Source organism: Suricata suricatta, chromosome 17 (assembly GCF_006229205.1).
Source record: "Suricata suricatta isolate VVHF042 chromosome 17, meerkat_22Aug2017_6uvM2_HiC, whole genome shotgun sequence".
In the NCBI taxonomy this organism is placed as follows: domain Eukaryota; kingdom Metazoa; phylum Chordata; class Mammalia; order Carnivora; family Herpestidae; genus Suricata; species Suricata suricatta.
The window spans coordinates 33645952-33714232 of NC_043716.1; the positions used below are offsets into that span (position 1 = coordinate 33645952).

The 68281-nt window shown below is 55.8% G+C and overlaps 3 protein-coding genes across 5 annotated transcripts in view; 1 reads left to right on the forward strand and 2 right to left on the reverse strand.

The window, feature by feature from the left end:
* The window catches only part of SAMD14 (sterile alpha motif domain containing 14), a 15586-nt gene extending 7673 nt beyond the window's left edge, over positions 1-7913 (forward strand). The window contains exons 3-10 of the mRNA XM_029929050.1: positions 1360-1526; positions 2009-2297; positions 3307-3394; positions 3493-3567; positions 3672-3831; positions 5044-5163; positions 5252-5407; positions 6166-7913. Of these exons, the coding sequence (XP_029784910.1) occupies positions 1360-1526; positions 2009-2297; positions 3307-3394; positions 3493-3567; positions 3672-3831; positions 5044-5163; positions 5252-5407; positions 6166-6321 (1211 nt within the window). The 3' untranslated portion in view covers positions 6322-7913. The remainder of the gene's footprint in view (positions 1-1359; positions 1527-2008; positions 2298-3306; positions 3395-3492; positions 3568-3671; positions 3832-5043; positions 5164-5251; positions 5408-6165) is intronic.
* A 236-nt stretch (positions 7914-8149) lies between these two features.
* Positions 8150-23419, reverse strand: PDK2 (pyruvate dehydrogenase kinase 2). Of its 2 annotated transcripts, none has more exons than XM_029929051.1 (11): positions 23197-23419; positions 21198-21339; positions 14490-14561; positions 13922-14106; positions 13356-13445; positions 13064-13141; positions 10593-10669; positions 10406-10504; positions 10134-10241; positions 9771-9884; positions 8150-9214 (listed from the first exon to the last, which is right to left on the reverse strand). In XM_029929051.1, exons 1-11 carry the CDS (start codon positions 23312-23314, stop codon positions 9074-9076), a joined length of 1224 nt encoding a protein of 407 aa, XP_029784911.1. In that variant the 5' UTR covers positions 23315-23419; the 3' UTR covers positions 8150-9073. The 2 variants fall into 2 exon arrangements, with proteins under 2 accessions (XP_029784911.1, XP_029784912.1); XM_029929052.1 differs by lacking the exon at positions 23197-23419 and adding an exon at positions 22985-23086.
* A 4177-nt stretch (positions 23420-27596) lies between these two features.
* Positions 27597-58997, reverse strand: ITGA3 (integrin subunit alpha 3). 2 transcript variants are annotated; one of them, XM_029928562.1, is made up of 26 exons: positions 58417-58997; positions 50553-50680; positions 50169-50248; positions 47133-47382; positions 45265-45351; positions 44503-44710; positions 43868-44064; positions 41711-41799; positions 41441-41577; positions 41201-41287; positions 40173-40240; positions 39962-40098; positions 39150-39299; positions 38952-39049; positions 38475-38622; positions 38159-38227; positions 37459-37538; positions 37272-37349; positions 36635-36737; positions 36304-36486; positions 35979-36101; positions 35098-35211; positions 33411-33509; positions 30235-30360; positions 29704-29848; positions 28865-28953 (listed from the first exon to the last, which is right to left on the reverse strand). In XM_029928562.1, exons 1-25 carry the CDS (start codon positions 58620-58622, stop codon positions 29738-29740), a joined length of 3156 nt encoding a protein of 1051 aa, XP_029784422.1. In that variant the 5' UTR covers positions 58623-58997; the 3' UTR covers positions 28865-28953; positions 29704-29737. The 2 variants fall into 2 exon arrangements, with proteins under 2 accessions (XP_029784421.1, XP_029784422.1); XM_029928561.1 differs by lacking the exon at positions 29704-29848 and having other exon boundaries at positions 27597-28953.
* Between the last annotated feature and the right edge of the window lie 9284 nt (positions 58998-68281).

Here is a 68281-nt window from a genome sequence, read left to right on the forward strand (position 1 = left end):
AGTACGTCTAGTGGTATTTCAAAAGTAGAACTAACAGCTGAGGGCCAAGGGTAGCTTGGGGCTGTCTCAGTTGGGCAGCCGGATGGGTGATGGGCCCTTTAGCTGAGCTGAGGAGTGAAGGGGAAGCCAGTTTGAGGCAAGGTGGTGGGTTCATTTAGGTGGATTATTGGAGGAGCCGGGGTGCCTTCGACACCACAAGGTCCCTGGCCGGTGCTGAGGTGCCTTGGGTCTTTGGAATTCAGGGAGGGGTCAGGGCTGAACCCGTAGGTGGTAGTTAAGTCAGGTCAGCAACTGGGGTGGCTTAGGGGAGCAGCAAAGCAGGGCAGGCATGAGTGATGGGATGGGGGACCCTGAGATAGTGGTGGGGGGCGTGGGGAAAAAAGGGCTTAACCCATTCTGAGATCTGGGGAGGACGTCCTCTGCCCCGAAACCCCAGCACCAAGCCTGGGGTTACTGCCGCAAGGACTTCCTTCCCAGCTAGAGGAAATGGGAAGGAAAACTAGGAGCAGCTGGGTTTTTGCATGAGCCGTTCAGTTTGCCTAGTTCTTCCTCCACGTCTTCATCCGGGACTCATCCGGGACCCAACCCAGCACCGCCTTCCCAGGATGGCAGAGACAGGTTTCCCCGGGGGGATGGGTTAGCCGGTGCCCTCGTTCAAGAACTTGACCTCTCTGAGCCTTCGTTGGCTCAGCTGTAAAATGTGCCTAATAGTTGTCCCTAGCTCACTGGGTTGTTTTGAGTCGACGAGGTAATGTAGGAACATGCTGGCACATAGTAGGTGCTTTTTAAAAATTTTTTGAACATTTATTTGTTTTTGAGACAGAGAGAGAGAGAGAACCGCGAGATCATGACCTGAACTGAAGCCGGATGCTTAACCTACTGAGCCACCCAGGCACCTCAGTAGGTGCATCTTAGATGGTGGCTGTTGTCACCATGATCCATCAGGTCTCGTCCCCAGCCCTCCTCTCCACAAAGCTACCCCGCAAGTGCCCAGGAGGTGCACGTGCTTATTTCCCTGCTTTTCAGCAGGTGCATAGGGCAGCTTGCCAACCTCCTCTCTTGAAAACTCCCATCCGGACCTTAGACCAGCGTTGGCGCTTCCTCCCTGACCCATCTGGACAGGATCATCCTGTCCTCCTCGGTGCCCGTGAATGTTTGCACCACCCTGCTGCATTTGGGTGCTGACAGGCATCTGGTTTGCTCGGAGACTGTGAGGGACCCTGTTCTCCGTCTCATTTATACTCCTGGGGCCCGGCGCTGTGGTGAATGTCTGGGGAGTGAATGCAGACAGCCGCCCAAGGGCCTCTGGGCTTGCTGTCCTCACATGTCTGCTCTCTGCCCCCTTCACCTGGTTCACAGACCTGGACTTGGCGGTACCAGAGACCGTCAGACTGGACAGCAGTTTACACAAGGCCCGAGCCCAGCTACTGGCCAAGGGCCGGAGACACCGGCCCTCTCGCTCCAGGCTTCGGGACAGCGCCAGCTCTGCAGAGGACGGTGAAGGCTCTGATGGGCCCGGAGGCAAGGTTGGGGCCACCCACCCAATCACACATACTCTACCCCCTCTCTTGCCTGCCCACCCCCACACCCCCCATCCCTCCAAACCCTTTTCCAGGGAAACCACACTCCCAGACTTTTGACATCCTAATGCCAACAAGAATTACCTGCATTCCCTTCTGTCTCATGTCAAATTTCACGGAAGATGTTACCATTCGTATCTTACATGTGAGGGAATTGGGGCTCTGAGAGGTTCAGTAACAAATTCACACCGTTAGGACGTGAGAAAAGTGGGGTTCAACCCCAGCCTACATGACTCAAGGCTCCCCATCTCCCACTTCTCACGGGCCAAAGGCCCGATTCCACCCTCCCTTCCAGGTCCCCGAAGGAGCCAAGAGACCGGGCTCCTCGCTTCAGAGGCTCCCTTGCAGTTTAGAAGGTGAAACCAATTCCCAGCCCCTGAGGGAAGAGGGGAGGAGGGTTGGCAGTGAGCGGCTGTCCCCTCCTCCAGGTGACAGACGGCTGCGGGAGCCCCCTGCACCGGCTGCGCTCGCCTTTGCATTCGGGCCCCGGATCCCCCGCGGGGGGCTCCTTCTGCCTGGAGCCTCCGGGGTTGCGGCGCAGCCTGGACGAAGACGAGCCGCCGCCCTCGCCGCTCACACGCTACCGACCACTGCACAACGCCAACTCGCACGAGGGCCTGGCCGCCGCCTCCTGCTCGCCGCCACGCTCGGCGCCCTCCTCCGACAGCTCGCCCAGCTTCGTGCGCCGCCACCCGCGCGCAGAGCCGCACAGCGAAGGTGAGCGGTGGCCGGCGCGGCGCCCCCTGCTGGCATGCGCCGGGACTGCAGGGCTGGACCGAGTAGGGCAGAGCGGCTGGGGGGTGGGGCGGTGGGCGGGGAAACACTTAAAGGCTCAATCATTGGCTTACTGAGCGCCTACTATGTGCCGGACACTTGTGCACTGGGGCACCCACGTGAGGAAACAGATGCAGTCTTTTCCCACGCAAGGCTTGCAGTCTTGGGGAGAGATGATCTAATAATTCCTGATAGTTTAAAGGGGAAGCGATCAAGTCACCCCTTGATTAAATGTATAGTTACAAGTTGTAATAAGTGCTATGGGAGCAATGTGCACGGTGGCGGGAGGGCGCATAGCGGGGTAAAAGGGTATAGTTGGGAGTCTCCTGTAAGGCTTCTCAGAGGAAGTGACATGGATTCAAGATTGGAAGGCTGGTTAGAAGTTTGTCCAGATAGGGGTACCTGTGTGGCTCAGTCGGTTAAGCGTCCAGATCAGGGCATGATCTCATGGGTCATGGGTTCGAGCCCCACCTCCAGCTCTGTGCTGATAATTCAGAGCCTGGAGACTGCTTTGGAGTTTGTGTCTGCTTCTCCCTCTGCCCTTCCCCTGCTCATACTCTGTCTATCAAAAATAAATAATAAAACACTTTTTTAAAATGGGGGGGGAACCCAAAGAAGTTGGTCGGGATAAAATGCACAGCAAATAGTAGCGGTCCCTACTCTTTCAGGGTTTGTATATGGCTTTTGTAAATGTTCCTTGAAAGAGGCAGGTGTTCTTATAGGTCCCATGAACTAGGTGTTATTGTAGATTATGTGTTGTTATCCCCATATTTGAGCTAAGGGAAGCTCAGAGAGGTAAAGGGATTTGTCCCAGGTCACACAGCTAGTGAAGGGCACCAGAGCCAAGTTACCTGACTGTAGGGCAAAAGAGTTTCTACCACCTCACACTGGCAGCTGAAGGAGGCAGGTAAGCGACCACACATGCCATTTCCTTCCCTCGCTTCTGCAAAAGATGACAGCCGGGAGGCCAGCCCACCTGAGCCCGCCAGCCCCACCATCGGCCTGGATAAGAAGACGCGCCGAAAGTTCCTGGACCTGGGGTGAGTGGAGAAGGGGCCAGAATCAAAGGCTTAGGGCTTTGGGGTACAGGGTAGCTCAGCAGGCAGCACTGCCCCACTCCCCCCTGCCCTCCCCACAGGGTCACCTTACGTCGAGCTTCCACTAGCAAGAGCCGGAAGGACAAGGGCAGCAACCGCTTGTCCATGGGCAGCAGGTAAGTGGCACCCAGAGCCCCTCGGCCATGGTTTCCGCCCGTAGTTCCCCATGGGCCCGGCCCTCACCTTGTGCCCACACTCACGCAGGGCGCTCTCTCCACAGGGAGTCAGTGGAAGGGTCCGGCAGGTCAGGGGGCTCCCCGTTCCTGCCCTTTTCCTGGTTCACGGACAGCGGCAAGGGCTCGGCGTCCTCTGGGAGCACCACCTCCCCCGCCTGCTCCCCTAAACACGAGGGCTTCAGCCCTAAGAAGTCAGCTTCTCAGGTGAGTCATGCATGGCCTTCTTGCCCCCGTGTGGGCCCCAGACTTGGGTGACAGGAGGGCACGCTTCACCCTGGCTCAGGCTGGGATCCAGGCATTCCTAGAGTCCATCTGTCTGTCCACGGAGCCATTCAGTGATCCGTTAGTTCATCTGTTCTCATTCTCTGAGTTCATTCCTTCCCTCATTCACTCGTTCATATTCTGAATGGTTCCAGTGAATTCACTGAATTCAACACACGCCCCTGAACACTAGGCCCCCCCCACCGGCATTCATGCCCACTCTTCTGCCTGGCTCCATGTCCTGTCTTTAAAGCTGGGCTTCCTGTGTGGCGCGGTGGGGCCTGGAGGAAATAGAGATGAGTGGGATGCAGGCTAGCCAGTGCTCAGGGAGCTCACAACCCTTTGGGAGGAGTGAGACCGGCGCGGGGCGGGGGGGGGGGGGTCGGGCAACGGGACAGGAGTAACAGTCTCCACTTATGCTCACGCCGCTCTCTGCAGTTAACAAGGCTCCAAGCGTGTGCTTTTGCTTTGCTCTCCCAAAGCGCAGGCACCTACCCCAGTTGTAGAGATGAATGAATGAAGGCCAAGAGAGAAGGGCTTGCCATGTGGGTCGCTTGCCAGGCTCCAAGCCTGTTCTGTGCTTGTGCCTGATGTGCTGCTAGGGCAGAGGAGATCAGAAAGCTGGGAGTTCGGGGGAAGAAGGGTTCCTTCGGGCTCGGGACTTCCTTATTCCCTCTTCCCCTACCCGGACTCCCTCCATCTCTCCCTCCCCTTGTGCTGAGCCCTGGGAGAGCATAGTGAATGGACAGCCCAGGGCCTCAGAGAGTTTACAGTCTCTACTCAGGCACTTACCAGCCAGGGCACTGGAGGCTGTGGTGGGGAGGCACAAAGGGGGACCCCTGACCTAGCCTGGGGGAATCCTGGTTGGCTGCCTGTAGGAAGTGACACCTGGACCGAGTCCTCCTCCATTCCTGCTAACTATTCCACCTCAGCTCTAGCCCCACGTCCTCCCAGAAGCCTTACGTCCTTACATGCCTCCCACCATGTCATTCATGCCTGTCCAGCTCCTGGTTTGTGCATAGGAAGCACTGAGAAAGTCCTGGTGCTCCATCCCCAGCTCCAGCTCTGTCCAGATGGGGCAGACAGGGTTGGGGGGGCCTCCCTTGGGCTTGCAGGTGAGCTTTCCTCAGCAGCATGCACCTCCATCCTGTCTAGGAATCCACCCTGAGCGATGACTCCACGCCCCCCAGCAGCAGCCCCAAGATCCCAAGCGGTCCCCGGCAGGAGACCAAGTGTTCCTACCCCTACCACACGCTGTCCCAGTCTTCGGATGAGGTGAGCCAGCCCTGACCTCTGAGTGTCAGGTGTGCAGGCCACAGGCCAGGCCTTCCCCCTGCCTCACCGTCCTTGGTCTCCACCCCAGTTCCTGGACGAGCCCCTCCCCACTGTCCAGCAGTGGACCAGTCAGCAGGTGGGCCAGTGGCTGCACAGCCTCAACCTGGAACAGTACGCCGCCGAGTTTGAGGCACGGCAGGTGGACGGGCCCCAGCTCCTGCAGCTGGATAGCAGCAAACTGAAGGTGGGTCACAGGAGGAGAGCCATGATCCCCTCACCCTGATCTTTCACTTCCTGTAAGGCTACTGCCCTGACCTCTGACCTCTGGGCAAGGTCTGTGGTCTAATCTAGCACAGGTCCCCAGTCTGACTCGAAACTCAAGGCCAGGCCTTTGGTTTGACCTTCAAGCACCAAGTTGACCTTGACCTCCAGGCCCATCATCTCACCTGACTCTTGATTCTGAGTCTCCTTGGGTCATAAGAAACCAGGCCTCTCTGGGATCACCTTGCCTGATTCTCAGTCTTGGCGGGTGCTGGTAGTCAGGGAAGTTGGGTGGTAGGGGTGGGGGGGGTGCCTCGGATCTCTGTGCTGGGAGGTTTCTGTACCGCTTGGGGAAGGGGTGGTGAGGAGAGTCCGCAGGGAGTGCTCCTGACTATCTGTGTTACCTTGAGCAAGTCACTACCCTCTCTGTGGGCCCGCAGCGGGGGGGGGGGGGGGGGGGGGGGGGGGGGGGGGGGGGGGGGGGGGGGGGGGGGGGGGGGGGGGTCGGGGGGGGGAGCAGGGAGGGGCTAAGGGCCTGGAAAGATCCTCTGCTGGCATCTTTTCTGAACGCCCCCCTTCCAAATCTTGCCCTGTGGGTTCTGGTCCGTGGGCACGTCTGGGAGGTGGAGGACTCAGAGGACTCGCAGAGCTGCCACCTAGAGCACAGAGACTGGGGCTTGGTTTGGCCAGGTCCCAGGGAGGTTCCGGGTCTCCTTCCCTCACCCTTGAATTCCTCCCCAGAGCCTGGGGCTCAGCAACTCGCATGACCGGGCGCTAGTGAAGCGCAAGGTGAAGGAGCTGGCGGCGGCCGCCGAGAAGGAGCGCAAGGCCCAGGAGAAGGCGGCGCGGCAGCGGGAGAAACTCCGGCGCAGGGAGCAGGAGGCCAAGAAGAGCTAGGGGAGGGTGGGGGGTAGGCACTGGCACCCAGGTGCTGGTGGCCGCCGGGCTCGGTGGGCACAAGCCTCAGCAAGGAGGCAGGGCCTGCGCGCCAAGCTTGGGCTGGCCGGGCCCCGCCCCGCACTCTCAGGGGGGTACTGCCCTCTCTCACCCTGTCACTCGGTCTGGACCCAGATTCCCCCAGAAAGGGAGACCCCAGGAGAGGGCCCAGTAATAAATCCAACTTTAAGGACTCATTTGGCACAGAGTTCCTAGGGGAGCTGGCAGGTTATGGGCAGAGAGCAGACAGGCCGGGGCCGAACAAGTCTGGGAGGCCTGAGGTCACCTGGGTCAGTCTGACCCTCCGCCCTGAGGCCACGGCGGTGCTGGCCGGCCATGAACTAGGACACCTGCCCACCTGCCTGCCTCCTAGTGGCCCTGAGATGGGGCCAGGGTCCCCAGGGCTTAGAGAGGTAGGAGGTGTCTCGGCAGGAGTGGGTGGCTAGAGTTGTCCCCCTCCGGCTCTCCGAGGTGGCAGTGTGCTGGGACAGCTCCATGCTCCCCAGGGAGGTCGGGAGGCACTGCAGCAAGTTGCACTCAGGGTAGACTCCCAGTCTGCAGGCCTCAACGGGGAGAGCAGAGGAAGCGGCGTGGTCATCCCACACGGTCCTTGCGAGGACCTCAGGGGCGGGCAGGGAGGGTGAAAACCTTCTCCTTCCCCTCCCCATCTTGTGGGTCCCAGGGGCGAGAGGACATCCAAACAGATCTGTCCCTCCAAGGCCCATTTGAGGCCTGGCCTTTGACCTGCTCTCTAACACAGGACACCCTTCTGTTGCTCCCTCGGAGGATGTCTGAGGCATCTCTGGGGACAGAGCAAACTTGGGAGCCAGGGGGGTCACAGGATACCCCCACCAGTGCCTAGATGGTACTGAACAGGTGAATCCTCCTGCTAGCCAGGGAGAGAGGCACAATCTGGGCGCTCCCCCATGAGCCATGGGAAGGGTTCATCGGCCCTCCTCCATCTCCTTTGGTTCCTGCCTGGGCCTCTGTGGGTTCCAGAACTGGCCAGCAGTTCTAGCTCCTTGAGTCACAAGGAGGGGTATGGCCGGGCCCCTGAGGAGGGGTGGGATCCATCCCACCAGCCCAGGGATGACATCTATCTGTCCTTAGAAGGCGGGGGCTTTCGGGTTGCAGCACTGGCCAGCAGCTAGCCCAGCTGGAGGACTGGCCAGTTACTGGTGGGGCCAGGGGGCCTCTGATTAGAAGTCCCCCTCCGCCTGCCTGGAGTGGTGGACAGGACCCAGTGCATGCTGACACCTCTCATTCCTGCTCGGGGGCCCTCTGGCTTCGAGGCTGTCCCTGCTGTGGCCAGGGTGCTGTCCCTGGGACTCAGCCCTCTGTTCCTCTCTGCGGTCTGTGCTGGGAGAGGGGCTAAGGAGGAAATGGAGATCCGGGGGCACCTGCACCGTGTGCACCTGTTGGAGGGGCTGGCGGGGAGGCTGGAAGGCACCCAGGGCCTTTGAAGCTATCAGGAGCTATATGGGTGCCCACCTGCATGTGAAGGGGGGGTGGGACTCAATTTATTTCAATAAACACTTATGATGTGCCAGTGATCTTCGTCTGCCCCCGTTGGGAAGTTGGGCCGGGTTCGGGAGGCTGTGCTGGGGCCCGAGCGTGGTGGGGTGGCAGGTGCTATGGGCTCTGCCTGGGTAGACACTGAGTCATGCCCTGGGCTCAGTGTCCTGAGCGCGTCATATGGTGATCACTGGGGCTGCAGTCTGCATGTGCTTGTGCATACGGATCTCCTCCCCCCCCACCCCCGCAGCCCAGGAAGGCAGCCAGGACACAGTCTTGTTCCACCTCCTCTTTACTGTGGATGTCACAGCCATCATCACAGCCACTAGGAGGGACACACGACTTTAACCCCTGTGTGCTAAGGGGAAGGGTGGGGGCCTTTCGGGGCTATAAAACTAGCTATATACATAGAGCATTCTAGGGAGAAGGCCACCCCAAGCGCGTGCATGTCCAGGCACCATGGGGGGGGGGTGTCTGGAGCTCAGGTGGACCTGTGGAGGTGTGGGGCCAGCAGGCGGGTGTGGACATATGAGGACATGTCAGGGAAGGGCTTGGCAGGTGCCCGAGGGGCTCTGAGAAGCCTGGCTGGGTCCTCCGAGGTTCTCTCACCCTAAGGGTGAGCCCTGGGTGAGAACTCCCGCCTCCTAACCCTGACCTTCAAAGCTCAGCATGGAGGGAGGTGCTGCAGGACCAGGTCCCCAGTCAGGGGCCCAAGGGTGCAATGCCTTTCTCCACCCAGGGACACCCGGCTCCTTCCTAACGCTGATGGCGAACTAGGGCCAGGGTCCCTGCATGGGCTAGGGGGTGAGGATAAGGCAAGCAGGGTGTCCTTGGAAGGCGAGGGCAGTGAGGGGGACGCCAGACCCCTGGCAGAAAAGTGGCAGCTCTGAAAAAGGAGGACTGCCATGGAGACGCCGCTCTGAGACACCCCATCAGGATGGAGACTGATGCCCGCCCTCAGGCATCACCCACCAAGACTGAACACCAGAGAGGCCACCCAGGGGTCTCCATGGAGACAGAGGTTGGCACTTAGGGGCCCCCACGGACTGGTCACCGCAATGACTTCCATAGAGACAGACAGAAGCTGGTCATCGGGGAGAGCCTCCCCCCACCTGGAGGGTAGGGTGGGGAGGGTCACCGTGGTGGCCGGTCCCAGAGACAGCAGTCTGTCCTCAGGTGCAGGGCAGCGTGGCGGCCCCTAGCTGACGCGGTACGTGGACGTGTTCTTGGGCTCTGTGCTGGGCACACACCAGTCACCAGCCTCCTGGATGGTCTGGTAGTGACGCCAGGCTGACTTGTTGTAGACAGGCAGGCGTTCCACCGAGTCCGTGGACAGGGCCTGGAGAGCACTAGGGTCAGTCCATCCCGCGTCCCAGTGGCCCCCCTCCCCACCTCTGAGGAGACCACCCTTTCCTGACTCGCCAAGTCTGAGTCAACCCCGCTAGGTGCCAGACACTGGCTGAAACAACTGACCGCGGCCCAGAAAGACCCATGAAAGGACCTGTCCCATCTGTGCCTCACCGCTGCCCATTCAGGAAGGCTGCTCACTCAAAGGGACAGGGAGGCAGAAGGAGGGTCGGCCATGACCTTGAACAAGGTCACTGACTCCGGGCCTCGGTCTCTTCCCCAAGCTGAATGACAAGTTCTCTACGGGACGCCTCTCCCTCCTGGGAATAAGAAGTCAAAGGTCCCCAGAAGAGTGGTCTTAGTCATTGACCATGGACTTCCTTAAATTGCTGCCAAGTTGGGAATGTCTGGGGGCTGGGGAACTGTAGCTTTGCTCTGATTCTCAGTCTGGTATCGGGAAAGGATTGGAGGGATGGAGAAGGAGCCTAACAGCAGGCTGACGCACCGGCAAACCCCACAAACCAGGCCCTGCGGTCAAGGACCCTCACCTTGAGGTAGATGACAGCATCGGTCCCAAAGCCCTCCATGGAGAAGAGCTGCAGGTCTCCCTGGAAGTACTTGGCATAGAGGCGGGAAATGGGGAGCCCGTACCCGAAGCCAGCCTACGAGGGGGCAGGAAGGGAGCGTGATGAAGAGGCTGGTGCTGGGCCTCCTGGAGTTGCAGGGATCTGTGTGCTGAGTGGGGGTAGGGCCAGGGGATTCCCAGAATCCCCCAGGGGTGGGGGAAAGGGGTCTGGTGGGGCCAGAAAGGCCGGTGTCGGCTAGGGTTGGGGGTAAGCAGGGGAGGCAGAGGAGCTCGGCCTGGGAGGGGGAGTGGACAGGTCTCTCATACTGGAGAGAAGCCATCTCACCAGCGGGGTCCCTCCGGTGCCTGGCTGGGGAGTGGGGGCTGTGGAGTACATGTAGCTGAAGAGTCGCTCGATCTTCCTCAGGGGGACTCCCCCACCTCGGTCACTCATCTGGGGGAGACAGATGGGTCGTCAGTGCTCACGCCCCCCACGCCTGGACACCCCTGACCTTTTCTTGGTTGTCCCCATCCCTGGGGACTTCTCTGAGCCCATCTCCCGGCAGGAGGGAAGGTCCCACCCCATTGCCCTCTGGCCCCAAACCAAGGGTCACATACTTTGATGGACAGATCTTCCTCGCCCAAGGCCACTGTGACCTTGATAGGTGGGAGGACAAGGCTGGACTCATGGCTTTCCACAGTTGCGCGCATGGCATTCTGTGGAGGGAAAGGTAGGAGAGATGAGTGGCGGCAGCCTAGCCCAACTGCCCCTAGCCCCATAGAGGACCGCCCCCCACCCCCTTACCTTGAAGAGTTCAAAAAGCATGTGGTAGAGGTGGGAGGGGACATAGACCATGTGAATTGGCTGTTTGGAGTTGGATGCTGCCAGGAAAGTCGAGACCAAGGGTCAGGAAATTGTCAAGAGGTCACCATTCTGCATTCATTCCCTCAGCGCCTGGGACCCGGCCCTCAACCACCCATCTATCGCCCAACCATCAGCTGGGCCACCCATCCGGCATTTGTTCATCCAGCTATCCATTCCTTCGGTGTCCATTCAACCACCTATCTATTCGTACAGTTTCCATCCACTATAAAATGTCCATCTATCCATCCATCCCATCACTGATGTCAACTGAATTCCTCCAACTACCCCTCCAGTGTTCGTTCAACCATCCAACTGTCCCTCAACTATGCATCTATTCAAACATCTATCCTCCGTTATCCATTCAGAGTACAGATCCACCCTTCTCTTTATCCACTCTTTATCTAGCCATCCATCCATTCAAAAAGTATCTATCCATCTTATCTCCAGCCTCCTAAAACTCACCCGGACACCAGAATCCCTGGGAGGCTTTTTTTTTTTTTTTAATGATTATTTATTTTTGAGAGAGAGACGGAGCACATATAGGGGACAGGCAGAGACAGCGGGAGACACAGAATCAGAAGCAGGCTCCAGGCTCTTGAACTGCGAGCACAGAGCCCGATGTGGGGCTCCAAAGCACAAACCACGAGATTATGACCTGGGCCAAAGTTGGATGCTTAACTGACTGAGCCACCCGGGGCCCGCCAACCCCTGCCCCAGAGAATTTTTTTTAATCCAGTGGGGAGAACGGAGAGGAGGCACACATGATTCTTAGAGCAGCACTCTGCCTCTCAAGAGTTGCTCTAGCCTCAAGAGCTTCTTGGTGTTACTGACTGGTGTCTTTTCCTGGTACCTGGGATGAAACTTTGTAGTAAGAGCTCAATAAATGCACAGTGGATTAACGAGTGAAGGAATGTCAGGTCCTGTGCTGGCAGTGGGGCATAAAGTTGAATGAAACTCAGCCCTGCCATCTCGGAAATTCAAGTCTAGACAAACACACAGCTGACTTTCACATTGAGTGTTGTACCTAAAGCTGTGTGCCAGGCCCTGAATTTCACTCCATGGATACTGAAGTAAAGTGGCCTGTCTCTACCCTTCTATCTCTGCCCCCAAGTAATTCAAACAGAGGTAGGTGGGTACGTAACCAGGTTTTCTAGCAGGTCCAGGAAGGCCTTTCCAAGGGCCTGAACTTGAACTTGAACTTGAACTTAAGGATGTGCGCAGGGTGACTTCCAGGCATGAAATACCTCAGGTTTCTGGCACACAGGCAGTGGGTGGCTAAGGCGCAGGTGGGGGAGGGGAAGGATACAGACTCTTCCAGATCTCTGATCCCCCTTTTCTCCTATGCCCCTGACTCATCAGCAGGTCCTGACCTCTCTACTTCTTTTTATCAAATCTACCTTCTTTTTTTCATCTCCGCTGCCTTGTCCTCCCATGGATTCCTGTAGTGACCTCCTCCTAACTGGTCTTCCTGAGGCCTCACCTACCCCCTCCAACCTCTAAATACCTTTACAATGTAAGTCAGACACTGGGCATCACTGCATTTCAAACCCTCCAATGGGCTTCCCGCTGCACACAAAATCCCAGCTCCTGTCTGTGGCCCGTGGGTCCTGTGTGCCATGGCCTCTGTCTCCAGCCCCTCCCCAGCCATCTCCCAGCCCACTCTCTGGTCCTGCTGGTCCCTGACCACCCCATCCAAAGTAGGACCCTCGCAGCCATCTTCTTGTACCCACTCTTCCCTTCCCCTTTTTGGTAATAGATACCCCCTCCCCCAAAGTTTTACCGGGTACATGGCTGCCCAGCTCGACTGAATTCCCAGGCTCCCTGGCGGCCAGGCATGGCCAGGTGACTTAGGGGAGTGACTGTCCATGCCCTGAGCCCTGCCATCTACATCCTCTTCCCCTTCTCCAGCTGGAACTGAGACCTGAGGGTGGGGTGGCCAGCTCTCACTGTTGCACCCCAGGGGGACCAGGGAGAGGGAAACCTCTCTTCTAATGAAGCCACCTGTGTCTGGATTCCGAAATATACTGCTCCTTGCTGTCACGATCATGTGACCTCATTTTGCTTCCTCCTGGTCACTTGTCACCATCTGAAATTAGCTTGTTTGTTACTTGTTCACTGGCTAACGGCTCCATTCCCCAACCTCCTTGGCACCAAGGCCATAGCCTCGATGAGAACCGAGTGCCTCGCCTGGTGTGTTTATTGCTTCATAAATGCTTGACACATAAATTAATAATAATCCTGTGAATTGTAAGTCAATATTAGTTCTGCTTCTGTTCCTTCTAGTTCTTTTCTTTTTTTTTCCCCCCAGTCCTTTTCCTGACTCCCCCATCTCACCTCTCCGGAGCCCTTAGACACACACACACACACACACACACACACACACGCACACGCACACGGCCCCGTTCACTCACTATTGATCTCTTGGATCTCCAAGTCAGGTGAAGCCATGTAATACTTGTCACACAGGAGCTTGGCCATATCGTAGGCATCTGAGACAAGAGAGGGGCCGGTTAGGGAATGGGGTGGTCCCGGCAAGCAGTCCTCTAGGTCCCTGGCATGGGGTGGTGGGGGGGGCAGCGCTAACATCACACCCAAGGGGACAAGGCCCCCACCCGCTGGGGAATGGCTCTGCCTGGAGCCAGGCAGCTCGAAGGGGCTCCCTGGGGCTCCTCCTTGTGGGCTAGCACAGCGGGGGCGGCTTACCCTTCACCACCTCGGAGACATTGCAGTTGGGGTCGATGCTGCCAATGTGTTTGGGGTGGGCTGGGTTGGTGCTGCCCTCAAAAATCAGGGCTGTAGGCAGGAAGGCAAGGGTGCTGTAGGTGGCGCTCCCCTCCTGCCCCCAGGGCTAACTCCACCCCTGCACTTAACACCTCTCCTCCCACCTCCTCCCTGCCTGGACTGTTTGCCTGTCCCGAAGTATTCTTGGAGAGCCCCAGTCCCCCCACACAGCCTACATTACACTCCTTCCTTCTGCGACACCATTTCCAAATAATTTCCCCAGCCTGCATCAGGAACGATCTGAGCATGAGGAACGCATTTCATTTTCAATTGGTTGTAATTTCTCAACAATCGCATTGACTACTTTGGGACTAGGAAGCTCTAAACAGACTGCTTCTGAATGCAACAGAGTTTTGACGAATACCACAGGGGGCACTTTTTAAATAAAGAGGGGACACGATTTCACACTCCAAACTTGGAGAAGGACACACTTCCTGGCTGCCGTGCTCTGACGCTCTTTCCGGCCCTGAGCCCCCAGCCCCGCTCACTGTGCTGGTTGATGAGCATGCGGATGGAGATGCGGCTGAGGTAGAAGCGGTCCAGAAAGTACTGGATGTTCTGGTTGGAGACTGGGTCGTCGCCATAGGTGTCCTTGTACTCCAGCACGCCCTGCGCCATGGTGGGCACCACATCGTTGTGGCGGTTCCGGATGGTGATCAGGGCATCCGTGAACCTGCAGGGCACGGCAGCTGTTGGCCCTGCCCAGCCCCTCAACGCTGGGTGCCCTGCCCCCATGGGCTCTTCTCATGTCTGACCTCCTCATCCCATGTCTTCATTCATTCGACCCTTCCCAACCTGATGGACACACGGTGCCTTCTGTGCTGCTTCCCGAGCCTGCCCTGTGAACCTCCCACTGCCTGGATGACAGCGGGGAACTCTTTAAGGGGCACGGGCTTGGATCCCCCCAATCAGATTAAGGGACACCAAGGCCAGGGGCCAACTCCCCCCCTCAGATTAGATATCCTTGAGAACAGAGGTCATTTCTTCCATCCTCCTGGCGTTTCATGACCCTGGCCTGCGCCTGCCCTCCAGTCCCCAGCAGAGGCCCTCACTCACTGGCTCAGGGTACGATGGTCCTCGGGGTCCTTGTCCAGGAACTCCATGATGTCCAGGAGACTCTGGACATACCTGCGTGCAGTGGGGAAGGGGGGACATGGCCTCAGCTCCAGGCCAGGCCCGGCCCCCTTCCCACTCAACAGCTGGCCCCATGCCTGCTCCGCCCCTACTGTGGGCGGCACCCGGATTGCACCACACGTTTTCCCCCCATGCGTTTCCCCTGCATGCAAGTCTCCCTGACAACACAGTAAGTTATGCAAGAACATCTCTCATTTGCTGGCCCCCCGTATAGCACCTTTGCTTTGGGATCTAAGAATAGCAGTCTTAGGAGGGGCCCTGGAGATCATCCCATCCCCAGGGCCTCCTGGATTACTGAGCAAGACTCCACAGTGACAGAAGGCTGGGGTGAGTCACCTAACCTCCCTGAGCCCCTCCATGGAAACCGACTGTGACATCCGACCTGTCGGGTTGCTGTTTCATCCTGCGGGGCTCGGCTGGCCAGCTGGGGCATGTCAGAACGGAGGCTCCGTGAGGATTTGAGCCTCACACTCTGGGCTGGGCACAGGAGCCTAGGGAAGTGGATTTTAAAGGGCGGGTGGGAAGGACACAGGAGTGGTGCAGGCATGCCTGGCCCTGGCCATGGGTGGGGCTGGAGCCCATCTTGAGCTGGGACAGCTCACTCCACTCCAAAGGCCTGGCAGGTGTACACGGCCCCCTGCCACCTGCAGGCCCGGTTGGGGGGCCGATTTCCTCAGGACCTACAAAAGAGCTAGGTAACCAGGAGGGTGTTGGGAAGCCCTGAGCTGGGGGCAGCCGGGGGGGACCAGCCTGTGCAAGGGAGTCGGGACCACCCAAGGCAGCAGCTGGTGTCAACCTAGAGCCCCTGTGAGCAAGGACTCCCCACTGTGCCCAGCGCACAGGCTGGTCTCCTGGGGAGGGCCAAACAGCTGAGCCTCTCTCCTCAGGAGAGACACTTCTAGCCAGGAGCACGAAGGGGCTGCCAAGAGCTCTGGGGCGGAGGGCTGCGGGCCGACTGGTCTCTCTGAAAGGGCCCTCCACAGTAGGAGCATTCCTATGTACACAGTGCTTTGACCTTGACAGGTGAGAAGAGCAGGAATCGGCCCCATTTCACAGGTTCCTCAACTGAGGCCCGAAGCTGTCTTTCGGCAGGGAGGTGGCATAATTCCAGCCTCCAGCACTCTTGCTACCATGCTGTCCTCCACGGCATGCTCAACATGCTCACCTCCACATCCCTGAGGGTCCCTCTGTGCAGAATGCCCTGCCCCGTCACCTACCAACCGCTGCTCTTCCCTCTCTTGCTTAAGACAGTGGAGGAGAGATTGGGAGAACTGCTTGGGGGCTGGCTCTACTGAGTCCCCATCCTGGCTGTCCCACTGTGTGGCCTGTGTAAGTCATGGAACCTCTCTGGGCCCGAGTTTCCACAACAGGAGAATGGTGGGTTTTGTACCTACCGCCACCACTACCTTTCAGTGAGGGTCAAATGTGATCATTAGCACCATGCCTAGCATGCAGTGAGCATCTCTAGATGGGCGCCCTTGTTATGAATGGAGGTTTAAATATTGTCAGCAGCTGGGCGCATCCTCTGAGCCTTCACACGACACCCGATAGCCTCCTCCTGGTCCTTCTGGGCACTGGACAGCCACCGTGGTATGGATGGCAGGAACGGGGCTGTCCCAGCCCTGCTGCTCCCTGTCTGCCCTCTCCAGCCAGCATAAGAGATCATCTTCCCCACGTCACCCTGCTTCACCCCTGCAGCCCTAGCAGACAATCAGAGAGGCCCCAACTTGGGCTTCCTGGGGAGGTTATAACATCTGGCTCTTACAGAGTGCCTGCCAGTGCCTGCCTGTGTTCAGTGTACACAGGCCTTTTATAGATAAGGAAACAAGCTTAGAGAAAGCAGGTGGTATGGCCCAGGCCACACAGTAAGTGAGCCGTGCTGGGATTCAAACCCACATCTGTCTGACTCGAAGTCCACACCAGTGGCCAACTGCTCTCCGTCTACACTGGTCCTAACAGTGCTGCTGCCAGTGTGAATGCGGCTGGCATTTACGGGGAGGCCAGGAGGCCCCGCCCACTAGTCCAGGAGGCCGAGGGGCAGGGAGGAAGGGGGAGGGGCCAGGAGGCCCCGCCCACTGGGCTAGGAGGCAGGAGGCGGAGGGGCAAGGACAGAATCCAGGCACAGGGGTAGGGTGAGCCCCACGACTCATGGCGCCTCATCCCAGAGGCTGCCTAATGGACCCTAAAGGACAGAAGTGGGGCCTGGCCACATGGCCAATGAAGTGGGGCAAAGAGCATGGTGATAGCCTGACAATAGGCAGCGGCCACCAGCTCCGGTCTGGGGAGATGGGGAGGCTCACCAGCCTCAGGCCTGTCTCCAGGACTGTGAAACTGGGTTAGCACCCCTGCCTGCCCTCTTCACAGGGTTAGAATCCCTGCCTTCCTGCCTGCCTCCCTCCCCTCTTCGGGGGGGGGGGGTAGGGAGGTCACCCTCAGGAAAGACAGGGTCCTAAAAGGAGACACCCCAGGGAAGGAGTGACCCTCACTGGCTCCCACACTGCCCACTGCTCTGGGGCCAGAGAAAGAACTGGGCTTGGACCCTGGGGGCCCGAAAGCAGTGGTGCAGTGACAGATGTGCTACTTCAGTTCCAGGTTTAGGGACAGAGCAGGCCCAGCAGGCGGCGGGGGGCGGGGGGCGCAACACAGCTGCCCCAGGGGAGGCCTGGGTCTGCCAACCTCAGGACCTCAGCAAATTAGGCTCAGGGCGCCTGGCTTCTAGGACCTTCTAGCCTGCCCAGAGCCCTGGAGTGGGGAGGCAGGGGGGTGGAATGCGTGGAGGGGCGGAGTGGGCAAGCGCGCACCACATACTAGTGTCCACAGCTGCTGCGAGTAGGAAGTGTGAATGAGGCCATGGCCGTTTGAGCAGCGGGAGGGGACAGACCTGTCCTGCATCTGGAAGCTGGTCTATGGAGGGGTCCTGGGTACTACGGAGGCCACTGAGTTGCTCGGGTTCACGGCAGTGCACTCTGAGGTCCTCACTCTCAACTCTGATCACGGAAGGAGCAGGAGCAGCAAGGGCGTTCGGCGAAGATCTGGCCCCAGTCCCAGCCCTGGGGCACCAGGGACCACCACCATGGGAGTGGTTCCTGTAGAGTTGGGGTACGGGTCCCCCACAGGCTGGGTTTGGGGGCCGCACACCTCACTGACAGGCAAGGGAGGTTCAGGAGAAGATGGTGGCCCTATGGCCTCCAGCCCCTTTCCCTGCAATCCCTTGGTGACAGGAGATTCTGCTCTGCAACCCTCACTTAACCCCCCCACCCTCAGGAAGCACACTCCTAACAGTGCCAAGCCCTCACCCTCCTCACCCTCACCCTCCTCCTCAGGCTGGCTTTCTCTCCAGGGATGCTGCTCTGCGCTCAGCATCCCTACGCCAACATCCCTAGGTGGCACACATTCGATAAGGCCAGCTCTACTGTCTGGAGGACTAGCCTGGTGAGCATGGAAACCTCTGGCACATTTCCAGAGGCAGGAAACCAGTGGGAGGTCGCTGCCCTAGAACACAGCACTCCTCCCCTTCCCTCAAGAATGCTGCCAGATGGCACAGCCTCCACGGGAGTCCCCGCTCTCTCACCAGCAGCCTGAGTGACCTCAGACTTGTGTCTCCACCTCTCTGAACCTCAGTCTGCTCATCTATGAAATGGATGATAAATGGGGCTAAAAACAAGGCCGCCTTCATAAGGCTGTTGGGAACATTAAGTGGGCGAATATGCGGACATGCCTCATTCCTGATGCACAGCAGGCCCTCCAGGTCTGTTTGCTTTTGTCATTGTCATCGCTATTATTACTACGGCATTGTCTAAGAGAACCCTGGCCACAGTCATGGATCTCTGGCCTGGAGGGGCTGCCGCACAGAGCTCAGGGACACCGCTTGTGTGTACAGAGTTCGGCACCTTATTGCCTCTAACGGTGGCATTTGCCCTTAAAACAGAACAGATCCCCATCTGACAGGTAAGGAAGCTGAGTCTCAGGTTGGCTGGAGGGCTTGCTAAGGATTAAGTATCCAGCAAGCAGCAAAGCCAAACCTCAAAGTCAAGCGTGCTGACACTGACACCAATGACCAGGGCTTTCTACTCTTCCAAAACAGGTCTGTCCATACCGGGTCTGTCTGGTTGAAACAATGTATCGGGTTTATTTAAAACCAGGAATGCTCAACTCCTCCCCCTTGACCACTGACACTTGCCTGGAATCTCCTGGCCGCTGAGTAGAAACTCACCAGCTATCACCACATCTCAGTGCTATCCCCCACCCCAAGAGCATTTGTAGGGGATTCTACCGTTTTCTGAGCATTTGCTCCCTACTCATCAGACTCTGAGGATAGCAGCCCTCTTGCCAGGCTCCTTGGTATGCTGTCCCCCTCGTCTCGTGCAAACCCTGCCCACCTCCACCTCTGCATCCGGAGGAGGTGTGCACACAGTCACAGGCAGCCACCTTGTCCCCATCAGAAAGTCCTTCCTCCCCTCACACTTCAGCCTCTCTTGTTGCAGCCCAATGCCCATTCTCCGGAAATGACCTCGGTGGGCTGTCTTCAGTGCAGCAGGACACTCTAGCAATCCCCTGGCCTGCTCTCTAAGTTAAATCATCCACTGGGAAGAGTTCTCTCGTCTAACTTTGCTCCCTCCTGCTGTTGCTGGACATGACTTCCAAGCTTTCAGGGAAGAAAACCCAGGCCAAGCCCACATGTGTGCGATTCCTTTTCAGGAATGGCCCGGGCAGGGACCTGGGGGCCATGCTGGCACACCTCCCCTAGCTCACCTGGGAACACAGTGTCCAGGGAGGGGCCGAGAGGGCCTGTCTTGGAGTCAGGGACATGGTGGAGAGGCGGCCAGCCAGCCGGACAGAGCCAGAGGAGTGGGGACACAGATGGCACCTTCTGGCTCCTCCCTGTGACTTCCGCCGGCCCCATGGTGGGAAATGCCGGTTGCCCCAGATGTCCTGGACCTCAGAGGGACAGGGCCCAGCAAGGGGTGACCTGGGGGGGGGCGCTCTAGGAAGACCAGTCTCCGCCCTCTCCCCCAACCCCTTTCACCGCTTGTATCAAAAGCACTATGGGCACAGAGTGAGGTCTCAGAGGCCTCCCTCTGAACCTCGGTGCTGGCATTCCAAGGCCTGGAATGCCCTTCACTTCTTTATAGGTCTAGGCTCACTGAGGTACCCTATAAGGCCCAGGGACATGTTGCCTCCTCTATGTGTCTATCTCAACTTCCCCACACATTCTTCTTCTTTTTTAAAACGTTTGTTAATTTTGAGAGAAAGGGAGGGAGGGAGAGGGAGAGGGAGAGGGAGGGGGAGGGAGAGAGAGAGAGAGAGAGAGAGAGAGGCACGTACACGTGAGGGAGAGGGGCAGAGAGATGGTGAGAGAGAGAATCCCAAGCAGACTGTCAGCGCAAAGGCCTATGCAAGGCTGAAACCCATGAACCGTGTGATCGTGACCTGAGCCAACACTAAGAGTCGCCCAACTGACCGAGCCACCCAGGCGCCCCTTCCCCACAGCTTTCTGACTCAGCATGCACCTTCTATGTGCCTGGTCTCCTGCACAAAACACTATCCGTATTGCATCTCATTAAATTAGAGTAAGTCTTGGGGTGCCTGGGTGGCTCAGTCGGTTAAGCATCTGACTTTGGCTCAGGTCATGATCTCACAGCTCATGAGTCTGAGCCCTGCACCGGGCTCTGGGCTGACAGCTCAGAGCCTGGAGCCTGCTTCTGATTTCTGTGTCTCCCTCTCTCTCTGCACCTCCCCTGCTCATGCTCTGCCTCAAAAATAAACATTAAAAAAATTTTTTTTAAGTAGCTCTTCAGCTGCTCACTGCTCCCACCACTACCTGTGGAGCTCTTAGTTTACTGACTCTGCTCCCCAGAGATCACAGGCTCTCCACCACGGCCAGAAGACCTAGCAAAGGGTTTCTGCATAGGTGCCACCGAAGACCAACAATGATTAACCACGTCCGTGCCCCTTATAAACTCTTGCTTGCTGTTCATGAGACTGGCCATTGATCAATGTCATCTGGTTACTTAGCCTGGGACAGGATCCTGGAGTGGCGTTTACTGAGGGTTTCCCTCCACTACCGCTGTGACTTTTGGTGTTTGCTCCTCCAAAGTTCTGGAGGGGGGTGGGGTGGGTAGGGACCGTGCCCTCCCTGGGTCAGAGTGTTTCCCAACATCCAAAACAATCTGACTGGTCGCTTGGATTACATCATTTGATAGTTCGTTTCTTTCTGTTTCTGTTCCCCTACAATGGTGCCCCAAATAAATATTACCCAGTAGGTGCTCACTTTTTAGAACTGGTGGGGGGGGGGGGGGAGGAGGGGCGGGGCCGAATGGCAACATTAGCTTGGTTTGGGTTTTGGCTATGAAAACGACTTCCCAGGTGGATCCTGGGTTTCCAGAGGAGGAGAGTGGTGAAGTATAGGGATGGCCCACAGGCATGGAGACTAGGAGCGTGATCTCATCCCCGGCACTGGCCCAGCATACCACTTGACCTTGGGCAACTGTCCAGCCTCTGGGAGCCCCTGTGCTTCCCCGCTGTCCCCACCTTGCTCAAGGCGTCCAGGAGCACGGAATCTCCCTCTCTGAGCCCGGGGGCATCTGGCAGCGGGGTGGGCAGTGGAGAGGGAGCAGCCAGGGGTCTCACCAGCTCTGGACCAGCTGCACGGAAGGCGTGCCCAGCACTCGGTCGGGAAGCAGGTTGATCTCTTTCATGATGTTGGCCAGGCGCACAGGCAGCTCCTGCCTGAGGAAGGTGAATGAGGTTTTCTCACAGGCATTGCTGGACCCTGGAGGGAGACAGAGAGAGGTGAGCCCACAAAGCTGCAAACCACTGGAGTGAAAGGTCATCACAGGGATCAGATGGATAAAATCCTTCAGGTCCTGAGGGTGCAGAGAAGAAGCGACAGGGCGCACAAAGCAAAGTGGCTCTCCCAGTCGCCTGCACCGTTCCCATCTCCAACCAACCCTCCTACCCCTCTTTAAGCTTGTGTCCTCTCCCCAGCCCCCACTCACCCCTGCTTGCCTTCTACCACAGGGGACAGGGCCATTCCCAGGCCTACTTGGAGCCACCTCTGGCCTAACTGACCTCACGTCGCATCTTTCTGTCTCCCTTAGTGGACGCTCGCACCGCCAGGTAGAAGGGGTGGGGTGGGGCTGATCCAGCGGAAAACCACCCCTTCCCAGGGCTGGGCCTGGCTGAGGGGAGCTATGCCTGGTCCATCGCAGCTGCAGGAGCCCAGTGTCATTGCAGGCCACTCTGTCCTCACCCAAGCTGGTCTCAATGACCACTGCAGATGCCCGTGCATTACTGCCTGCCTGTGGGGCAAACAGGGCCCAAGCCTGGGAACCCAAATACCTTGGTTCTTGGTCTGGCTTCAAGATGAAGACCAGGTGACAGACTAAGGCCATGGCCTATGGTCAGAAGACCTAGATTCAACTCTAAGTTCTGCTCCCAACTCCACCACCAAGAAGATGTCACCATCCTCCTGAAGACCTGTCCCCCCTCCCTGCCCCGTACTACAAGTGGACCAAACTCTACTATAAGCTCCACCTGACCCATTTCTATAACTGGGGTCCAGTTTGGACTGGACAACTGCTCGTGGCTGGGCATGGCCCCAGGAGGCATTCCTACATGGGACAGCACAACCAGGACACGGGGACAGGTAGACAAGTCCTGGGGAACAGGGGCCCAGTGTCCTGGCTGCCACCTCCCCACCCCTCCCATCAGTGACGCAGCTGTAACTTGAGCCAGGCACTGTCTCTTCAACTCTTGAGAGACCTGGGCACCCCCTCCTAATCCCGGCCTGGCACCATGAAAATACATGGTGCCACACAAGGCCTGTTTCAGTTGTCACACTGGCACAGCTTAGCTTCTGCTCCAGAGGCACCCCCAGCGTGCTGCCAGTGGGTGATCCTGGCCCAGGAACCTAAGGACAGCCAAGGTGGCAAGCCTCCTGACTCTACCTTACGGTGCCCCAGGCCTTGGCCCGGTTGGGGACAGGGAGCCAGGCCCAAACAGATTTGCTCTTCAAGTGTCCTTGCCCACTGGGCCAGCTGGGGGCCTGCTCCTTCCCTGGGTAGAGGAATAGGGACCAGCGACCATCCTCCTGTTGACATTCTCTAAAAGAGTGGGGGCCCCACCTGACCCCAGGGTGCCCAGCCAGCCCAGGGCTCTTTCCAGATGGCTGCACCTCCCGATCCTGCCTTGTTATTCCCACCAGCATCTGTGCCCTATTTCCTCTCCATCCGCTACCCTTTGAGCCACTAACACAAGCACCCTTTCGGTCTGCGTATATGCCACTCCCTTCCTGCCCTACCATCGCCACCTCATTGCCCCTGACTCTGCAAGACCTCTCACAAAGCCCAGCAAGACATTGGACCCCTCCTTGTCGGTGCCCCCACTTCCCATTAACAACCCAGTCCAGAGCTCACCTTAACCCTTTCAGGGCCAGTCCCGGCCGCTTCCCCTTAACCCTTTCCTGTCTGTACCCTACCAAGCAACCTTTCGCGGTCACGCAGAGCCTTTCTTCTCCTCCGCATTAATCCTTCCTGGCCAGCGCCTCTTCACGTATCGCCCCCCCACCCCATGCCCCCCGCGGGTCCCCGCGGCCAACCGTCCCCCGCCCTCCCCGCGCACTCCCTACCGAAGTCCAGAAACTGCTTTATGGACAGCGGGGACGGGGAGAACTTGCTGAAGTGTTCGATGTACTTGGGCGCCCCTGCCAGGGACGCATTCTTCAGCAGCGCGCGGATCCAGCGCATGGTGGCGGCGGCAGTGGCCGCGGCTCGGACTCGGGCTCCAGTCCCCCCGCGGGCAGCGCTCGCTCTCGGCTCTGCCCGGCCCGGCCCAGCGACTGGAGCCAGCCGTCTCCTCCCCGCCCCGGCCCCAGCAAGTCCTCCAAGCCCCGGCCAATCGGCTGGTCGCGGTGCCCCGACGTTGCCAATGGCCGCTCACAAACAACCCTGCCAGAGCCAATCGTCTCTCGCTCCGGCACGTGGCTTCCCCTGGACCCGCCCCCTTAACCTTGTCTTTGCCGGGGAGGCCTGTTGTTTTCCTCGGCCGCACCAAGGGCCCGCCCCCCAGCGTAGGTTCCGCCCTTTCCTCCTCCCGACCGAGCCCGGCTTAACCCCTGCCTCCCCAGAGGTTCGTTATTCTTCCTTTCCATTTCTTCCTCTCCCGCTCTCTCCCCGAATCTCTTTCACTCGCCTTCCCTGAAATTATCCGGATAGTTTGCAACGAATCCCTTCCTTCCCAAAGGAACCTGTTTCACCCGCCTGGATGGATCCGCACCTGCGCTCCCGGAAGGGGACGGTCTGGTGGGTTCACAGCCCGGATGACAGTGACTCAGACTGGGAATGTTTACAAACTTCGGGATCAGGATGCAAGCCCATGCTCACCCCTCATACAGATTTGCCCCCCGCCCACTTCCACAAAGACCCAAGCAGCTCAGGAAAAGGCGACACCCAGAGTCAAAAGCCTAACGACTCGTGGTGGAGGCAGCCCCTAACATCAGCGCTCTGCGTGCAGTTTTCAAAACACTTATTTTATTATTCTCTACTCATTTGACTCGAGAAAGGGACCATCTTCGCACTGGGCTTCCTTGGAGAAAGGTCAGGGCAGGTGATCTGTGCTAAGGTTTTGGGGGAGCCCGTCCTTCCCCAGCAGCCCTGACCTCTTGTAAGAACTTGGCGCCCTCACGTCCTGACCCCGCCTTACCCCTTCAATATTTTCACTCTTTCACTGTTTAGTCCGTGGGCCCCACAGACCAAGTGCCCAATGCTGGGCTTTGTACTGGGCACAGGAAACACAGAAAGGAGGAGGACGTAGTCTTTTCCCTGGATCATTTCATTTCTGTTTGGGAGGTAGCCCCATAGGTAAATAAGTAGTTACTGTGTAACAGAATGTATTACAGTCAACACCGAGCTATGTGGAAGGCTTCACAATGGCAGGGACTCTTAGCTGAATATATAATAAATAACCTATGTGCCAGGCACTGTTGGCACAGGTTATTTTATTTAATTATCCAAAGGGCTCGATTGTGCTATTATCATCCCTATTATATGAGTGAGGAAACTGAGGCTCAGGGATCATTCTCCAATGTAAATCTGAACTTTTTTTTTTTTTTTAGTTTTATTTATTTAAGTGACCTCTGCACCCAACATGGGGCTCAAATTCACCACCCCGAGATCGAGACTCTTGCTCTTCCCAACTGAGCCGGCCATGAACTTGTTACTTCCCTTGCTCACAGTCTTCCAGTGGCTCTCGACTGCTTACTGGCGCCCTTCCTGTTCTTGCATGATCTGCTTTGGCTTAACTCTCCAGGTTCATCTCTCCATATTCCCTTGCTCAACTCCCAGCCCTAATTATCTACTGCCTTGAACCAGCCTCCGACCTCCAAGACCTTGCAAAGGCTGTCTCTGCTGTCAAAATCATTCTTTTGACTCACCACCTACTCATTCTTCAAGTCTCTGACCCTACCAGGCTGGGTTATGGGCTTTCTGGACCTCCCAACCATAGCACTGTTGAGTGGAAATCGTCTGCTGACTCCTCTGTCTCCCACACTAGACCTGAAGCTCCAGGAGGACAGAGCTGTGTCTGTGTAATTCACTGCTCGATCTCCAGCATCAGGTATAGCACCTGGCACACAGAAGGGAAAAGAATGTGAAAAAAGAATTGGGGTCACCAGGGAGACATGCCACAGAGGCACCAGGGAGGAAAACAAAATGTTCTTCCAGCTGGCAATTAAATTATTGATGATGTTTGGTGAGTTCAATCCTCAAGTTGCCAGAAAAGTATATGGGGTACTACACATAAGAAGCGTGGCCCTGTGCCCAGCACATAGTAAATAATCGGTAAATAGCAGCTATTACTATTATTGTAGAAATTTAAGTAATAATGAGGGGAGCCTGGGTGAATCAGTTGGTAAAGCATCCGACTTCAGCTCAGGCCATGATCTCATGGTTTGTGGGTTCGAGCCCCACGTCGGGCTCTGTGCTGATAGCTCAAAACCCGGAACTTGCTTTGGATTCTATGTCTCCCTCTCTCTCTGCCCCTCCTCTGCTCACACTCTGTCTCTCTCTCTCAAAAGTAAATAAACATTTTTTTAAAAAATTAAAAATTTTAAGTAATAATGAAAAGGCTGTAAACTTGGAAGCTAGGTGTAGGAGAGAGGTTTCCTGTGGTCCTCTCTCCTTAGTGCTGGACTTCTATAATGTGGCTTCTCTGCTTGGGTCAAAATTCCGTCTGCAGAGATTGTTGCAGGGTGAGGAGAGTGGCATGGTGTGGTCGAGCTAGGTTTAGGTGATGCTGAGGTAACCTCCACCCATACCATGCCCAAACGTCCCACTATATATACAATGCAAGTTGGTGTGGGGTGGTGGTGGGGCTCTCAACACAGGCTTCTACGGCAGCAGCAGAGAAGGAGGGAAAGCCTGGGAGAGCCTCACCCAGCAATTAACTGTCTCAGCCCAGAATTAATCCCCTTCCCTCCTGCTCACAACTCTTTGGCCAGAATTAGTCACATGACCTCACCTAACCAGGAAGGCCCCTGAAGTATAATCTAGCCATGTCCAGAGGGGGAGAATCACCTTATGGGTCCGTTTGGTGACATAAGAGCTGAGACTGTCTTTGGGAACAGTTTGGAGGTGCTGTAAGTCCAAGGAGCTCCAGAAAGCTTGCCGTTATGGAGGACCCTTTTGTATAAAGTGGGTATTGCTACATCTTTGCCATTATGTTTCTTTCATAAAAGTGTAGCAGGAGTCCTGAAAATGACTACTTGCGTGTCTCACACACACAACACACAAGACTGGGGGCTGTGCCTGTGAAAGTGGCCAGAGGAATGTGTAGATCCCTAGGTCCCACCATTTTCATAAGTAGGAAGTGTCTGCAAGACAACACTGCAAGACTGAGCTCTGCAGCTGGACTTGCCGCCCCCTGCGTGGTGTTACTCCTGAGTGAACAACCCAGGTTTTAGAAAATGAACTGGGGGCTCCAATTACCGGTTCTGAGAGCTCTGGGTAGCAGCTGGGGCTTTCTTGAAGGAACTGGACCTTCCACTGTCAATCATCCCAGAAAGGGGCAATCCCAGCACAGAAAGTGAGGGGCAGCCAGTGAGGCAGGTCGGGAGACACCCAGGCTGACATCAGGAGGGGCTCCTGGGAGAACAGCCTGGGTCTGGGGGCTCTCAGAGGAGCTGAATTAGAGGACTTGCCTCTAGGCTTCACTGAGTAGTCATTTTCAGCCTCCAGTGAAGTCTTCCAAAGGTCATAGCTTTGAGGACAGCTCACAGAAGGACCCACACCACAATTTAGGACAAAGAAGTCATGGGGAAAGCAGCCTTGTCTGTCCTCACAGGCTTGTATGGAAGAGTGACCTTGGGAAGCGGAGGGCTTGATCCAATACTGCAGGTCATGGAGGCTCGGTACCGAAGGACCCCTGGAGGAATGGCCACAAGACTAGGACTCCAGGTACCCCTACCCAGAGTCTGCCAAATAGACACTCGGACCTTTGAGTCTTTCCAGTCTTGGGTCCCTGGTTCACCCTCTGATCTATTCAGACAGTGCCCAGGGGTGGGGGTTTGGGTGGAATTGCAGCAGAAAAGCAGGTTCGAATCTGGATCCAGCCTCTGGATGAAGGCTGTTGGCTCTCCACCCTTGCACCCAGCCTCCCTGCTTCATTATCCAGGACTACCTGTTGCTACACAGCAGGAGCTCTCTGCCTCTTCCGGACCCTGCAAGCCACCACCTCTCTCTCCCTCCTCCCTCTCCAGAGCCAGCACACTGTGCACCAAGAAACCATTTTGGATTCTAGCCAGTCTACTTGGGTCTTTTCCCTGACTTTGGGTTCTGGATCTGTTATAGGTCCACGATCATCCCTTAGTCCAGGACATCATGGAGAGCAAGGGCTGCTATGTCCCCCTCCCCACCTCCAAGATCCCTGCACCTGGCCTTGTCCACCTAGCAGTCAGCTAGAGGACATCGCTACCCAACAGACCGAACTGGGGTTGGTAAAGGGTCGGGGGTGAATGGAGGCCGATGCAGCACATAAAAACTGGGAGCTGTTTACTGGTTGCTGTGAGAAGCCTATATACAAAGAAGGCACAAGGAGAGGGAGGGAGCCCCCCCGCTACAGTACCGTGGAAGGGGGTGGAGACTGGAAAAGGGGACTGCCAAGGGGCAGGGTTCAGGAGAGGTTCCCTGGGTCCAGCCTCACCTTCTAGCCTGGGCCTCCGGACTTAGCCCATGTGGGAGGAGGCAGAGCTAGGTTGGCTCTGAGAAAGCCAAGGACAGCCAAGAACTCCACTTCTAGGTCCCCTACCCCTGGGGGGGAGGGGGCGGGTGGGGGGCAGAATAATCTCCAGCCCAGGGCTCCCTCCCTGTTCTACATTCAAGTGTCGCTCCCTCTGTGACCTTGGGTGTGTGTGTGTGGGGGGGGTCTCTCCAGGCCTTCAGAGGCCTGGATGGTAGTAGTGAGTAAGAAGTGGTATCTCTATACTTCCAACATCTCCTTGGCCCAGGACCGGTCCCCTCCTCTGCTGAGCGTTCCACTGAGTTCCCATGGCAGCGTGCCGAGCCGTCTAGAGGACTGTCCATCTTCCGACTGCTTCCCTGGCCAGTATGGGCTGCGGCCGAGGAGAGAGGCATCACAGAGGTCTGGGAAGGAAAGCCAGCTCAGGGGCCTTCCTTCTAGCTCCCTCTGCTCTTGGGTCTGAGCATGCCAAGCCCTGTAAACGGCACCATGGACAACCTGAGACAGGCCACCCCACACCCTCTGGCATGGGAGCCGGGAGCAGCGGCTGGGGGCCTGGCGCACGGTTCCCAGTCAGTAGTTTCAGACTTAATAGCAGAGTCAGTCCAGTGACTGTGGCTCAAGATGGGTCCAGTGTGAATGGGGGGAGGCGTCGCCACAGCGGGGGCATTTTCCTCCTGGCTCCGGTGGAGGCCCTTGGGCTTGGTTTTGGCACAGGCGGAGGCAGGGCCGAGTGCATCCACGCATCGTCCATGGTGCATGAACACAGTCCCCAAGCAGTGGGGCCCATGTGTGTCCAGGGCCCGGGGGCTGTGGTGGGCTTCCTCCTGCGGGGAGCCTGTAGCCGGATGGCACAGACACGTGCTCGAAGAGGTGTGTGTGCCTGAGCCTGTGGGTGCCAGCCAAAGGCAGTGGCCCCTGTGGACTGTCAGGGGCATAATTTATGATAAATAAAAGGGGGCACCGGGGGAGCAGGGAGGGGGGAGCAGGGAGGACGTCAGTAGTATCGGTCCCGACTCTGCCAGCTGGTGACCCAGTGCTTCTTGGTAGGCGCGGTGTTCCCTGGAGGCGGGTAGCGCTCCTCCTCCCGGATCCGCACTGCATGGTACTTGGGCATGATCCGGTAATAGCGGGTCCGCTTAAAGAAGTCACACTGCATTGGGGTGGGGGTGGGGTGGAGAAGAGGAAGGGCGTCAGGATCCCACTCTCCAGGCTGCGGGAAGATGTGCCCAGCCCCTTCCCCCACCCAGAGGTCCCCGAAGCCAGGACCCCTGACCCAAACACATGCCATCGCCCCGTGCTGTGACTGGGAGGACGAGGTTGCCCACCCTAGACCCCAAAGGAGGAGCTGAGGAGGGTAGAGAGGGGAGGGGAGGCTGACGGAGACAGACGTGGGTTCCTGAGATTGCTGATGAGATGGCCAAGATGGGTGGGGGTGGTCTGCCTTGACCACAGTGTCTGGTGGGGGGGGGTGTCAGTCTGTCACCCAGGAGGGGGGTGCTCCAGGGAGGAAAAGGACTAGTTCCCAAGAGGACTTTGCCAGTCCCCTTCTTCTCAGGAGGTGGAAACGGAAGTTGCAGACTGGATCTGGAAGTTTGCTGTGTGGCCTAGAGATGGGGCCTTGCCTTGGCCTTGCTCCTTTTCCAGTCCCCAGAAAGCAAAGGGGCATGAGGAGCATCTTATGACTCCCTCTTGGGACCCTAAGCCTTCAGGGGAGGCAGCAAGAAGACACCTTGAGCTGTCCCAGGGTGTGGAGGGAGACCAGTGGCCTGGATGGAGGGGGTGGTGCTGGAGACAGAGTGACGTGCAGAGAGGGCCCACGAGGAAGAGGAGCAGACAGGACAGAGTCAGAGGCCCCGGCCAGCTGCCAGGCTCAGGGAAGAGGGCCCGGAGGCCGCGTTACCCGGGTGGGCCGGGGGGGCGGGGGGCTGCCCCCCTCAGTAGTCGTCGGTCAGCCTTTCTGTCTCTGACGGCTGGCTCTTCATCTCCGCCTTCTGCCTCTTAGCTTCATACAGGGCGCGAGTGCGGGCTCGCTTGAAGAAGCCGCACTGCGGAGGGGAGGAGGTGGGGACGGGCCATCAGGGGGAGCTGGGGGGTTTCTCACCGGCAGCATTCATGGGCTGGGGCTTAGGGCTGGGGAGCCTTGACGCCTGGGCCCCGGCCCCAGCCCCAGCTTGGTGGTGTGGCCAGAAGCCAGAGCTCCTGGCTTCTTCCCCTTTCCGGCCTGCGGGTCCCCCCCTGAACCAGGAAGGAGCATCCTGGTGAGTGAGGTAAGGATGGGACAGCGGGTGAGGCTGGGGAGAAGGTGGGGATGACATGGGGGAAGGGTACGGGTGGGGTAGAAGTGAGGAATGGGGTGAAGGGAGGGCTGGTGGGGGGTTGCTGGCAGGAGGTCCCAGAGTGGAAGTCCCGGTGGTGGTCCGGGGGTCCGCACCTTCCAGAGCAAGAGGATGATCAGCCCCAGAAGCAGCAGCCCGGCACTCACGGCCACAAGCACCAGCCACAGCTCGATCTCCGCTGGCAGCTCCTCCTCCAGCTCCGAGTCGATGTCCACTGAGAACTGGCGAGTGCGAGAAGGGGCTTAGCCCTGTGTCTGCCCACCCTCCCCAGGCCCCACCTTCACCCAGGCTGCCCCAGGCCCCTGCTGTTTGGCCTACGACCAGCAGGGGGCACTCAGGGACCATAGAAAGCCCCTGACTGCCCGTGGCTGGGGGCAGAGTCCCCCATCCTCTAGTTTTCCCTGAGGTGCAGAGGTGCAGACCCAGATGGGACTGCCAAGGACCAGCCTCAGATCTGGGAGGCAGCCTGGAATCGGGGTTTGTAGTCTACCCCTCCCAGCTTGAGCACCAACCCCATCCTTGATGAGCTGCGTGTGTGGCCTTAGACAAGTAATTTCACCTCTTTGAATCTCCATTGCATGCTTTCTAATAAGGAGATCATCATGCCTACCTCACAGTATAGAACCCGTGGCCAAGAGCACTTGGACTAGACTACCTGGGTTTAAGTCCCAGGGGTGCTAAGCACGAGCTGTGTGACCTTGGCACAGTTATTTAACCTCTCTTTTGTTCACCTGTAAAGTGGAGACTGTGGGAATGATACCTACTTACTTAATAGGTTGCTGGGGAAAGATTAAATGTGTTTAATATCAGTCAACTGCTTTGAGCAATACCTAATACCTAACAAGCACTCCACAAATATTTACAAAAAAATAAAGGATGCAGAGCTTATAGTATCATTATATTTCTTTCCCTACAATGGAAATATATGTATATTTATATTATAATATGAAATTATATTACATACACTACAACATATGTTATATAATCATACCTTATAATATATATTATATACAAGGTAAAATAGATATTATAAAATATATTATACAATTATATTGTTATAATTATGTATCACATCATATATAACATTATATAGAATGATATATATAACATTGTAATATAACATACATAGCATATAAATGTTCTGTAATATATATTATACTATATTACATAATATATTTTATATACATTTACATAGAGAAATTTCCTACTATATAATTTCTTTTTTTAAAAAATATATTTCTTGGGGCCCCTGACTGGCTCAGTTGGTTAAGGGTCTGACTTCAGCTCAAGTCATGATCTTGTAGTTCGTGAGTTTGAGCTCCACCATCAGGCTCTGTGGCCTGCAGCCTGCTTCCGATTCTGTGTCTCCCCCTGTCTCTGCCCCTCCCTCGCTTGCGCTCTGTCCCTCTCTCTCTCTTAAAAATAAACATTTAAAAAATTTAAATACAGATGATATAAAGAAAACAAAAGGTTCTCAGTAATTTTACTTCCTAGAAATAACTCTCCTCAACATTTCGGTGAGTCTCTTTCTGTATTTTTTAATGCGTACATTGAACACACATACTTTTTCTTCCACAGAAATGGGGTCTTTGTGTGCTGCACACACTCTTCTGAGACCTGCTTCCTCCTTCAGTTTTATTATCATCATGTTTTGATGTCAATTAATAAAGATCAACCTAATCTCTTCTGAGGACTGCATAGTCATTCTAGAAAATGTACCACAATTTATTGAACCAATATCCTACTGAAAGACACGTAGATTGTTTCCAATTTCATGCCATTATAAACAATGCTTTAAAATATCTGCCTATATTTGTATTTGCCTATTTGTCCTATTAGCTCTTTAAGATATATTATCATGTGCTGGCTCAAAGGAAGTATGCATTTTACACTCTAATAGATATTGACAAATACATTTCCAAAAAGAATCCATCAATTTACTCTGACCAGGAGCATTTCCTTCTGCCTCATCAGCACAGTGTTATTCTTTTTAATCTTTTCCAATCTGATAGGAAAAAAATCTTGCTGCTGGTCTTTTTAAGTCCTCACTATTGAGGTGACCATTTCTAGCTTACCCTAGGTACACTGCCCACTTATCTTTATGTTGTCCCTTACCTTTAGATATTAAAAATTGGGCGCCTAGGTGGCTCAGTGGGTTAGGTGTCTGACTTCGGCTCGGGTCATGATCTCATAGTTCATGGGTTCAAGCCCCACATCAGGCTGTGTACTGACAGCTCAGAGCCTGGAGCCTGCTTGGGATTCTGTGTCTGCCTCTCTCTCTGCCCCTCCCCCACTCACTCTCTGTATCTCTCTCTCCCTAAAAAATAAATACATTTTTTTAAATTAAAAAAATATACATACCAACTTCATCATATATGCTATAAACTTTTTTAAAAGCAATCTATCATTTGCCCTTTTAGTTTTTTTTATCATCAGTATTTTAAAAAAATTTCACATGGTCTAATTTGTCAAATATTTCCTTTGTGACTTTGGGATTTACTAAAATAACTCCCTCTTCCCAAAATAAAAGATTATTATTAAACTGTTTTCTGAATTTTCTTCTGGCATATTAGGTTTTATTTCCTATATTTAAATATTTACTCTAACTCAACTGTATTGTTGGTTATCCCATGAGATAAGGGTTTGTGTTTACTTTCCAAATGGGTTCTCCCAACACAACTTAATAGCCTAATTTCCTCCATGGCTTAAAAATGCCATCTGTGTAATAACATAAATCTCTATTCTGTTCCATTGGTCTTTCTGGCCTTTCCCCCACTACCTTAATTTATTTTAGGAAATACACCATAATGTATTTAACCAACCCCCCCTTTGTCTCCCATGTATATGTCCTCCACATCTCCACTAAATCCTTTTCACAAAAAATTAACAATCTTGTCATTTTCTCTTCTCCCCAATATAGCTCAGAACCAAGCTCGAGAACTTTGTTTTCAAGTCTCCATGGAGATGGTACATCTTCACAGAGAAGCTATGCAGGTCCAATAGGCTCAAGCAGAGGTTCTCAACCCCTGCTGCACACTGGAATCACTGAGGGGCCTTCTAAGCATACCAAAACGGAGGCCCGACTCCCACAGACTCCGATTTCATGGCTTAGGGGTGCGGTCCAGACCCCAGAGGCCCTCCAGAGGATTCCCAGGTGCTGCCAAGACAGAGAGCCACATGGCTCCAGTGTGTGGAAGTGCTCTGAGAGGATGCCCAATGATCCCCTGCTCTGGCCAGGCGCCGGTGCTCCCTAACACGCTCACTCACTCACCCACACGGTCTTGTTCTCCATGCTGATGGCGGGGATGCTGGTTCGGAGGAACAGGGTAGCATAGCCGCTTACCATGACTCTGTCAAAGTCTCTGTAATCCTGGAAGAAGGAGGGGAAGGAATGGGTTAAAAGAAGCAGCTGAAGCCCCTCTGAGCCTCCCTTTTGACCCTGAGCGACCCCCCCAGGGCACCCTCCCCCCCAGCATCTTTAAGAGGCACCCCAAGGGATCTGAGAGCCAGGCATCTCCACACACAAAAGCACATCACTCATTCATTTCTTTTTTTTTAATTTTTAAATGTTTATTTATTATTCATTTTTAACCTTCATTTATTTATTTATTTATTTATTTATTTATTTTAGAGAAAGGGTTTTTTTTTTAACTTTTTTTTTAATGTTTTATTTATTTTTGATACAGAGAGAGACAGAGCATGAGAGGGGGAGGGGCAGAAAGAGAAGGAGACACAGAATCTGAAGCAGGCTCCAGGCTCTGAGCTAGCCGTCAGCACAGAGCCTGACGTGGGGCTCGAACCCACGAACGTGAGATCTGACCTGAGCCGAAGCCGGAGGCTTAACCGACTGAGCCACCCAGGCGCCCCATAACCTTCATTTATTTTTGAGAGACAGAGAGAGACAGAGCACAAGCGGGGGAGGGGCAGAGAGAGAGAGGGAGACACAGAATCTGAAGCAGGCTCCAGGCTCCGAGCTGTCTGCGTAGAGCCTGACTGGGGCTCGAACCCATGGACTGTGAGCCGAAGTTGGACGCTTAACTGACTGAGCCACCCAGGCGCCCCTCACCCATTCGCTTCTGTATCAGGTCCTGTGCCAGATGCTGCAGACAGCAGAGACAAGGAAGGTCATAGTCCAGGTCAGGTCTCTGGGCTAAATCGGGCCCATCACTTGCTTTTGTAAATAAAATATTTTTGAGACGCAGCCATGCCCATCCGTTTCAATACCGTTTATGGCAACTCATGCTCCAGCGGCAGAACTGAATAGTTACCGCAGAAACCGTATGCCCCACACAAGCTGAAAAGATGTCTAACCTGGTCACTTACAGAAAAATATGGTCTAGGTGGCATGAGGGGGCCGGTATAGGAGTAACTGTAACCTAGAGAAGAGCATGACCCGTGGCAGGTGCAGCTTCTGAGAAAGTTCTGTTGGGGGGGAGGTGGGTATCTGGGTGGCTCAGTCAGTTACTGATTTCTGCGCTGACAGCACAGAGCCCGACTAGGATTTGTCTCCCCCCCCACCCCCTGCTGTCTCTCAAAATAAATAAAGATTAAAAAAGAAAGTTCTGTGGGTGGCTAGAGAGGTTGTTTGCAGCTGGAAAAGTCCGAGAAGACCTCACTGGTGGCAAAGCGTCTGGGGAGAGCCTGAGGGCCGAAGAGGAGTTTATGTGGAGAAAGGAACAGACACCCAACAGAATAGTGGACACACAAGAGAAGGTCATTTGGGCTGGTGACAAGCATTAGGTTGTGTCCACACAAGGACACACGAACCGATGCTGACAGGCATACAGTGACAGGTGTACAACTTGTCATATTTTAAATACGATGCCATCACTGACACACACACGCACACATAAGGTGCACAAACGCACATAACGCCTTGTGTGACCCCGGCCTCACCCTCTCCCTGAGGCTCCCCCCACCCTGGCAGGGGGCAGTGATCTCCAGACCCAGGCACTGACCTCGATGAAGGTGCTGTTCCACACTCGTGCCCGCACTGTCACATTGGTGATGACAGGGCTATCAGGAATGGGGCACTCCAGCCACACGCAGCGGGTGCGGTCACTGTCACACGTCTGAGGTGGGCAGGGGACAGGAGACAGTCTGGGTCTCCACATGCTTCGTGCTTCACCCCTTACCTTTGGCTCCTCCCCTGGCTTAGTCCCGCCCATGGCTGACCAGAAGGGGTCCTACCTCAGCCTCTCACGGGTGCCCACCCCTCCCCCACACTTACACATTTTCGTCACATTCTTTAGGCCAATCACAGATAGTTACCAGGGGGATAGATAACATGGAATCAGATCCGTTTGTATATAAATGGGGCCCAGTAGCCAACACCCCCTTCTCATCCCGCTCCCACACTGAGCCTTAGTTCATGCCAGCACCTGGGACACCACCCCCTCCTTCACCCAGCTGGTCCCCAGCATGCTTCCCAGGCCTGTTTGTTTCTCCCTTCCAGCAGAGGGCGCCCTGCGCCACCCACATCTCCCTGCCCTGCGTTCCTCCAGTCTCTCCCCATTTGCCAGTCCTAACGTCCAAGACTTTAAGCGGCTATGTCACCCCCAACAGGATGGGACTCTCAGGAATACGGCCATGTCTCTTCTTTTGGCCCACTGTTTTGGCTGCCCCCTGAAGGCTAAGGAGAGTGGGATAATCATGGAGGTAGGAGAGGAGTCTCCTCCCTCTGACTAGGGGCTCCTTGAGCCACGGGTCACATCACCTCATCAGACTGGGGTCTCCTGGTGACTGGCACCCATCAACCTTGTTTTGGTGCCCTCCCCCGTGCCCATGCACCCTGTGATGGGTGGGGATGGTCCCTTCCAACTTTGCCCTGGCCACTCACCAGTTGGGCCTCAGACTTGGCCTTTTTGGCAGCAGCCAGAGTGACTGGCGGGGGACCCTGGCCTCCCCCTGGGTCCAGCTGTCGCCGCCTGCGCTGTGGAGATGGCGGCCTGTCCCCAGGGCCCTGAAGAGGGAAGAAGGGGTTGGCTGAGAGGAAGAGGTAGGAGCAGAGTAGAGGAGAGGACAGAGGAGGGAAGGGGGAGAGGTAGGCTCCTAAAGGGGTATGAGGAGAGGGAGGGCAAGACACTGGCTCTCTGCCCAGCATCATGCAAATGAGTTGCAATGCAAATGAGATGTAAATGAAAGATCCCTGATGGTGTCCTTACCGACAGAGTGAGATTCAGAGGGTTGACAAGGCCTCCAGGTGGCTGGCAGGGCCAGGACCCATTGCCGTGGATGGTGATCTCTGTAGGGTATAGCAGCCACTTGCCATTGATGACTTCATAGGGCCACTCCAGCCCTAGGACCAGGGTCCCCAGGGCAGCCAGCCCTTCCCCCACTGGGCCCACCTGTGGGCACATGGGGTGTCATGGCCATGACCTCCTGGAAAACCACCTCCATCTCACCTCTCCTCAACCCTCACACCCTCGGGCCCCAGACCCATCTCCCCGACCCCTTCCCAGCAGTCCCCACCCAGGGTCCCCGCGGCCGTCTCACCTGGAATTCATACTTGAGGGGGCTTCCCACGTCCTCCACAGTTTTCATGCCAGACTCGCCCATCACTGTTCCCCCAAAAAAGCTTTGTAGGCGGTGACTCACCCTAAGGGTAAGAAAGATGCTGGAGTCTGAGGGGATGGGAGGGGCCCTGGCAGAGGGGGTGGGCACCCAGGTAGGTGAACCACAGCTCTCTAACTTCAGGCAGACCTGAGATAAATCCCTGCTTTGCATTTATACAAGTTATCTGTGCTCTCAGGAAACTGGGAGCCTCAGTCTCCACATCTGTAAAATGGCATTCACAACACTTGCTATATCATGGGGCATATGGGAAGTCAATGAACGGGATGTAGATAAAATTCCGAGCACAATGAACTCTTGTGAAACGGTAGGGCCACACCAACACCCAAGCCCCAGGGCAGCTAATTTCTCCACTGCTACCTACCTTGCGAGGGGAATAATAATAAAAATGATAATGATAACAGTGATTGTTGCAGTTAAAGGAAGACATGACCCAGGGGAAGTAGAGGCCTGAGGACCCCAGGTTGAGAGAGCTGTGTCCAAGGAGCTTGGGAGCCACACTGAGGACAGGGAGGCCCCAGCACAGGCACAGCAAGCCAGCGCAGGGATGGGCACCCACATGCTGAGTGAGGCCTGGAGCGTGTAGTCCACCAGCAGGGTCAGGGTCATGGGCTGCAGGTTGTCCTGGTGACTTGACCTGGAGAGGGAATGCAGGGGAGAGGGGAGATGGGTCAGCTGAGGCTGGGGCTGGAGGAGGGCCCCAGGGCGCCTCATCCCTGACACCGACCAGTCTTGAGGTCACTCACGTGGAGAGCTGTAGCTGTGTCTGGAGTTCCCTCGTGTGCAGAGTCACTCCAATGACCTCGAAGGTGATCAGCAGCTCCATCTGCCATGAGGACCAGGGAGGCAAAGGAGCATTCAGGGCCGGGCAAGAGTGATGCAACAGGGCAGAGAGGGGCTGGCTGAACACTACTCCGGAGTCGGTTCTCTGGCCTTCCCCGCCCCCCTGCTGTGAGCAAGGGGTCTCCACCTGGCCACCCGGGTCCACTCTTTCACCTCGCCAGCCTCATCCTGCTTCCCTTTCTGCTTCGTGTCAATGACATCTCCCTTGTTTTCAAGCTACAAGACTTTGAGCAAGTTACTGTCCTTTCTAAGCCTGTCTTTTCTTCCTGTAAAACAGTATCTACCTCCTCTGAAGGTTGTGAGAATTACAGCCTAAACAAAGTGCCCCATGTTGGACTCAAGGCCTGGCACACAGTAGGTGCTCGGCAAAATCCAGTTTCTCATCTTCACCTACTCTAGCTTCCTGGGTAGCTCTCTAGAAGCCCCATGTTTCTTAGTCTCTGGGTCTCTACCCCAACCCCACCCCCACGATCTCCCTGTCCCCTACTCTGGCTCTTTGCTTTAAGCAAGCCTGGGAAGCGGGCAGGCAGAAGCAAGGTCAATGCGCTCACCAGAGTAGCAGCCTGGGACCCACAGGGCTGGGAAGGTCTGGCCAGCACTCACCCTCTGGTTCCGTTTGAAGGGGTTCCCCAGCTCACAGATGATGGTCTCATTGGCCTGGCACGTCCCAGCCTGAGGAAAGATGACAAATCAGGCCTGGGTGGTCAGAGAAGGGCTTCTCCAGCCCCTTCCCTGTGACACTGGGTCTGATGCCGTGGAGGCTCCAGCACCGTGTTCCCCTAGCCTTAGAGACGCTTCAAGGACCCGAGGAAGCACAGCCTAGAGTAAGGAAGGTGGACACGTGACAAATAAGAGTGCATGCAAATGCCATGCATATAAGGATGCAAATGTTCAATGGAGCCCCAGTTGGGCTACTCACGGGGCGCACTGAGGACAGCAGCAGGGCGGGAGGCACGGCCAAGGTGAGCAGCGCCTCGTGGGCGTCTTCCCCAGTCCGCTCCCTGCTCCGGATATTGGTCACATTGATGCTCAAGTGTAGCTTCCGGACGTCTTTGCTGTAGTGCAGCCTGAGGCGGGAAAGGGGACCCGGATGAGCCCAGAGCCCCACCCCAGGCCCGCCCCAGATCAACCAGGCCCCGCCCCTCAGGTCCGCAGGTGAGGAAAGCCCCTCCTCCCGACACTAAGGCCCAGCTCTGCAGCCTCGGTGAGGACAGCGCATTTCCTGGCCAGTGAAAGGCCAGCCTGACATCCACCTGGTCAATTAACGTCCCGCCTTTCCCTGAGGCCCCTTCCCTCAGATCTTCCGGGGTCCCTCTGATCTCTGACCCTGAAGGCCCCGCTCCTCAAGTTCAGTTAGCCAACGAAGCCCCGCCCCGCCCCTGGCCAATCAGAGCACCTGCTCAGAGGTTGCCCCAGCTCCGATACGAAGGCCGCCTTCATGTCCAAGTTGCTGTCGCATTTGTTGTCCTGGCCGCACTCCTTCTGGAACTGAACCTGGCGGAGGCCGGAGTCGGCGTAAGGGCCCAGCACCCAGAGCGCCCTCTCGCTCCACAGCCCTTCCGGGCCCCGCCCTTCCGACCCCGGCCCCACCCACCTCGGTGTGGTTCTCCAGGGTCTGTGCCTGGTTTAGGACCGGGTACGCGTCCAGGGACCGCAGCCCCAGCCGGGGGCGCTCAGGCATCCGCAAAGGTAATGAGTAGTTCATGGAAATGATGATGGGGCGGAGTTTGTCGCGGACGTTGTCCTGGGGAAGGAGGGGGAGCCGATCCCAGCGTTGCACTCCTCTTCCCCGCTCCCCAAGTTGAATCCTCCCACAGCCTTGAACCCTCAAGGAGAAGATAAGACCCCCTCCACACTGAAAAACCCCAGTAAGGGTGAACTCCCTCCGGTCTTATCACCACACTGACCCCCTTCCTACCACTTGATCCACAAGCAAGGTGATGGGACTTCTCCTCCCCAGAGATGGGGGGCTGGAAGGGGCTGTTGAGCCTCCCTTCATCCCGGGGGTCCCCAGGTTGTGCTCTCTCTTTCAACCACATCCTAGAGAAGAGCTGAACTGGTCCCCCACTCACAGACCTCTTTTTCTCCCAGACACAAACTAAGCCAAGAGTCTCACTTTTCTCAGAGGTGATGAGCCCTTTGGCACCCATTCCCACTCTGAAGGTCTCTCTCTCTCTCTCTCTCTCTCTCTTTCTCTCTCTCTCTCTCTCTCTCTCTCTCTCTCTCTCTCTCTCTCTACCACATGCTGTGCACCATATCCCCTGCAGCCCTATGGCTTTCCAGGCCACCCTCCCCCACCTATGTCTCTGGGGAGACTCCAGTCCATCCCCCCCTGCCCTGGGGGGACTCTAGCTACCTCCTGCCAAGGTCCTGGAGCCAGTGTCCCACCCTAAGCCCCTCCCTCACCATCAGGAGCAGTTCTAGCTTCTGACAGTGCGTGTCTGGCATGGAGAAGAAGCCATGGAAGACGGCAGACTGACTGCGGGCGAAGCGAAGCCTGGGCGGTCGGCGGTCCCGGTCGGCCTCCAGGGTGTAGGCCAGGGCTGGAGGTGGCCAGGGTGGTTAGCAAATGGCCAGGTAGCCATGCCCCTCCACGCCCCGCCCCCCCAACACTCACTGATGTTTCGCCTGTAGTTGGGGTTCCCGGCACTCTGGTTGTAGGCAAAGCACAGCTCCACCTGCATGCTGTTGGGAGGCAGGGGACAGATAGGAGGGCCAGCTCACAGTGGCACCCCGTTTTCCAGGCCCTGGCTCTCACCCCTGTACTGGGCAAGGGGGAAACCAGGGCCCTTAGAAGAAAAGGCGGGGACGACTCTGGAGAGTCCACATAGTTGGTTGGGGGTGTCCCACGTTTCTTCCCTCCCTACTCCCATTAAAGCCATAGAAAACAGGGTTAGAGATCACCAGTTGGGAAACGGAGGCCCTGAGAGCAGGAGTTCCCTGAAGTCACCCGTTGGTTGGTACCCTGCCCAATCTTGTATAGGACCTACGGTCCAGATCTCCTTCTCCCACTCACCCCTGCTTTCTGCTCTGTGGCCCTCTGCCTTCTGATCCGGGTCTCATTCACGCAAAGACCTCGGGGTTGTCACCATCGTTACTACTGACACCATCTTAGCAACTAACACGTTCTGAGCACGTAGGGTGTACAAGGTGCCGTGCGAAGGGCTTTCTGTACATTATCTCATTTAATTATCACAACAGTCCTGTAAATTGGTTATGACTATTAACCTTGGTTTATAGGCAACGACTCTGAGACTCAGAGGGATTAACCATTTGCCCAAGGTGGCTCTCTCTCCTGTCCTCCTAAGTGTGTCCCTCTCCCTTCCTCCTCTAGGAAGTCACTCCCCATAGCCCACCCCTACCACTGCAGTGGGCATAGCTGGGATTTCTTCAAACAAGGCCATCCAGAGCTCCCACTCCAAACCACCGTCCTCTACTGCCTCCTTCTCCACCCCAATGGGATATTTGCTTATTACCTCCCACAAAGAGGTTGGGTAGGAGGGGCAATGCTTACCCCCAAGAACCAACCCTCTAATGGTGGGATATCAGGAGTTTCCAGGGGAGGGGTCTGGGAGCCAGGGTCCCTCCTGGCGTGCTCATATATAAGGAGGAGTGAGCAGACAGAGCAGGGACTGAGAGTCTCACCAGGAGGTGGCTGTGCAGAACGCAGGGTCTAGCACGGATGGCCTGGCCACCAAGGTCTTGTGGAGGATGTTGATGACAGGCCGTGCCCTGCAGAGAAAACACAACAGACATCAGTGCCTCCTGCCTGCCCCCGGGGCTCAGGCTCCCATGGACCCGGTGCTGAAGGTGGACAGAAATAGGGCTCCGTGCAAACAGGCCTGGAGCACAGAAAGGCGCCTACGTCCCAGTGCCCTGGCTTACCGCAGCAGCACAATGCGGTCTGACAGGCTCCCCACTAGCAGGTCTGGGTAGAAGTTCTCATCCACGTCCATCCGGCCACTCAGTGAGTAGCCAAAGGTGGCCAAGCCAGGCAGTCCCAGCTCTTCCCCGTCGATCACCTGGGCAAGGGAGGCAGGAGGAAGCGGTGGAGACAGGCTCAGGGTGAGCTCTGGGGAGTGGGGCCCAGGGGGAACAGGGGGAAGGTGTGTGAGGTGAAGGAGGGCAGGCCCCCTTGTTCCGGCCCGTCCATACCTGCTGCGGCCGTCTGAGGAGCCCGCTGGAGCTGCTGTGGTAGATGTACACCTTTCCCAAGCCCTCGAATGGGGCTCCCACAGCAACGTCTGGGGAAGAGAGGCAGGACAGGTCACTCTGAGTACTGTGGGCCCCATGTCTCCCCAACCTTGCGCTCCAGGCCACAGGGTCCAGCATGAAATTGACCCTGCCAAGCGGGGCTTCAGAACACCAGGGAACAGAGTTCTGTGGCTCGGGATTAAAACTGGAACCATTGTGGGGCACCTGGGTGGCTCAGTCGGCTAAGTGTCCGACCGGCTCAGATCATGATCTCACAGTTCGTGGGTTCGAGCCCCGCGTTAGGCTCTGTGCTGACAGCTAACTGAGAGCCTGGGGCCTGTCTTCACATCCTGTGTCTTCCTCTCTTTCTCTCTCTCTCCGACCCTCCCCTGCCCGCTCTGTCTCTAAAAAAAAAAAAAGACATAAAACTGGGACCATCGTGAGCCCAGTTGCTTCCTTTGATGTGTGGGAAAGTAGGTCTAGGAGAGGCAAATGACTTACCTAAAGTCACACGGCAAGTTAACTCCAGATTCCTGCCCACTGGCCTAGTGTCTGTTTTCCCCTTATTAGGGTCCCTTCCATCTCCTCCACCAACCTCCCCTTCAGATACTAGGTTCTTCTGATGACATTTACCAGCAGGGCCACAAAAAGAAGTGTTTCCCCACTTCTTCACCACGTATTAACCAAGCACACTGATCTCATTTAATCCCGACAAGATTGCTGGTGAGCAATCACAGGTGAGGAAGCAGACTCAGAAAGCCCCAAGTCACACAACTAACGAGTAGAAAAGAGGAAAGTTTGAGTCCCCGTCTAACACCGGGGGCTGGAATTTTAATCACACTGTAACTTCTCTTGTTAAAATCCTTTAGACTTTTCAAATTCTAACCATTATTTCCACAAATAAGCCCCAAATGTTTTATTATCTTCTTAAATTTTACCAAATTCTTTCTAGTTTGCTGTGCTTGATCTGATAGGGCGTAGGTAACCAGAAAGCGAAGCTTGTTAGAGAAGTATGTAAAGTTGGGGTAGGGGGGCGTCTGGGTGGCTCAGTCGGTTAAGCGTCTGACTTCGGGTCAGGTCATGATCTCACGGTTTGTGGGTTTGAGCCCCGCATTAGGCTCTGGGCTGATGTCCCAGAGCCTGGAGCCTGCTTCGGATTCTGTGTCTCCCTCTCTCTCTGCCCCTCCCCTGCTCATGCTCTCTCTATATTAAAAATAAATAAAAACCAAAAAAAGTTAAAAAAAAAAGTATGTAAAGGAAAAGTAAGTAGGTCCTGAGTAGAAAGCAGACAACTCTTCTATCAGTAAATGCTTAGGCTTTGCTAACTGAACTTTCTAGCACCTATTTGGGCTCTTTAGAGGCTCCTCTGCCTTCCTTTCCATCCTCAGGTATGTTCTGGGAAATCGAGGTTGTCAGAAAAAGTGGTTTCCAGATAAGCCAGGTGCTCTCATAGCACCAGGCTCTTCCTTAATCTGTCCCCTTTCCTTGACCCCCCAGGTCTAAAGGGTCCCCAAATCCTGTAGAGCACTGGATGCCCTCTATATCTGGGTTCCCATTTTGCCTCAGCCCCCAACACCCCACACTTGATAGACTACATTCTTGATCTTAACACCCCCAGCCTTGCTCTCCCCCATCCATCCCATGTCACCCTCCAGAATCATCTTTCAAGGTACCAAGCTATCAGATCACATCCCTGCCCCGAAACCTTCTCTGGACGCCCTTCGGCCATTACCCACATGTAAGGCCCTGGTTCCTCTGTCTGGCTTTCAGGGCACCCGCCCCATCTCTACAAGGCCATTCCAGCCTCATCTCTGATGTCAACACCCCACATCCATGCAGTTTGGGTGAAGGGGACAAGTATCCCGTGCCCACGTTGTGCTCCTTCTGTTCCCCTCCACTGTGCACACTCGGCCCAGCCTCCGACGCCCAGTGGTACATCCACTCCTCCAGGAGGTCCACCGAGCTTGCCTCTGGTGGCTCCCTCCGCACGGCCTCTCTCTATGACTGCTGTGAGCTCCCTGGCCCTGGGCCCCAGTCTCCTCTTCAGGCCCTGCCAAGCCTGGTATGCGGCTGGCACTCAGTCAGTGGGTGTGCTGGGGCAGGAGTGCTGGCTCATACCCTGGAATCCGTCCTGGTTGATGTCACCAATGCTGGCCACGGAGAAGCCAAAGGCAGAGCGACTGGGGCCGTGAAGAAGGAGGGAGGGGTGGGCAGGGAAGGAGGTGCCTGCCTGGTTCATGAAGACATAGACGGCACCCCCTACTTCTTCTTTCCGCTCGAAGTAGTAGGGGGCGCCCACCAGGAGGTCCTGCCACCTACACAGGAGAGAAGGGGGGAAATAGGAGTGTGGGGTCAGTCTCCAACTTACAGCAGAATTCTTGTTTAGCAGGTACAATTGTGCCAGGGCACACAGCTACACCAATGGCCCTCTCTGGGCATGGGAAAAACATGGAAAAGCCAACATGACCCGTCCGAGAGGGACACGTGTGTCATGGGGAAGCCGTGGAGGCCCCGATCACAGCCAAACCACCCATGTCCACGAGAACCGTAAAATGACAAAAGGAGATGCGTGTGTCATGCAATTGACATGTAAACACCCGGCATCTCTAATCGCAGGTCAACACACAAATCTGACTTGTAGATCCCCGTAAATAGCATGCAGACAACGGAACCATCGCAAACCTCCATTTCTCTGCCCTGGCTCGCACAAGCCTGCCCCCCCTCACCATTAGCCCCAGGCCCCAGATTCTCACCCATCATTGTTCAGGTCTGCCAGGGCAATGGCGCTGCCAAAGTAGGCGCCCACCTGCGTGCCCTCCAGCACCTGCCTCCTCCGAAGGTCCCCGCCTGCCTCCTGGCTCAGCAAGAAGACAGCGCCCATATGTCGGTGCCGCGGGGCTCCTGTCACAATCGTGATGTCCTTGGGGTGCAGGACGGCGCTGCCCACCTGCACGGTATACCCTGGGGTGAGGGGAAGGTGGTGAATCAAAGCTCAGTAAACTGCCCCCTTCCACTCAGGATCCAGCCCCCCGAATCTCCAGCAAGGCTGGGGGTGTTAAGATCAAGAATGTAGTCTATCAAGTGTGGGGTGTTAAGGGCTGGGACAAAACGGGAACCCAGATATAGAGGGCATCCAGTGCTCTACAGGACTTGGGGACCTATTAGACCTGGGGGTCAAGGAAAGGGGACGGATTAAGGAAGAGATTGATATCTTCTTTTCCACTATCCCAAGTTGGGAAAGAACATGGACCCTGGACGCCCGGCTTCCAATCCCATCTGCACACTGGACTGTGACTTCTGCGAAGGTAGAGACCTTGCATCTTGGGTAGCCCAGATCAGGTCCAGCATGCAGGTGGTGCTAATAGGTGTGTGCTAGTTGAACTCAACGCCACTAGTCACACCTGCACCGTGGCCTCCCTCTTCTACCAGGCACTGAAGGCGAGAGGCCAGCAGACTAGGAACAGAGCCCCCCTTCTTTCCCCCACCACCCCCTGAGCTACCACAGCTGGACTCACCAATATAGAGGTTTCCTTGGTCCTCCTGGGTCTTATAACTATATTCGGATAAATCCCAGTCCTTCCGCTGAATCATGTAGCTGTTTCCTTCATAAGAATTTCCGGGAGGGGGAGGGGAGGACTTTAGATCATCACTCTCTTCATCCTCCACGTCTGGGTCCCCCTGCCACCCCCACCCCAATAAGGATGATAATAACCCCTTTTATTTGTGAGCCCTTTGCCATTGGCAAAACATGTCCTCTTTATCTTCATAATTCTGTGAAGGAGAATGATGAGTCCCATTTTACAGATGAGAAAAGCAAGGCTCGGAGGGGAGAGCTGTAGAGACACGGCTAGAATCTTGTCATCCAGATTTCCCTCCATCTAGAACATTGAGACCAGACTCCACACTGTGATCTCCTGGTTCTACCCCCTAACTCGGGCTGCCTACCTGTCCCCTGCTCCCGTGGGGCTTCTGCTAGAGAGTGGCCGTGGCCCTGCTGAGGTTCTAAAGGACCAGGGGGCAGGGAAGGCAGGACCAGAGGACTGAGCAGAGACCTCAGTCGCAGGTGGGTCAAACTACAACTGCGCCCTGGGTCAAGAGGAAGTGATTCAGGGCTCTCTCTGCCGGTTGATTCCACAATAACAAGGATGCAGTCAGGAGAGAAGGCTCACTGTGGCTACAACGTGTGTGGTGGGCAGAGGTGTATGTGGAGGAGACAGGAGCCCTTAGATGCCTGAGTGGCAGCGTGGGACACAACAGTTACAAACACGGCTCTTGATACACAGAAATACTACACAGGCCCCCAAAGGATTGCCCTATACGTACTGAGGCGGAAAAATGCCCCAGCTTATGGATAAGTGGAAAGAGAAAGGAGCAGGGCAGCATGTTTAGTGTGATTCTCTTTGTGCGCATGTTTTTTTTTTTAATTTTTCATGTCTTTATTTTATTTTGAGAGAGACAGAGTGTAAGTGGGGGAGGGGCAGAGAGAGAGGGAGACACAGAACCGGAAGCAGGCTCCAGGCTCTGGGCTGTCAGCACAGAGCCCGATGTGGGGCTCGAACCCACAAAACGTGAGAGCATGACCTGAGCCGAAGTCGGACACTTAACCGACTGAGTCACTCGGGTGCCCCTGGATGCATGTTTTTAAAAGATATCTGTAGATCCTGAGGCACCTGGATGGCTCAGTCGGTTAAGAATCCGACTCGGCTTTGGCGGTTTGGGTTCAGGTCATGATCTCTGCGTTGTGAGATAGAGCCCCATGTCAGGCTCTGCGCTGTTAGGCGCATTCTTGGGATTCTCTGCCTCCTGTATCTCTGTCCCTGCCTCCGCTCACACGCACGCACTCTCAAAATAAATAAACATTTAAAAAATTTTAAAAAGGATCTCTATATATCCTAACATAAGCCGGTGGTTCCTCAGGACAGGAATTTGCACAGGGAAACAGGACGAGGGCAGTGGGTGGGAGAGGAGGGACACTTTAGCTCTTTGTTTTACCAGATCCTACCGCGCCAGATCCAGGTGTATCTGGAGCATGTTTTATTGTTTTAATAAGGCTTTAAATGCTTGAAGTGGAGTCCGATGGACCTGCGTTTCATCACTTACTATTGGTCCTGGGCAATTTACTTTACATCTCGGAGGCTCGGTTTTCCATAAAATGGGTATGATGCTACCTGCCTCATAAGAGTATTTTAGGATTAATTAACACAATATACGTGTAAAGCCTCTGGTACACTGTAAGCACTTTAAAATAGCAGAGGTGCTGGTGGTGGCCAATATGGGCAAAGAGCTCTCTTCTGCCCTCTAGTGGGGAGAGTCTGGGCTGGCTGTCCCAGGGGCTAGCTGGGAGCGGGTGCTCCTCCCTCCTCCCGTCCCCCAAGGTCCCTACCTTTCCAGTTATAGGCACCCGGCGCGCCGAAGTACACGGTGTTCTGGGTGAAGCCACCGCTGGTGCCCAGCTGGCACATACCGGTCTCCAGGTAGTCCGTGTTGCTGTTGCACATCTCATTGTGGTAGGTCTGCCAGTCATCAGTGTGGTCCAGCTGGAGGTCATTGCCCCGCACGTAGCACTTGCCCACCATGCGTCGCTGGTCCTCCGACCCTGACCACAGCACCTGGGTGTAGCGGTGGGCGCAGACCTGGGGACACACCCCCCGACACACACAGCCTGAGCCCGTAGCAGGGACCCAAGACCAGCTGTCCCGTTGGCCCTGTGCACCTCTGGCTTTGCTGGAGAGGAGTTGGAGGAGGTCTCCTGGCTTCTTCCCTTCCCACAGGGACGCCTGGACCTGCGTCTCCTTTCTGGGATTTGGAAATCTGCTCTGAAGGTTGGGAACACGTTTTGGGAGGCCAGAGGCTCCTGGGTTTGAGGGTGGCTTACAGATCTTGGCAAAAGGAAAAGGGAATGTGGGATCCAGGCTCTCGGGTCTGAAAGGAGCTAGATACAGAGCAGATTAAGGAACTTACTTCTCTGCTCTGCATTAAGAAATGGAAGAGCCCTATTAAAATAATAATAGCAACAACACCAGTAGTCATAGCAGCTTACCATACACCAGACATGAAGTCAAAGCTCTTCACATGTTAACTCCACTACACCTCCTAATACTCATACAGAGTAAGGACAATTTCCACCCCCATTTTACATAAGGAAACTGAGGCCCAGAGAGCTAAGTCTCTAACTAAGCTCTCACATCCAGACAGAAGCAGAGAACACTCAAACCAAGGCTGTCAGGCTCCTGAGGTGGAGCTCCTAAGCACCAGGCTAGGCTGCTCTGCCCCTCTCCTGCCCTCTCCCAGCACGCTGGAGGCACTCCACAAATAGTTATGGGGCAAATCGATGAGAAGAAGGTGTTTGTAAAACAGCCAGGGGTCAGGCGAAATCCAAAACGAGGCCTGGGTCTCATGTGCTTGCTCTCTGGGTCTCCTTCCAGCCATGGGCTCCAACAACGGCAGGCCTGAGTCACCTCGAAGCTTCCAGGGCTAGAAGAGTGCGCGGCACATAGTAGGTGCTCACTAAACATTTGTCGCATGAACCTGATGGGCCAGCAGACGACTGTCGAAGGGCCCGGGATCTAGGACTGCCTTAAATGGAATCCTAGACCACACCATCTGTAACATGGTTTTAAAACGGCATTTCACAATCAACAAAACTAATAGCAACTGATGGACCAAGAAAAGATGGTTGCAAATGACCTATCCGATAAAGAGCCAGTATCCAAAATCTATGAGAAACTCAACAAACTCCACACCCAAAAACAAATAATCCAGTAAAGAAATGGGCAGAAGACATGAACAGTCACTTCTCCAAAGAGGACATCCAGATGGCCAACAGACACATGAAACGATGCTCAGTGTCACTCATCATCAGGGAAATACAAATCAAAACTACACTGAGATACCACCTCACGCCGGTCAGAGTGGCTAAAATGAACAAATCAAGAGACTACAGATGCTGGAGGGGATGTGGAGAAACCCTCCCACACTGTTGGTGGGAATGTAAACTGGTGCAGCCGCTCTGGAAAACAGTGTGGAGGTTCCTCAAAAAACTATCCATAGAACTCCCTTATGACCCAGCAATAGCATTGCTGGGGATTTACCCAAGAGAGACAGAAATGCTGATGCATAGGGGCACATGTACCCCAATGTTCATAGCAGCACTGTCAACAATAGCCAAACCTTGGAAAGAGCCTAAATGTCCATCAACTGATGAGTGGATCAAGAAGATATGGTTTATATATACAATGGAATATTACATGCTAATGAGAAAGAATGAAATCTGGCCATTTGTAGCAAAGTGGATGGACCTCAATGGTGTCATGCTAAGTGAAATAAGTCAGGCGGAGAAGGACACATACCATATGTTTTCACTCATATGTGGAACAGGAGAAATTTAACAGAGGACCATGGGGGAGAGGACTGGGGGAAAATAGTTAAGGAGAGGGAGGGAGGCAAACCATGAAAGACTCTTAAATACAGAGAACAAACTGAGGTTGATGGGGGTGGGGAAGAGGGGGAAATGGGTGATGGCACTTGTCGGGAAGAGCACTGGGTGGTATACGGAAACCAACCTGGCAATAAAGTATAATAAAAAAATTTTTTAAAAATAAAATGGTGTTTCAGTTTTAAGCTCCAGCATTTGATGCAAACCCAGAGCTTAAAACAGTGTTCAAAGGTAACAGAAATTGCAACAGGGATGACTATGGGGGTGGCAACTGATTGGAAGGGGACATGCTCTCTGGAATGATGTTTGTGTTTCTTTAATGGGTGCTCGTGACACAGGTGTTGAATGCGTCCGGACTCCCTAAAAGGTAACATCTGTACATTTTGCTGTCTGTATATTTCATATCAATTTTTAAAAGTGAGAAAAAGAATGATTTATCTGGGATTCAAAAATTGAGACCCCCCCCCAGGGGCAGACACTGAAGAATGCAGCCAGGAAGCAGCCAGTGACAGCAGGGAGTGGCCCCCGAACCCCAGCCGGGTGAGCTGGGGTCAGCAGGGTTGTGCCTCTTCTGCCAGCAGCCTGTCAGGAAGGAGCGGGCCCAGGCCACACTGCCCTAGGCCTTCTCTGCCCTTTGCTCCTCACAGTTCCCTCAGCTCATTCCCACGAAGGGTGAGCACCCCGGGAGGGTGGCACTGGAGGGGGGGAGAGGAAGTGGGTGATTCAGACAGGACCCGGGCCGTGCCAGGCTCTAGGAGTGTGCCAGCACTCCTCCCCCCACCCTCTCATACCACATAAGTGCAGGATTGAGGGGACACGAAGGCCCATGGAGACAGAGGCATGGAAACAGACATCCGCAAGGTCCCAGCTCACTCACCCAAGACCTCTTTCCTGCCCTCTGCTTCTGCCCCCTGCTCCTGGGAAATGAAGGAGAGGGCTGGGCGGGGCAGGGTGGGGGGAAGCAGACAGTGAGTACCCACTTACCAGGACTCTGCCCGCAGGGCCCTGGCTGGCCACAGTCACCCCGAGCCACATGTCCTCAATAATGTGATGGTTAGGGTCACCTGTGGACATGGTGGGGGATCATGAGCCAGGGCACTCATTGTCCCTGTGCCCAGAGCCTCGAGGGCACGGGCCAGTCTTTCTGGCCCTTTACTCCTACAGACCTCCCCCCACCCACCGTGTCCCTCTCCGGCCCACCATTAATCTCAGCCCCACAAATCCCATGTGATCCCACTCTCCTCTAAGAGCTCTCTCCTCCCAGCTGGACAAGAAGGGACTTGGAGCTCCCTGGGGTCATTCTCTCTGTGCTACCCATCCCCCACCAGACTCCTGACCCAGCGCTGATCCCCCGCGCCTTCCCCTCACTTTTCTCGGAGATGTCCATCCGCATACAGTCATCCTTGTGGGCAGTGAGTGGGCACAGGTACACAGCACCGGTCCGGTTGGTATAGCCATCAGGCATGGCGAGGTCCCGGGGAGCACCAGCCAGGAGCCTGGGGAGCAAGGAGGTTGGTGGGGCCGAGCTCAGACTCCCCAAAGCCTGCTTCAAACAACTCCCTGTTCGCCATGTTTCCTGGGCATTTGCTGTGTGTCTCAGGTGCCAGGCTGTGGCCAGGATCTGGGGTCATAAGATGAAAGGATCCTGGCCCCTGCCCTCCAGGAGAGGCCAGTGCGGGGGGGGGGGGGGGGGGGGGGGGGGGGGGGGGGGGGGGGGGGGGGGGGGGGGGGGGGGGGGGGGGGGGGGGGGGCCCTGGGGAGGAAAGCGGAGTGGGGGGCAAAGCTGCCCAGATCCAGTGTGGGGAGCAGTCAGGGAGGCACACAGAAGAGGGGAGTCCAGCCTGAGCTGATGATGACAAGGACTCACCAGGAGAAAGGGTGGAAGAGCACTTCAGGCAAAGGTGTAACATGTGCGAGGGCCAGGAAGTATGAGCAAGCGGGGTGACTCAGGATCCACACGTCCCCCAGTACAGCGCAGGGAGGGGGTGCGGGGGGGGGCCCCGTGGGGCGCACACAGGAGGGCAGGGTGGAAAGGGCAGCCACAGAGGGATTTCTAAGCAAGGGAGTGACAGGAGCAGATCTGGGTTTTGGGAGGAATGTGTGGCATCTGAGTGACACAGTCAGATCTGGATTCTGGAAGGAATGCTTTGGCTTCTGAGGTGAAGGTAGACGGGAAGAAAGACCAGAGGAATCCTGGCACAGGTAAACTTCCGGAGGGTGGGGCCTGAGGGGAGACCATGTGAGGGGTGGGGTGGGCTGCTGGAGCCCTGGTCCTTCCCCTCTAAGCTTCGGTCTAGGGGCTAACATGGAAGAAGACAAGCAGGAGGTAACTAGTGAATGCAGTTGAGTGTCCCCTAAACCAGACCCAGGGGAGCTGGGTCAGCAGTGACCTGGGTGATGTCTACTCTCCCCCCACCACGGCACACTACCACCCTGGGACAGGCATACAAGGTACGGGGGGCGGGCTGGGCACCTGACACTTTGGACAATGTGGCCACAGGGCAGAGTTCTTGGCGGTAGGCACGTGAGTGGGGATGGGCAAGGACAATCACACAGCCCCCAGCCTGCCTAGTGCCCATCTTTGGGGATGTTAACTGCAAGTTCCTACAAGGGTGCTTAGAGGCCTGGCCATCCATCCCCTCCCGTCCCAGAGAGGTGGCTACTGAAGAGGAAGGCAGATCAGCCTGGAAGCAGGATGTCAGAAGACATCAGAAATCTCTGGCACGTGTGTTAAAACAGCAAAGTCCTGGGGCCCCTGGGTGGCTCAGTTGGTTAAGAGGCCAACTTCAGGTCATGATCTCAGGGTTCGTGAGTTCGAGCCCCATACCAGGGCTCTGTGCTGACAACTTGGAGCCTGCAGCCTGCTTCAGATTCTGCGTATCCCTCTCTCTCTGCCCCTCCACCATTCACACTCTGTCTCTGTCTCAAATATAAATAAACATTAAAAAATTAAAAAAAAAACAAAAAACAGCAAAGCCCTCAGCCCACCAGGGACTGTGGGAATTGCAGCTGGGGGGTGGAGCCCTGGAACCTGCATATCTAACATGTGCCCCAAATACCGCGCACCTGTTTGAGGAGACAGCTCTATGGCCCCCTTGCTCTCTGGGCATCACCTCCCTGCAGCCTCTGGACACCCTGCCAGGCCCGCCTCCCAGACCCTGATGGACACAGCCTTCTGGGTGGCAGGTATCTCCGAGGTGCCCCTCCATCTGGCCCCAGCAACACTATTACCCTGAGGCTTCCGGCTCAGAACTTGGGCTCTGGGCTTCCTGCCAGGGTATGGAGGTGCACAGCAACGCCTCCCCCCTCCTCCCACCTCCTGCGGGTCCCTCCTGGGACCTGTGAGCAAGGGCTGCAAGGAGTGGGCAAGGCAGGGCCCGGGCATGCCGGGACCTGGGGTGCCTCCGCCCACTGGATGTCAGGAATGCACTGCCTGGGGGGTGCTGGCAAGGGGGTGGGACTTCTGCCTGCACCTCACTTCTCAGCTCACACCTCACCCTGGGAAGTGTCCCCGGGGGCAAGGGTGTGGCATCTTTAAGCAGAGCAGTGCTAGGAGGTGCCCGCAGGCAGGCTGGCAGGGCCCCAGGGTGGCAGCCATGGGCGGTTAGTCATCCTCTGTCTGGGTCGGAGAGGGTGCCCGGTGAGTCTGCTGCCTGACCACCCATGGACATCTGCCCCCCACCCCCACCCTGGCGCGACTGACAGGTAAGAGAGGGAAGCAAAAGCCCATGGGAAAGTAACATTCCAGCCGAAGGAAAAGAACCTGCCAGTCTGCTTGTAGCATTTGTTCTGCCTTGTGAGGCAGTTTCTTTTCCCTCTCTGAGTGGCGAGGGCCTCATCTGTAAAATGGGGACAGCAGCTGTCCCGCCAACCCTGGAGGGGGAACAAAGGGGTTCATTCTTCAAAAGGGCTTTCTTTTTTTTTTTAATGTTTTTTATTTATTTAAAAAAAATTTTTTATGTTTTTTACTTATTTTTGAGAGACAGAGAGAGACAGTGAGAGCAGGGGAGGGTCAGAGAGAGAGGGAGACACAGAATCTGAAGCAGGCTCCAGGCTCTGAGGTAGCTGTCAGCACAGAGCCCGATGCAGGGCTCGAACCGACGAACCGAGAGATCATGATCTGAGCTGAAGCTGGACGCTTAACCAACTGAGCCACAGCCAACGTGAGTGCTGTCTGCCTGACTTCTTGTGGCATCAGGGACTCACCTTAGCTCACTCCCAGGCATCCCCGCCCCCCAAGCACCCAGGAATTTTTGCCCCATAGTTAGGGGCCCTGGAACCGAGGGCAAATAGCAGACTAGTTCAGTTGTTTAGAGGGAAGAGGACGGGACCCAAGTGGCACTTGCACGGGGGTGGAATCACTAAGGCATTCTAGTGTGGTCACTCAGATTTGGCTGGAGGCTGAGGGATGGTACAGTGACCTTGAAGGGATAGGTGGGTCCGGGCCTCAGTGGGTGAGGAGGGCCTTGGGAGCCCAGTTTGCAGTCCAGGGCATGAAATGCAATGGAAGTGTTGTGTCCCCCAGCAGAGCCCTGACCCAGTTGTTGGGGCACGAGGTGACTAAGGGGCAGGGTGGCCATGACCTCCCAGCTTTGCTCATCTCTGAGGGAGTGGGCTGAGGGGCCCCTCCTCTTAGCCTCCTGGGGTGCCAAGCAGGCCGAATGGCAATTGGATCGAAATAAATCCCTTTGCCATCTATACCCGTTTGGCCCTCACCCTGCACCTGCCTTGTGCCCAATGATGGGCAGTGGGGCAGGACTGGTGCCCTAATTCTAGCCCCACATCTTAGGCCCCTCCTTTCCCAGAGACTCCACAGGGAGCCCCCCCCCCCCCCCCCCCCCCCCCCCCCCCCCCCCCCCCCCCCCCCCCGCCACCTCAACCCTCCTGGAGTATTTTTAGCTCCTACTTGGCCTTCTCAGAGGCCCTTTAAGGCCCTCTGGCTCCCAGCCCGGGATCCAGTGGGTCTATAGCCAGACGCCTGGGAGTTGGATGCAGAAAGGCTTGTGCAAAGGGTCAGGTCCAGGTTCCTCTAACCACAGCCAGGTGTGGGGGAGACCTTCCTGGCACGGAAAAGAAATGTGAAATAACATGCAAATGACCACCTCTGCTGCCTGCTGTTGGGTCTGGTCCGGATCAGTGAGTCCAAAAGCTGACCCCTCCCAGACCACCACCGAGCACTCGCTCTGGGCAGCAGTCAGAAGGGAAGCTGGCGGGATGCTTCACCCAGCTCTGGGAGCACGGAAGAAAAGAGGGAGATCAGAGGGCCCCTCTCCTGGAGCCGGGCTGGGCCTGGCTAGGAAACAGGAGGTTGGATGAAATGACCTCTCAAGGGCTTTCAAAGAGCTGCCTCCTCAGCTTCTCCTTTGGCTCCAGCCAGACAGCCCCTCCTGGCCTCTGGGGACCCCCTTGAGCTCCAAGTCCCATCAAAGCACTTCCTCACGCCCATTCCATCACTCTTCCTGGAGTGGTTCAAAGCTGATGGAACGGCCAAGCAGAATGCAGCAGAATGGGAGGAGGCTGGGGAACAGGATCCAGGAGCAGTTAAGACACCAAGCTGGCCCCCTGGAGGATGGGTGCGCTGGGGTGGGGGTGATGCTCAGAGACACACTGCCTGTCAGATTCAACTTCCCAGGCTCCTTGCCTGGGGGAGGCACTGGGGTGGCTCAAGTGGGAAGCTTTCAGTGAACTTGGAGGAGCCGGAGGCTCCAGACTGCAGACATGGTGCCTTACTCCTCAGGGGTGCCTTCCCCCTCAGGCCGGGAAGCGGGTCCCCAGGACACAGGCTCAGTTCTGCTGGGTGCCGGTGGGGGCAGCTCTCAGATGCAGGATCTCGGCTCTGCGCCCATCCCGCTGCCCGAATTAGCCATCTCCCACCCAGCCCCCTCTCCCTTCTGGTGACTCAGCCCTAGCACCAGAGTAACAAGCTGGAGGCATGGAAACAATGAGGGAGGACAGGAGAAAAAGGCCCTGGCCAGAAACAAGGCTGTCTTTCTCATTTCTTCTCCCTCTGGCTGGCTCCTTAGTATTTTTTCCCCTATACTCGATTGCTTAGGGCGATCTCCTTGTCAGGTAACCTCCATCCCTCGTGCTGCATCAGATATCCCCTCCCTCCTTTGTTTAGCTCCGGCCAAACCCCTTCCACTTCTTTTTCTATAAGATCAGGCTTCCCCTGCCTTCTGCCCAATTTTAAAGCTCCTTGGCCTAGACTGGTCACTGGAGAGAGCCAGAGAAAAAGAGCGTGCGGGAATTCTGCCTGCAGCCGCGACTGCTCTGCCGATTTCCTCTGGCACGAGCCTTGGAGGCTGCCAGGTGCCTGCCCTGCCCCGGGAAACGTGCTTTGGGAGAGCGCAGCAGGTAAGCCGGGTTCTTACCTAACTCAGATATGACCTCATCTGCCAGGGGCCACAACCACCTCTGCCCCAGGCTTCGCGGACACCCAGGCAAGGGCAAAGGGGAGAGAGAGCCCCAGCGGTATCTTCTAGATCCCACAGTCAGGTCAGAGCAGGACAACTGGATTCCCAGGAAGGAATGACAGAGCAGGGGCTGGGGGCAGGGGACAGGGGCCATCTCCCAGAGGAACAGTCCCTCTGCTTCCCCCGGGGTCCTCATGCATCTCGCCAAGAAGCCCAAAGCACCTTAGTCCTTGGCCTTGCTCCGAATCCCTCACTTCCAGAGACTGGGGAGCTGGGGCCTGGGTTAGAGTGAGCTCTGATGTTGTGGGCAGGGAACTCCGGTCCAGAGATAAGGGTGAACCCAGAAGTCCACACCTGGATTTTTAACTGCTTCTGGAATAAGCCCTTCTTTGAGAATATGATGAAAGCCATGCTCCTCCCCTCCTTCTGCTCCCAGAACAATACAGACCCATGGTACTTTCAAGGGTCCCCCATCTCCCAGAAACCATCTAGGAACCCTAGGCTAAGAGCTTGTTCAGGACCATGAAACCTCTCCCCTTTTTCCAAAGGGGCTTTGAGGCTAACAGAATATAAGACGTGACTTGTCAGTTCCCCTGAGCGGTGCACTCATGCAGCTGTTCACATCTGGCTACACAGCTGGCCGCAGCTAAATTTGGCCTGCCCAGCTGGCTTTCCCAAAGGGCCCAAGGGGCAGAATTCAGCGAGAGGAGGAGTTGAGCCAAGATACAGAACCATCCCCTGGGAACGACAGGATGCCCGAGAGAATGGCCCAGAACTCTATCTACAACTACCTGTCTCTGCAAGGGTCAGTAGTTTTAGAACCTTCGGGGCTCCTAGCATGCCTAATGCCATCTCTAGCTGCCCAGGAAGAAATGTAGAGGACCCCCCCCCCCCCACCGCATTGCCATCTTGGTTAGTGAGGGCCTGGCTTTGGCATGAGAGTCCTCACCTGCTCCTGAGAGATGTAGGCGTAACACGGCATTGCATACACCCTATGTCACAAAAGCCGACTCTCACCTTATGAAGAAGGCATGTTGTTTCCCCCCCACCCCGACACGTGGAGAAATTAAGACTCAGATATTAGTGACAGATCAAAGACTGAAAACTGGCAGTGGGACTCTGGTGCCAATTCTCTCCCCTCCATGCCAAGTTGCCTCTTATAGGCCAACAGAGGCAGGAAGGATCATATAGATGCAGGCCCAACACTTCTTTGGGGGAAAACCAGCTCAGAGAAGGGAAATATCTTGTTCAAGGCCACATAGTGGGTAGGGAGGGGTTGGGAGGTGGGGCTTACAGAGTCCATGATTTACTCCAGCTTTTCATGATTTACTCTTACTTTCCTGATCTTCTCTTTAGAGAAGACACCTTATAACATGCAGATTCAGTATTGAAAAATCTGAAAATCTTTGGGTTGGGGCGTAGAGAGCGCCAAGCTAGAAACCGGTGCTGATGGTCACCTAGGGTCTCCACAAGATGAAGGGCTCGCCAAGACCAGCCTGTGCTGGAAAGGGTGTGGTGGACTTGGTCCCTGCAGAAGTTAGACAGAGGCCAAGTAGATAGGTAGACTGGGCCTGGGCTGGGCCAGTGGGGCAGAGGCTGAGGCAGAGTTTGGACTTTGGATATTCCAAGCTTCCTCGAGTTTCTGCAGGCCCCCGCCAGAGTTGGGAAAGGTTCCAATACACTCTTACTCAGTGGAGGTGGGACACCAGGCGGGGGTGGACATCTGGTAGGTCCCCCAGCCCAAAGAGGTCGGTGTGGTCTGCCTGACCCGTCATAACTCCTTCCTCCTCAGGCAGCCTCCCCTCCCCCAGCTGCCTTTTTCTCCCAAATGCCAACCTTTGCATCTGAGCCCATGGCAGAGAACCTTCTGAAACCTGCACATGCCCCTCTAGACACGAGTGTGCATGGTGGCAGGGGGGGCGGGGCAGGGGGAGGAACCACAAACAGCTGGATATAATCTCCTTCTCCCCTCTTCCTTGTGGCTAGCTCTTCCCCCTCCTTCTTACAGCTGTTAGGGGAGGCGACCAGAAGAGAAAAACACTCTTTCCCTCTTCAAACCAAAACAAACACACTCAGGGTTGAAGATTCAACATGAATCTGTGGAATGCAGGGATGATGTCTGGTGGGAGGGCGTCTCTGCTGGGGGTGGCTTGCGGGGGGGGGGGGGGGTCAGGAGACCAAGCAGGAGTTGGGACAGCTCCCTCTGCCTACCCACCCTCAAGGGGTCAGAGGGAGCTCCTGGACAGCTCCAAACGCCCAGACTCGCCCATCACTTCACTCAGCAACCTCAGAGCGGCTGAGAGGGCCCTCCAGTCTGGCTCTGCAGAGGGTGTGGCTGGCATGGCCGGCAGACTACATGCAAGGGGTAAAGCCCCGGGAGCGCTTAAATACATATGCCCACAGGTTCTTCCCAGGCAAGGGGGAAGCGGGATCCACTAGGTGTTTATTTTCCCCACGACCCAGGCCTGGACAGAAATATACTGGTACATTAGGTACTCAGTTTACAGAATGGGAGGGTGCCCAGGATCCCACTTCTACTCATGAGAGAGGTGTGAAGAGCCCAGGGGCTGAGTTGAGACAGGTTCTGGCCCGGTTAGCACTTGCCAGTGATTACTGACCCCATCCCATCCCCAGTACCCCCACTTCCCGCCAGACCTTGGCAGAACAGCTGCCCAGATCCCAGCCCCTTAATCCCGGCTCCCTAGAGCGGGCGGCGGCCCTCGAAGCCTGGCTGTGACTCGGCTAAGGATCCGCATCCTACGCACACACTCCCTTCCACCCCACCCCACCCTCCCACCCCCCACGCCAGCCTCACTTACAGGTAGCGCTGCTGCCGCTCCGTCTGCCGATGGAGGGCGACCGAGTAGCCGAAGAGGCTGCCCGGGTTCTTGGCCTCCTTCACCACCAGGAATCGGGTGTCCAGGTTGAAGGCGGAGGCGACACGGCCCCCGGCGGCCACCATCAAGGCGAGCGCGCAGAGCATTGGGCGCCGGACGCAGGAGGCGCGGCGGGGGCCGGGGTCCATGGCTGCGAGCGGGAGCGGGAGGGCCGGGGCGAGAGCGCGTGAGGGTGCGGGGCTGGGGGTGAGGACCTGTTCACCTGCTGCCCGCGCCACCGCGGGCCGCGTCGTTGAGTCCGGCAGCGCCGATAAGTTTCTGGCCCCCAGCCCCCGTCAGTCTCGCGTCCCCTCGGGGTCTGCACTCTTATATTCCTCTCAGAGGCTCGCGGGTCTGTCCTCCCGCCAGCGCTGCCGCCGGGTCACCGCCCCCCCGGCCCGGGCACCCTGCCCCCAGCTGGTCCCCGGCCGCGCCCCCCTTGGCCGCACTGTTGCCTCCGATCCCGGCTCGGCGGCGGATCTGGGCGCGCGGACCGGTGGACCGCAAGGAAGACCGGAGGGGGGTGCCCTCCGCGCGCGCCCCGCCTCCCCACGCCCCACCAGCCCGCACCTCCCCACCTTGCGCGCCCAGCCGGGGCTCCGCTTTCCTTCCGGGGAAAGAGAAAAGGTCCCGGCTCCGCCACCGCCTCTTAAAGGGGCAGCACCGCCCCTCCCTCCTCATCCTCCCTAACTAGGCTCCGCCTTCTCCCCCAAACACCTGTCGGGAGCCCCCCAAGGCTTGGATTTCCCTTCCCCGCCCCTTGCTTCTCCCAAGAAGCGTCACCTCCTGAGCTAGACGGATTGGACGGGCGGGGCCGGGGGTGGGATTTGTCCGGCCGCTTTGCGCCGGTTGCTACTGCTGCGGGAAAGGCGGTTCCAGGAGCGGCCACCTCTGTGGGCCCTGCTGGAGAGCTCCGGCGTTGGCTGATCTGGGAACCGACGTCCGCGCGTCGCTGACTGGAATGCGCGACTCGCCTCCGCTGCGCTGTGAGTCCCCGAGAGGCGACTGGCGGTCTCTGGGCGTTCTCCCTCGCACCCAGGCCCTTCGCTGTCCTTGTCGAGATTTACTTCTCTTGCCTACCCGACCTCGCCCACCCTGATCCGGGCTGGGAGTGGTCCCTCGGCATAGCCAGACAGATGTTTAGCAATGGTAATAAACAAGCATTGCTAATTGTAATAAGCAACAAGACAGCAGGTCCTCCAAAGGGCGGAGCCTCTTTGTATCCCTTCTAAGCTCTTTGGGGTGGAAATGGGTCCCTTCTTAGAACGCACTGTGTGGCCGAGGAGCTGGGCCCAACCGTACACATACCTCACCCACTCCTGCCTTCAGGGCCCAGCCCAGCAGAATCCCAAAGGTTCCCTCCTCCTACCCGGGCTCAGACGGAGTGTTTGGAGACTGGGCGGGGACGGAGCCGCCCTAGGTGTACGATGGGTGGCGCCAGGTGGAAGTAGGTGGGCGGGGCCCAAAGGTCTGGTTATTCTCAGAAGACTCTAACTGAAAGGGAACTTGAAGAGGTCACTCTCTACTTTCTCGAATCTAACTCAGATTTCTCATACTGAAGCACAAAGACCCACTTTCGCTGAACATTTCTTTTCTCCAGACTGAAGGAACATTCTTATTTTGGCCCAGAAATCCAGGCCTCAGCGCTGGCGCTCTTGAAATTTGATTTAGAGGCCTTTATTTCTGAGAGTTTATAATAATAAGAAAACTATTATGTAGTAACTACTCATGCAGCAAGAACTATGCTAAGGGCTTTACAAAGGTAATTATTAGACTAAAGCTTCACAGCAACATTGGAAGATTATCTGTTTAAGGTGAGGAAACAGGTTCAGAAAGGTTAAGCAACTTGGTGAAGACCACACAGCTCGGATTTTAATCCTGTATTATCTCGGAGTCCTTCTTGACCACCTATGCTAATCAGTAACATTTGTGCAATACGTGGGGGCAGGTCTAGGTTTGGAGGGATCCTGAAGCTCATGCAATTTGGAGCCCTTTTTAAGGAAAGGAGTAGAGAGTTGAGGGAACAAAATTAGATTCAGAGGCTGGAAAGGGACGTGAACGTTATAGTTTATGAATTATTCCATGTGCAGACTCTTGTTTCATCCTCCTGGCCTCTCAGTGAAGTCAGGATTATCATCCTCATTTGATTTAGGAGGGAACCTGGACGTCCAAGGTCACCCAGCTCATTCCAGTGGGAGCCAGGACCAGAAGCTCCGGGCCACACCTATGTCTTTAAGAGCGGAGTCCCGGGCAGATGTTGATCAGCTAGCCAGATACTAAATGAAAGCAGCTGCAGTAACAGCATTCTCTGCAGTGTCCTGCCTGACGACGCGCATCCCTGTCTGCCCTTAGGACAGCATCTGTCCCTGCGCTGTGACTCCCAGAGCCACCCAGCCCCTTCCCCATGGTCTGCCTTGTGGCCCAGTGCCTGCAGGACTATCTAGGGTCAAGGACCAAGAAGCTGACCTGGATGGAAGTTGACCAGTTACCCTGTTCTCCTTCGGGCTGGCCGCTGGGTCCTCCACCGTATTCCTGGAGGAGGGGAGACATCCAGGGCCAGGAGAATAGGGGGCCAGGGTGGCGGCTAAGTGTGGGCAGGGTCCCACCTGAAACAGCTTTGAGAGTCCTGTGATGACAGATGGGCTCTGTGCCAGGCATTATCTCTTTGGCCACCCCAAACAGGAATGACCAGCACGTCCGATCCCAGGGCCGGGAGCAGGAAAAGGATGAGGGATGGTTTTTCCACTCCAGGGGAGGATCCTGAGGGAATGTGGGAGGGAGAGCAGGGTGCCTGGTAGCAGGGGCGGGAGAGGGGGAAGGCTCCAGCTAAGGAATGTGAAGGAGTGTCAGATAGACCTGGGGGAGACCCAGCAGGGATGGAGGGAGCCGTGGGCCCTGGAAGGGTCTCTGGGCTGGAGAGATGCAGAAAGGGAAACGGTAAGTGCATGACAAAGTTCTGAAGTTGTCTGGTTCCAGCGATGCATCATCCATGGCTTCATTGCATCCAACAGTTGACTTTCCCGTGTCAGCTCTTCTCTGTGGAGAAGGGGCTGAGCTACAAAGGTAGACAGAGAAACAAGGACGCATGAATAACACGCATCAGGAGGAACCAGAGTCCTTATTCAAACGTTTTTAAAAATGGTTATTTGGGGCGCCTGGGTGGCTCCTTTGGTTAAGTGTCAGTCTTTGGCTCAGGTCATGATCTCACAGTTGGTGGGTTGGAGCCCCGCATCAGGTTCTGTGCTGACAGCTCAGAGCCTGGAGCCTGCTGAGTTCTGTGCCTCCCTCTCTCTCTCTGCCCCTCCCCTGCTGATGCTCTGTCTCTCTCTCTCTCAAAAAAAAAGTTTATTTATATTTGAGAGAGAGAGAGAGCAAGCAGGAGGGGCAGAGACAAAGAGGAAGACAGAAGATTGGAAGCAGTACTGACAGCGGGGAGCTCAATGCAGGGCTCAAACTCACAGTGAGCTCAGGACCTGAGCCCAAGTGGGATGCTTAACCGACTGAGCCATCCAGGGGCCCCTTGGCGTCCCGTTTTTGATGTTTGACTGCTGACAGCTTGTAAGCACTCCCCTTCCTTTTCTTTACCCCACACCTGGATGAGCTGATAACAAAACTTGGAGGCTGTGTTCCCGCCTTTGGCATCCTTTCTTGCGCAAATGTTCCCTTTGATCTCAGTCCCTAACCATAAGAAGGCAATCTCCTTTCCTTGCTCTCTCTCACTGGTTCAGACCTTGCTCCACACACCAACCCGGCTCTCTCCGGAGACCTCAATTATGTAAATAATAAACCTTTTCATACCCTCCTGGCATGCGTGTGGCGTCATCAGGCTTGACATCAAGCAAAAACTTGGGTGGGGTCTGTCTGCCTCTGCGGGGGAGCGTGACACCGAGCCAACTATGGGTTCTGCTGTGGAGACAGGGAGTCTTCTCGGAGGAGGAGTATCTGGACAAGGGAGAAGGGAAGGACTAGCAAGACAGAGCCTCGGGAGAGAAGAGGCCAGAAGAGCTGGGGCCTGGTTCAGGGTGAAATGTCCTTCGTCGCAACAATGACAGCGTCAAGATTCTATAAAGGCGCCTTGATTTATTTAGTGCTTGCTGGGTTTGTACTAGCCTTCCTCTGGGTTGAGTGCAGGCTCTCTTCAGCCCTCTCACCTTGGGTAAGTTACTTTCTTCCTCTGAGCCTCAATTTCCCCATCTGTGCAATGAAAGGGCTGGAGGAGATCTCCCATTATTTCCTAGCTGGTGTCCCATGTGTCCTAAGGCTTCTAATATTTGTTGAACTAAGTGGACCAGCTCTCTCTTTTGAATTAAGACTCAGGTCTCTATCTCTGATCTGAACTGGAAATGCAAATTACCGAGGAGGGAGGGAGGAGCGATGAAGCATGAATGGGTTTATCAGATTTCCTTTCTCCCCGTGACCTAGATACCAGCAGGCGCCTGGTCCTTGGCTTGGAATCTGTCAGCCTTAAACATTCATTGACAACCTACAATGGACTGGGACCCTGCAGGGGTGTCAAAGATGGACCAGAGCATCTTCCAGGGAGGCCGAGCTTTCACCTTGACCCCACATTCAGAGAGCTTCAAGTGTAAACAGCCTAAACCCGCACCACCTTGTATTTAGAGCTGGGGGGGGGCAGGGGGGAGGCAATGGGGGCGCCACGAAGTCACTCTTGAATCTTACAGGGTTCACAATGGCTTCTAGTCTGGGCTTGCAGTGTGATTTTGAAACCCGACCCACAGGTTTGTTGGAAAATAGTAGAACTGAGGCCCAGAAGTCACTCACTCTGCAGGTGTTGGGCTCCCTGTGGATTAATTACACTTGTATTTCCAGCACCCTTGATGGTCCCTCACACATGGTAGTACGTCTTCAGCTAAATTCAGTTGGCCCCATACTCTTTATGGCCGTAAATCCGAGAACACTGTAGAGGTGAGCAAGAGGCCAGCTCCGTCTCATAAATATCCTCTTGCTCCCGTCCCCTCCCCCACCCTGGGATCCTGTTGGGACAAATGTCTTGGCTCAGTGGGTTGAAAAGGAAAGTCAGAAGTCTGAGGCATGAATCGCTGTGCCCACTGACTCACTTCCTCCTCCCCACCCACTGCAGACCCAGCTGGGCCCTGAGTAATACAGGTTGTAGCCTTCTCCCTGCCCTTTCTCCTCATCCAAACACTCTGCACCACCCCCTCCCCATCCAGGGCCTCGCTGTGGACCTCACCTGTGATTGGAAGGACAGTGAAGCCAGCTACCCCTGAGCTGAAATGCACTTGCAAGTTTTGGTGAGCTAGGGGGCAGACTATAGGGGCAGACAGGGGGTGGGGGTGGGGAGGGGAACAAACTCTGTTCTCAGCCTCCCCTCCCGCCTCCCCCCAGTCTAATGTGCAAGGCAGGGCACCCTTCTGGAGCTTGATCTGGGAGGTAGCAGAAATTCCCCACCTCTGAATGGCCCTCTCCTTTCCTGCCAGGATCACAAATTCTCACCATTAGGCAGCCTTCCTGTGGCCTAAGGCCTTGTCTCTGGAACGTTCCTATTAAAAGGCAGGGAGCTCTACCTGGCAGGGTAGCACGTGTGCTCTCTGGCACAGACGGGGCAGGATATTACAGCATCTCCTGAAGAGTCCAGGGCCCTGGGGTATAAATGATTCAGGCAGCATGAAGGTAGGGGGAGGGAGGGAAGAGGCCAGAGCTGGGACAGAGAATGATTTAATGGGGGGTTGGGAGGTAGGCAGGGTTTCTAGATGGGCCCTGGCACTGTCCTCCCTGGTTCACTGTTAGCACAATGGGGCGATGACGAAGGGATTTCACTTTCCTGCAAAAACAGTGCCCCAGAGTCTTGGGCTTTTCCCTCTACAGGTCCCTTCCCTGCCTTGTCCTGGGCTCTTCTGATAGGAAGAAGAGCCATAACGGAGTTGGGGGACATCAAGGCCACCCCTCAGTGGCAGAAATTCTCTGGGCAGCACTCCTGACTGTGCTCGGAGGCGGAATGTGGGCACAGCCCACCTGAACTGTCGAGTGCCGAATGAGATGAAACTCAGGGGTACGGGGTGGGAGGTGGGGGGGACAACCAGATGCACACGAGGACACGGGCCCAGCCAAGGGCCATGGGCAGGGCAGCAGGGCAGCAACCACAGAGGCTGCAAGAGACACGCTCAGGAAAGCCTTCAGCTTGCCGGCCTTGGAACTGAGGGCAAGGGCAGGGTCCACACCTAGGAGAGAGTGAGCGGAGAGTCTTCGTGGATTCAAAAGACCTACCTGGGGCTGAGGCGGGGATAGCCGTGAGAAAGCCCGAGGACCTACCCTCCTGCAGAGAGGGACATGGACACGAGAGACATATGGGTGAGGGCGGGGGCAGGAGCTGGTGGCGGGTGGGTGCAGGGGATGTAGGGGGAGATCAGTAGCAAGTAGCTGGTGAGTCTGCGGGAACTCTAGGGCCTCCTTAGTGGGAGGTCTGTCTGGCCCCGGGACAAGGGTGGAGATAGACAAGGAGGCCAGAGCCCAGGAGGGCCCCCCAAAGTAGTGCACTCCAAACCTACGGGCAGAGGGAAGATCCTAGAGGTCTTTCCCCAGGAGAACTAGGCTCAGCTTGGATGTCACCCAGGCCATGACAGCCTGGTTCCTTGGGGTCAGGCGTGGCCCCCAACAAACTCCCCCGAGATCATTCCCAGGGCCTCTGATCACCTGCACCCTGGACTCCCAGCCCCCAGCTCTGCCCTTTCTTCTCTCTAGCCCCCTTCTTGCTCTAACTCTCTTGGTGACCCTGGGTACACTCCCGGGGCCCCGCTTCATTCATTCCCTGCCTACCCTCTTCTCTGCTCCCACAGACGTCCTTAGACTTCAGAACAGTGCCCGCCCGTCCTTGTTGCCAGTGTGCCAGGCTGTGGAGCCCTGCCCCAATGCCCACCAGCCTCTCACTCATCTCTGGTCATCTCTGAGCCTCATTTCTTTGCAAAGAGGTGATGATCGTGCCCAACTCTGGGGATAGTTGGGAGATTAACTTAGCTCGTACCTGGGGAGCACCTGGCATGGGGCTGCCCACTGTCCCCTTCCCTTCTCTTCCTGCAGACAATCGTTACCTGCCTCCAGGGCCTTCCTACTCTGACCCTATTCAAAACTAACCCGAGCTCAGCCTGGGGCTTGCGGTCCTCCATGACCACCTGCTTGCCTTTGGTCCTTGCACACTGCACTCCCATCCTTTCCCTCTGGCTCCAGCCTGGGGGGAAGATCATCCCCCAAATCCTGCTCCTCCCTTTCTCTAGACCTTTGCCCAGGGTGTCCCCCCCCCTGCCCCCGCCCTGTGAGCAACATTCCAGCATCTTCCTGCCCATCAACAGCTGCCCTTCCATCAAGGCTAATTGGGGTCCTCCATCTTCCCAGCTCCCTGGGCCCCAGCAGATGCTTTCTGCTCTGGCATAACCCCGTTTTCCACTCAGATAGAGTGCTTGTCATGTTGGGCCATTTTTTGTCACTGATTAGCTGGCGCAAAGTTGCTTAAAAGCTCTCTGTGGCTCAGTCTCCCTGTCTGCACACTGGAGCTAATAACGGCACTCTAACCCCAGCGTTGTGGAGAGTAAGAACTTGCACAGTGCCTGCCACACAGTAAATAGGCCAATAAATGTTATCTTTTATTGAGATGGTGGTGAGGGTGACAGTGGCCGTCTGTTTCCAAACAGCCCTGACTCTCAGAAAAGGCAAGCTCACACCGCCTCTCTTTCTCTCTCCATCCTACTAAAAGCTCTTACAACACTGTTCTGCTTGGAGTGGAGGTCAAGGATAGGCATCACATCGAATCTTCTCTGGTCCGTCAAACAACTCAGTGCTTCTCCGGGGGTTCCCCTCGGCTCCATTCACTGTGGTGAATTTCTGTGTCTGGGAACTGGACCCCCCCAAGAGCTAGTGGAGGTATCAGCCCCTGGGGACCCCTCCCCCCACAGAGGAGCCTGGCTGGCCTTCCCCGGGGCTCGGAGTGGGAATCCAACACAGAGATGGGGACCAATGGAGAGTGGGCATCCTGGAATTCCTCCTGGAGGAGGCAAATGAGGAGAGCGAGGCTGAGAAAAGGGATAACAGGTTTCACCGGGAGTCTCATTGTGCCAAGCCCTTTATTTTTCATGAGGAGCCTGTGAGGTCAGTCCTGTTACCTCTTTTCCCAGAAGGAAACAAAGGCCCAGACTGACAAAGTGGCACGCCCAAGGTCACACCACTACTGAGGGGAGCAGGATTTGAATTCTGCTCTGCTGGGCTCTGAGGGGAGGGCCAGGCCGGGCAGAGGGTGGTTGGAGAATTCCAACCTCAGGCCAGCTATCCCGGTGTCCAGGGAGGCTGTGGGCGGGGCGGAAACAGCCACCAGAAGCCAGGGGCACGAGGCAAACAAGGGTGCCAGGAAATGAGCCGGACCCAGGGTCCTTCCTCCCGGCCCGCCCTGTGCCCCCGGCCAACTGCCGCCTCCCATTGCCGCTGCTCCCTGCAAGAGAACAGAGAGCGCTGGGCCGGAGCCCAGGGATGGCCCTGCTCGGGGGCGGAGGGAGGAATCTGGAGGGTCTTGAAGCCCAGGAGGAGCCCTGCCAGGCCTAAGCCCCCCTGTCCCAAAAGAGAGACAGAGCGGGGATCCCGGGGGTCTCGTCCTGGAGCTAGAGCTCAGTCTGGGGCCTCACACAGAGAAGGCGCTCAAGAATTGCATGTCGAAAGGAGGTATAGCAAGTGTGCTGTCAAAACCACGAGGCTGGAGGTGAAGAGACCGGGTCCTGACATGGTTTCTGCGGTCCCCCCAACCCCCGCCACCGCCTTGTGGCCCTGAATGAGTCTCAGAACCTCCCCATCCATCCATTCCCTCTATCCTGGAATGTGCACTATCGCTTGGGTCCCTTCCGGCTCTGACAATGCAGTTCCACGAATTCATTTACTCCCTCGCTAATTTGTCATCTCAGCGAAATACATAGTAGAGCGCTCCGTGAAAAAAATCGGTACTAATGAGCGGTGGGCAGAGGGGCAGCGATCAGCAAAGCTTGTGGGAGGATGGTGGTTGGTTAAGAGCAAGGAGGGACTCTGGAGTCAGATGGCCTGGGTTCAAATTCTCCCTCCATGACCTGCTAACTGAGTAACCTTGGGCAGGTTACTGACTCATGGTGAACTTGGACTTCCTCATCTGGAAGGAGATGATAAGAGAATATCCTTCATAGGGTTCTTGTAAAAATTGGATGGGATAATACAAAGAAAGTGGTTAGGGAAATGGTATACAGCAAGTGCCCAATAAGTCTTAGCTCTTTCTATTCCTTAGAAGGTGAGTGAAGTCCAGCAGACAAAGGGGGCTGGTGTGTGTGCAGCGGTAGGGGTGGGAAAAGCATCAGAATAGCATGTACTTAGATACAGAGGCAGGAAAACCCAGTACTGCTAAGGAGCACCAACAGGCCAGTCTGACAACATGGGGAGAGGGAATCTGGGCACAGATGGTGAGGGGCTTCAAGCAGGCTGAGAAACTTGGATCTGGTTTCGTAGGTGGCATTTCCCAACTGGTGCTCCCCAGAGTTCCATGAGCCGCCACTGGATATTTTATAAATATTTCGGGGCACCTGCATGGGTCAGTTGGTTAAGGATCTGACTTTGGCTCAGGTCATGATCTCGTGGTTTGTGAGTTCAAGCCCCGAGTCGGGCTCCATGTAGACAGCTCAGAGCCTGGAGCCTGCTTCGGATTCGAATCTGTGTCTCCCCCGCCCCCTCCTGTGCCCTCCCCTGCTCAAATTCTGTCTCTCTCTCAAAAATAAATAAACACTTAAAAAAAAGCCCCACAATGAGATCACTTTATACTCTTAAGGATGAC

Coding starts and splice junctions, on each gene's coding strand:
- PDK2 (XM_029929051.1), bottom strand. CDS start 23,314: ATGCGCTGGATCCGCGCGCTGCTGAAGAATGCGTCCCTGGCAGGGGCG. Junction 21,340..23,196: donor AAAGCAGTTTCTGGACTTCG/GTAGGGAGTGCG, acceptor GTCTCCCTCCAG/GGTCCAGCAATGCCTGTGAG. Junction 14,562..21,197: donor GTGCAGCTGGTCCAGAGCTG/GTGAGACCCCTG, acceptor CACTGCACGCAG/GTATGTCCAGAGTCTCCTGG.
- ITGA3 (XM_029928561.1), bottom strand. CDS start 58,622: ATGGACCCCGGCCCCCGCCGCGCCTCCTGCGTCCGGCGCCCAATGCTC. Junction 41,578..41,710: donor TCCTCAGACGGCCGCAGCAG/GTATGGACGGGC, acceptor TCCCTTGCCCAG/GTGATCGACGGGGAAGAGCT. Junction 37,539..38,158: donor CCTTCAAACGGAACCAGAGG/GTGAGTGCTGGC, acceptor TCCTCATGGCAG/ATGGAGCTGCTGATCACCTT.